The following is a 71,140-nucleotide window of genomic DNA, read 5'->3' as shown; positions in this document are numbered from 1 at the left end:
AATAAAAAATACAAATATTGCTAAGAATAATATTAATAAATATAGATACTAAAAAAAATAAAAAAAAAATAATGAAAAAAAATGTCTCATAAAATTATATAACTAAATAAATAAAATGAAAAAAATTAAAAATTGTATTAAAAATATTAACAAGTAATAAAAAAAAATTTAAAAATTTAAAATGTATACCAAGTTAATAAAATTTAACAAAATATTAATTAAAAAAAATTGTAAAAATTTTTTTAAAAAAGGTTTACAAATTTTAATTATTTTTTTAATAAATTTTTAATTTTTTATAATTACACAAAGTGTTTTAAAATAAATAGCATATTCCAAAAAAAAAAAAAAAATAATAATATATAAAAAATTTCAAATATTGCTAAAAATATTAATGAAAGTGCAAGAAAATTTATACAATTTGTCGCTAAAGAAATAAAATAAAACAATATTAATAAAAAATATAATACTTTTCCAAGAAATTTAAATATTTATTTACTTTTTTAAAAATATACATTAAATGTTTTAAAATAAAAGAAGTGCTGAGATGTGTATAACATTTTTGAAAAACTACAATATGAACCGAGAAAATTAATAAAAATCTAATCTAAAAACAAAAGAAAAATTCTAAAAAAAATTTCTAAAAAAAAATCTAAAAAAAATTTCTAAAAAAAAAAATTTAGAAAAAATAAGAAAAAAATTTCTAAAAAAAAAATTTTTTTAAGTTAAAAAAAAATTCTAAAAAAAATTAAAAAATTCTATGAAAAAATTAGAAATTTCTATACAAATTAAAAATTAAATAAATAAAAATACAAAATATTTAATAAAAATGTATAACTAATTAAAAAAAATTAAAGAAAATTAATAAAAAAGTTCCAAAATTGGTTTTAAAAAATTGTAAAATTTCTACAAATAAATAAAATAAAAAAATAAATAAAATTAGAAAAAAATATTACTAAAATTTCTACAAAACAAAATCATTATTATTATTTATTATTTATTATTTTAGTAAGCATAAATTTTAATCAAATAAAGTGACACCAATATACCTATACCACATATGAATTAAATGCGGAATATATAAACATCTACCAATATAAATAAATAAACAAAGTTAAAGTAATAGTCATAAATATTAAAAAAAAATAAATTAAAAAATAGTAATTGATGATCTCAAAATATTTTGTAAAAATATTAAAAATACCCTCTAATTAATAAATTAAACAGATCCGTTCAATTAAACAATTACCATAAAAATATACTAATAACAACCAAATGTGTGAATTTTTTCCAACAAAAAATTTTACTGAGTTCAATTTGTCACATGTCAGTATGTCTTCTGCCAACTCAAGCAGGCAACTCACCGCTTTCGTTGCTCAAGGTTATATGGAAAGCGAATCTAAATTTATGCGCAAATATAGAAAACTGGCCGCTGATGGCCGAAAGTTGCTGCGCGTGCCGCTTAAGAGCCTCTTTTTTAGCATAATTTTAAGCAAATAAAAAATATGAAGGATTAGAGCAGCCACGATGCTGCAATTATTTTTAGCTTACGATTTCTAATTGGTGATTATAGCAGCGAAAGTTGATAGCTGTAAAAAAAAAATATATATTATAAGTTAAAAATAAACGCAGACCTAATTATTTTATATATACTAAAAACAAGTGTCTGGGTTGAAAGCTTAACAGCATAAGCTAGAAATAGATTAAATAGGATTTCAGTTTGTTTGAAAACTGTTGAGCGTAAATAGATTTATTCGTTGAATTATGGGTTTGTAGGATCCTTATATATTTACTTTTATAAAAAGGGGCTAGCGAAGAAAGAGTAAAATAATTATTTATATTTATCTATGGTTTACGATATGATTTATGATATGATATATGATGACTTATTTAAAATATATGATTTTTTATATAAAAAATTAATTTATTCAAAAAATATTTGCTATTTTGCACGAATTACGAAAAGAAATAAATGAAACTTTTCTCCCTCAAAAGCCTGAGAATGTCCACTCATCAATATAAAAAGTTAGTATTAGTAGCTTTCTAAGCGAAACAGGCTTATTTGTTATGATCGAGTCGCCAATGTGTTCTACTGTATACATACATTGTGACAAGAAAGGTACCCAGAAATTGTATATAAAAGGCAAAATATTTATTCATCACCATTTATTTTGTCGACTTCAAATTAATCCCCACCGGACATAATACACTTAGGCCAATGAGCTTTCCAGTCATCGAAACATTTTTCATAGCACATTTTGGGATGGCTTTTAGCTCCTTCAGTGAATTTTCTTTTATGTCTTCGATCGCGTTCCACGGAGCGACAATTTCAGTTCAGGACATGTGTTTGATTTTTCAGCGGCTTTGGCCCGTTTTCTTCCCTTCATTCCGGTGATTGTTTACCTGTTTGAATGTCAAACTCATAAACCCATCTGTCAAATGCAGTTGTGATGCTCTCCATGAATGTGGGAACGGAATTCGTACGATCAAGCATGTTCAAAGAGACCAGTTCACGGTCTTTGAAAAAAATTCAGCTTTAACGGAACGAGTGGAGCAAGAACACGTTTCGTACCCAAAATATCCATCAAGATCATTTGAACGAACTCGCGAGAGACGTCAACCTCTCTTGCCATCTCTCTAACTCTTGCCTGACGAATTTCAAGCACATTTTTCTTTTTTAATACCTTCATTAATCGTAAAGGCCGAAAGTTGTTCAGAGCGACGAATGTCTTCAACGATCCCACAACTTTGAAGGCTATATACCACTCGTAGGCTTGTGATTTTGATAAAACTGAATCTTCGTAACCTTTTTCCAACATTAGCAATGATTCCGCACACGAAATTTCGTTAGAAATACAAAATTTGAGACAAATTATTTTTTAAATATTTTTATCTATTAAAAAAATCGCAACGCAATATTAACTCCATAGTTTTTGTACTTCCGCCGGCAATATGGAATTGAGTATTCTGATTTCTATATATAATTAGCTCTTACGTATCTACTTGATATCTGACCGAGCTTCTACGCTCTTCTATAGATTTAAGTGGTCAATCGACCATCAAAATCATCCGAAAATTTCGAGCTAGTTGCAGATCATTAACCCTTATGCGGCAGAAAATCACATCCACTTGTTTACAAAAGGCACTAAAATACACCATAATAAACTCATCAACTAATAATTCTCCCATTCTTCTCTTTCTATATTCTGCATATTTTTTCTTCTTTTCAAATTTCATTTGCCGTAATTTATTTACAACAATTAATGCAATGCAAAAATACTTTAATTTCCCAAGCGCGCTAATGAATTATTTACGAATTTACTTAGGAAGAGTGAAGCCCAGCGCTGACCACTGCACTGTTCCCTTGAATTGAATGAAGTATGTGCTCGTGCTGCCCCATCTACTCCAGCACTAAATACACACAAATGTGCAAGTGAGTTACATAAAACGGGATTTGAGTTTTATTTTTATTTTTGTCCATTAGGTTATCTCTCGAGTGCCGCTCTTTGTTGAGTGCTAATGCTTCTGAGTTTCCATTGAAATTTGTGAATGCAAAAATTTTGGGGGAAATATATTTATACAAATATATGTGTTGAAATGTCTTTAGTTTTAATCAAATACTTATATATATATTTTACATGTTTAAATAAAACCAAATAAATAAGAGAAACTGTTGGATATTAGGAAGTGAGGAAAATTCGAAAGAATTTAAGCTTGAATGAATTCAAGGCAGTTTTTACCAGGTTAAACTTTATTTTGCTGGTAGAGGTTAGTTCAGTTTATTTTTTTATTCGTTTTTGCTTTCAAGATCTATTATATTTTTGAGTTAAACAATGTGTAAAGTCGTAATCTACGGTAATATAGATTAGGTTAGGTTATAGTGGCAAGCTAGCACTCCATACATACCTGTAGACCTGCTGGTCCTTAGTAATGCCAAATGGAGGTTCAGTTTAGTTTAAAGTTAAGTATACGTTACACAAGACGTCAACGGGTTTTTCGAACTTTAAAAGTGGCTTCATGTCAACATTTGATACTTCGTCCAGTCCTTTGAAGTCCGAAGCAGCTAGATACTTAGGACGAGTTCTGTATAGTGCTGGACACAGGCATTCCTGTGGCACTCTAATGTCAACTTTTCAGCATTTTCTACATGTATCGTCAACACTTATGCCCGTTCGGCTCGCATGTGTTGTCAGTGGGGTGTGACCTGTCAAGTGACCAACAGCCGTCCGGTACTTCCTTCGAGATCGTGTGAGTAAGAAGCAAGCGAGTTTTCCTAAGGGTCTCTTGTGCATGATTTTTGGTGACCATGCATGCACTTAAGGTATTATTTCTCTCCCTTTTTCGCCTGTCAGCCCTTTCAGAAACTTCGTTATATATCCTTTTAAGTGACGTTTGCGCCTGTAACCAGGAGTCTTTCTTCTTTATCCGCTACGTCCACCAACCTCCGGAGTTCTACAATGGGCACTTCAACATAATGAGGCTTGCAATAGGTTGCAAGGAGTAGGTTCTTATCCATGCCATCCTTTACGTACATGTACAGTCAGGCCGTCTGAAGAGAAGTTCAGATCAATATATTATATGACTACATACTTTTGTTTTTACCTACATATATGGCTGTTCTTTGTTTTTTTGTTGCATTCGGGAAGTGCGTATAGTATGTCGGCGACTTTAAGCCGGAGACCATTATTATCGAGGCTTTATATGATTCCTGTACCAAAACCGCATTGCAGCTGATTCTTTCTAAGTTGACAAGGAATTCGGCGAAAACCACTTTGCTTTTATGCAAATTTATTTGAAGAACCTTCACTATTCTGTTCCGGCTTCTTCAGGGGTCGGGTTGAGACTGCGGCTATACCTTATCTGCTTCGTGGAACTTTAATGTGGCTTCCAGAACCTCTCCCTTTCCACCTCTCTTTCCTGTAGCGTATCTTGGTTTTTGTCGGCTGGGTTGAGCTTCTTGAGACGAAGGTATACGCTACCTACATCCCAAGGCATTTTCCCAAACCGCTCGGTTAGCATGTTCTCGGCTGACTTGTTTACTTGGAGGAGGTAGTTTTTGCTGCCATCTTCCTTGCCGAAGTTGGTAACTTTTAGCACTCTCCAATCTTCGGTCAACACATCAGGATTTTGTCTCCTAATCAATCAGACGTGCAATCCTTTACCTTGCGAGGTATGAGAACCTTCGCCGTCGGTATGGGAGAAATGCAACTGTGGTCCACTATTTCCAGAACGGCTCTCTCCCATAGGCTTGAAGGTTCGCAATCGCTTTCTTTACTCATAGCAGTGAGAGGCCGTCAGGGTACTTACGTTTTAATATCTTGACTTTATAGAGCCAGCCCGCACCATCGGACCTTATAGAGCGTGCCCGGGTCACCATTTCGTCGTTCAAAGAGAGAGTCAAGTTCATCTATACTGCTTTCGATTTCTCCTCTATGATCTGTCCAAGGAGGTTGCTTCGGTCGATTGGTGCCACTATTAGATGCTCACTGACCGCCCTGGACGTTAAGGATTTCTCTTGATCAAGTCTGACATTTGCCTTTAGACTTTTGTCCTTTTTCTTCGGTCGTTTCATTGGCACCGTTGCTTGACTTACAACGGACCTCTCTCTTTTGTCTGCAATTTCTTCCTCGTTCAGATTTACGAATCACGGATCATAGAATGTAAATTGCGGCCTCGATGCATAATATTCGCGGTCTTCTTCCATTTTTGCCTTAGCCCAAGCCAACCTTTCCTCTTCTTCCTTCCTCCGGTTGTTCTTGCAGCTAGCCTTTGAGCGGATTGCTGAGACGTCATTTATTTTAACGTCATTATTTTCAACTAATTAATATCGGGTTAACTAGTAAGTAAAATTTTGTTTGAAAATGCTACAGTTTCAGGTAATTATTTTGAAATTTTTAGCTTTTGGATTTTCACACAAAACACTAGATATTAACTCTTTTGTTGCTCTCACTTTCCCATTTTTAGTTATTGAATAATATGCAATTTAACGTATTAAACAAAATCATTTAAAATAATAACTTTTTCATTAAAAATTATAATTTTTAATAATTTATATAAACAACTTTTCAATTATTTCTTTATCGTAATTAAAAGCTTTAAAAGTTCTCAGTCCAATAACTTGAGCAATCAGACTTTCTAACGATTAAATGTATTTGTAGAAGCTTTTCAATTTTCACTGCCAAACTCACTCATCACTTCGAATTTCACTCATTTGCCAATTATTGATCTAATTACAAAGATTTTTCTCCGAACGAAAAGCAAAAAGACATACACATACATAGACATGCTTGAAATCGCTCGAAATTCCCAGTTTAATGCATTGCATGACGTCGATGGAATGACAGGTTTCGGAAGTTGCCTTTCACATTTCGTTCACATGCAACTTTCACACTCGCCTTGATGCCAACTATAGTCACAAACGATAGATAGATATATACTATGTATACTAACTATATGGTTTCAATGTATATGTGTATATGACATACATATGTATATTATATGATAATCTAACGTAATGTTATTTTTTTTTTTTACTTTTCAATTCAATCGAGCATGAAAGCAAATTTACATTGTTTATTGCCAGCAAAGTAATCTTAGATGTACGAAAGCCCAACTGCAATTAAACAACCATATGTTTCTACTTACTATAGTATACTGTTAACTGTGCCTACACACCTGTAATACCCACAGACGAAGTTTTATTATTTTACATTATTGTTTGAGAATAGTTTTGCATAACTGTTCATTCTGTTCTACAAATCACTCACATTCCATTAAAAAGTTCTTTGGCAGAAAATTAAATTTCATTCGGAGCTAACTTTTAGATAGCACTGATTCATAGTTTACAGTTTAGTCGTGTGAACAGTTCGTTATGAGTACCTTGAAATTTGTGGCATTAGAAAAATTGAGAACAATAATTGTTTTTCTTTTTTGGTTGTTTTAGTTTATAGGGTGCTATTTTCCAGCTTTTCTCTTAATTTCAGTTTCATTGCGGCATAGTTGTTAAATCTACCGTCAAATTTTTAATTAATTTTGATGAAGTATGAAAATAAGTAGTATCTGTGGATCGAATGACTCATGTAACCGTTTTTTGAAAACTGCTGACGTCATTCAGGCGGATTTTGAGTTATTGAACTCAATGGGAAACTGAAAATTTTTAAAATAGCGTGGTTTCTTTGTCATTTCGATTACCGGTGAGTATGAGCATGAGTTCCAATGGCATTTCAGCAACATAAAAACGTGTTGCTTCACTGACTTTACACCTGGAAGTACTCTTTTCTAAACTGAAGACTTACTGATCAAATCCAATTTGGTCATTTTAGCTCTAATTTTTTCTCTAAAAGCATTAACTAGCTGAGGCTGTGAATATAACTTTTCGCCCGATATTTGAAAATGTCGAATGCCGCATAAGTTTTGAAGCCATCCATCGCTAAAAATCAGCTTCGTTTTTCTTTTATTTTGAATGCAGGTGTTTGGCTCTTTATTTTAACATTAAAGCACTAATTGGCTAGTTCGCATTAACGATAACGAGATTTCTCCGTTTTTTTACGTTTTAGAATACTCAATACAGAAAAAAGCGTGTTCACGTTTCCGAGTGTTCATGTTTTCAAGCGGGCGCTGTATATATGTATGTATATCATACGAGGCCTGCTATATATATTTCTGGCCTAATAATGCAAAGAGTAATATTTATCAACGAAAATTTTTTTTTCTTTTTGTATGTTTTTTTTCGTTGGATTTGGCTCGTCTTGGAATACCCACACGGTCTATTGCTTCGGGCTCATACGCATAGATCCATGATTCGTCATGGATTTTTTCAGCATTTCTTTACACCAATCCACACGAGCCTTTTTTCGAGCGATTGTCAAATTGTGCGGGATCCAACGAGAAAAAAACCTTTTTTTTACGGCCAGGTGTTCATGCAATATCGAATGTATGCTGTTGGGAGAAATGTATAGGCATGCCTCTATCTGAATGTATGTTACATGACGGTCTTGCATTATCAGTTCACGTACGACATCGATGTTTTCGGGAACAACGGCTGTTTTTGGACGACCTTCACGGAATTCGTCTTTGAGCGTCGGCCACGATTGAATTCGTTGTACCAGTTTTTCACAGTGCTATAGGATGGTGCTTCATAGCCATACAAAGATTTTAGTTCATCGATGCACTCCTTTCGTGATAATCCACGTCGAAAGTTGTGAAAAATGATCGCACGAAAATGTTCACGAGTTAATTCCATTTTTTGGTCGAGGTGAATTTTTTAATCCCTGTAAATAAAACAATTCACGATTAAATGACAAAACGTTCTGAGTGATGTTATGCTAAAAAATGTCGAACTTTCCAATGGAAATGTCAGATTGCACCTGGCAACACTTAGTGTTGCCTAGTCCAGAAATATATACTCGTATAGTAGCCTATGTATCATCATATTCCTTCAAGTTAACCGAAGGCTCCCTTCAATTCGCTAAGCGTTGGAGAGTAGTCAAACGAACAAACTATGTGAGCTGTTCAAACAAATAGGCAGCACTTGTGATGCAACCCTTAGAAACTTTCTTGGTGGAGAAATAATTTTTCGGTGTTCCAAACACTATTAGTAACTCCTTGGTTTAGGTTTGTCTAAACTATTATAAGAGATTTTAAGTCTTAAGTTTTTAAAATCACAGAAATGAAAGGAGCTTTTTTTATTTGCCATTTGAGCCTTTAACAATAGTAAAGAAGATCTAAGATATACAAAACAAAACTTCATAATATTGAAGATAGCACTTTATCAATTTACTAAGTCATTCAAAAATTCTCTTGAACGAATTCAACTCGATAACTTTGTTGTTACTAACTTTTTTTTTGAAGAGAGCAGCGCGTACAGTGTGAGAGAGAGCAGAAAAATGGTAAATCGAAGACGACTATATATGTTTATGCTAGTTTATACAATTTATACTAGCTGTATGTTCGATTGCTCACGCCGTGACACTCGCAAACTTACTTATTGCCCAAAAGTATGTTATACACTGCATTGCTTTGTATAAATTTAGCTTTTTCCTGTAGAATAAACTGAGTTAGCTTTTAGCAAGAACTAATTTTTAATCTTAAGTCTCTAGTGAAAATGTCTCCTTTTTAAAGAAAGCTCTACTATATTTTTGTTCGGAAAGTTATCAAGTTAAAAACGCCAAAGGAAATTTGCTCTTTTTTTACGTGTTTGTATAATATTTAGTAATACTTCATTGTATCCAAGACAAATTTTGAGTCGCTTGTTGAAGACATAGCAGCGACATTTCCTCAATGTGAAAGCAGAATATCAAAATTCATGAAGAAAGTTAGCGAAACTTGTATTTTACTCTATACATACCTATATATGTACAAAAATAAATGATAGAGTTTTCGAAAAAAAAATCTCAGCAATTTAAAAGAAAAGTATACCAAAGCCAAGCAATTTCTTAATGTACTTGAGTTCATTCAAAATATGTCTTCAGCCACTGCATAAATTAAATAACAAATCAAGTATTTTCATGATTTTTATAATCTTGTTCCATTTAGCAAACAAAAATTGCAATGACAGCAAAGCCCTTGAGTAATGAAAGTAAAGTGCTCCTAAAAGTATGCAAATTCTGACCTAAAAAGCAATGAGAAAGTCCATTTGCATGAAAAGGGATACAACCTGACCTATTTAGGATTTGACAAATGAAGCTTTTGTGTGCTCTATCGATTATTCACTCATACATATGTATTTTGGGAAAGTTTTGTGATAATCAATCTGCTTTATAAGTACATAAATCAAATATTTGTATATATACAGGTTTGCTGCGCTCTCCAGTTATAATTTTCCATTCTGAAATTCAGATTTTTTACCTAAAGTAATTTGTTTTTCTTAAATTGGAATATTTTAATTGTTAAAAGGTATTCTGATATAATTATAACCTTGTGAAGACGATTAAATTATTAGGAAGTTTAACGATCTGAATTATATTCTGTATTATTTTTGCATAAGGAGTGCAACTTTGCTATATTCGGGGTGTGTGGCTCGGCTAAACAAATGTTTTGTCGGCTTTTCAGACTGGCTCTTAATTTAGCCAATTAGAGAGTTACTTACACCAAAGCAATAATATGGGAAAAATTACTCCATTAACTGACTGTGTCAGCTTTTTTACAAGTTTTTTGGATATCTTTTTATATTGAAAGAACATTTTTATTAAAAAAAATATTTCAAGAAAAAATATTAAAAAAAAGTTCAGACACTTTCAGCCTAGACAGTCAAATCCATGCATGCCTTTGGAATCTGAAATCCGCCTACGAAAGAATATAACATTTTCTACTTCTTTTAACCAAAAAAGTTATATAGTAAATTATACAATTCTTTCATATGTATATTTTCCACATTCCCTGTCATCGATTCTGTTTCGCAATTCTCTGCAATTTTACTCTGAATTTCCATTACAAAAACAATATTTTAAATATTTTTATCTTGCCCGCTTCTTCGCCGAACACCAGTGTCAACTCAGCCACAGTCAAGAATGTTTAAGATCTTGACATGTCATTGTTTTCGTCATGAAATCTAAATTGTAAATCTCTGATGCCCTTTCCCCTCGCTCACGAGCAGAAAGTCAGCAGCTTGCGTCACTCTAAGGTATTTGCTTCGTACAGTTATAAGCTCGCTGGCCACCACAGAGTTGAGTTTAGAGACAGATAGGGCTGAGTTGGAGTTGCACGTTTGTAAATGTGGTACGCATTTTGTTTTGTTTATTTATTTTTTATTTTATTTTATTTTATTTTTTTTTTGAGAAAAAATATTAGAATTTTCTGTTGATTTTCTTGCATTTTTATGACTTACCTTGTTGACATGTGGCATAATTGAAAAACAGAAAGTTCACTTGACAGTTTAAATGACAGTGAATTGAAAAGTAAAAAATATGCAAAAGTCTGCGCAAATTTTAGGGAAATCGTAGGCGGTATTAGGCCAAAAGTAAATGTAATTATTTGTCGAAAAATGCGAGTTGCTTAGAAAATGAAGAAAAAAATATTTTTTTATCCCGCTGATATCACGAGCTTCAACGACAGTTGTAGATCTTTTCAGTACCTTTAACGTTGCCTTACAATTTTTTGCTCGTAGTTTCGGCGGTAATCGAGATCAACTGTTTTTTTTTTGGCCTAAAAGTTCAACCACACAATTTCTTCTTCTTGGCCTCAGAGTGACTGTAAAGTATTTTCCTATAACTTTCGTTATCTTATCCTTCGTTTCCATTAGGTCTCATTCTACTATAATTTATTACCTACCCTGGCCTAGGGACCTAGGAGAGTGACAAACGAATGCTCAACTCACATAAAATTTTGCCTCAAGATATATGGAATATCTGGCAACACGTTAGCTGTCAAATAGTCTATTTTGCTTGCTGCTGTGGCTTCCTCCTATGGATATTATTGCAAAAAAATCTAGTTTTTATTCTTTTTACTTTGCCAAACTGGTTTTGGAAACGCTTTCTCTTTTAAGCAACTAAACTGTAGTAGTTAAAAAAAAATCTGGTCTTTTCTTTACTGGAATCAGCGTTCTTTTTCCACCCATTTATGAGATGCTCGATGCTATTATTCTGCAAGACAGGTATTTTATGCAAATGCCAAATTATATTTCCTTGGAACTTCCTTCCTGTAACTTAAATATAGCTTTTGTCGCCTGCTCTTCCCTCACACACATTTCTAAACCCTCATAATCATTTGTTTTGTACTCATAATACAATATATGTCATATTCCCATACATACTCGTTTATATGTATACTTGTAATATGAACCATATGTGCTTATCCTTAACACCCGCATATCCACCGCTCGCCAAAGCAAAGCACATTTTTGTGGTGACGACAAAGTAATCAGGCCGAACGCGGTTCGCTTGATTTTAGCCGCCACCCGGTGAGCTACTCATTATGCAAATAAAAATTCCACGTTGCGTAGTACTCATGTACTCGTATTATATAACCCCAAAACCGCTGGTGCGTTGCGGTGCGCTGCGGCAGAGTGTTTTGTGGCAGCAAAGCGGTCCATATGTGTGTGTGTGTGAGTCATATTAATAACGGGTGATTTTTTTGAGGTTAGGATTTTCATGCATTAGTATTTGACAGATCACGTGGGATTTCAGACATGGTGTCAAAGAGAAAGATGCTCAGTATGCTTTGACATTTCATCATGAATAGACTTACTAACGAGCAACGCTTGCAAATCATTGAATTTTATTACCAAAATCAGTGTTCGGTTCGAAATGTGTTTCGCGCTTTTTATCGACAAATTTTGTTCAGCGATGAGGCTCATTTCTGGTTGAATGGCTACGTAAATAAGCAAAATTGCCGCATTTGGGGTGAAGAGCAACCAGAAGCCGTTCAAGAACTGCCCATGCATCCCGAAAAATGCACTGTTTGGTGTGGTTTGTACGCTGGTGGAATCATTGGACCGTATTTTTTCAAAGATGCTGTTGGACGCAACGTTACGGTGAATGGCGATCGCTATCGTTCGATGCTAACAAACTTTTTGTTGCCAAAAATGGAAGAACTGAACTTGGTTGACATGTGGTTTCAACAAGATGGCGCTACATGCCACACAGCTCGCGATTCTACGGCCATTTTGAGGGAAAACTTCGGACAACAATTCATCTCAAGAAATGGACCCGTAAGTTGGCCACCAAGATCATGCGATTTAACGCCTTTAGACTATTTTTTGTGGGGCTACGTCAAGTCTAAAGTCTACAGAAATAAGCCAGCAACTATTCCAGCTTTGGAAGACAACATTTCCGAAGAAATTCGGGCTATTCCGGCCGAAATGCTCGAAAAAGTTGCCCAAAATTGGACTTTCCGAATGGACCACCTAAGACGCAGCCGCGGTCAACATTTAAATGAAATTATCTTCAAAAAGTAAATGTCATGAACCAATCTAACGTTTCAAATAAAGAACCGATGAGATTTTGCAAATTTTATGCGTTTTTTTTTTTAAAAAAGTTATCAAGCTCTTAAAAATATATTGTATTTCTAACTGTGTAGATATATATTTGGTGATATATATTTGTGCGTTTTCACGTATTTCAAATAATTTCTGCTTCTTCCTTTTTATCTTCTTCTTCTTGTCTTGTGGTGTGTTTATGTATTTCCTAATTGATTAATAATGTATGAGTTGGTTGACGTGCGGGTATGCATTTTCAATGGCAACTTGTCGGCGGTTACTCTTGACATATATCTAAATACGTATATGCTGCCATATAATTTAAATATGTGGTAGGTTTTCAGAAGGTGGAGTCCTTACGGACATTTGCTTATCGTTAGTCGTGTTGCTTTAAGTTTTATATACGAAATACTCGCTATTTACAGGCATATACGAATATAGCTACAATTTACCTATACACATGTACATATCGTCACTAAAAATGCAAAGCAACGTATCATAAAAAAAAAACTATATAACCAATATGTAACCAATATGAAACAACTATCTAACCAATATATAACCACTATTCAAAATTTGTTTTAATATGAGTGCTTTCTATTATAACGTTTTTCCTTCACCTGTAAACGATATAACCAATAAACATATAACCAATAAGTAACCAATATATAACCAATATTCAAAATTTGTTTCAATATGAGTGCTTTCTATTATATCGTTCTTCCTTCGTATGCAAACGATATAACCAATATGTAACCAATATATAACCACTATTTAAGCAATATATAACCAATTTTCAAAATTTGTTCCAATGTGAGTGCTTTCTATTATAACGTTTTTCCTGCGCCTGTAAACGATATAACCAATATATAACCAATATCTAACCAATATATAACCAATATTCAAAATTCGTTTCAATATGAGTGCTTTCTATTATATCGTTTTTCTTTCGCCTGTAAACGATGTAACCAATAAGTAACCAATATATACATACCCATATTTAAAACTTGATTCTATTATATCGTTTTTCCTTCGTCTGCAAACGATATAACCAATATGTAACCAATATATAACCAATACCTAACCAATATGTAACCAATATTCAAAATTTGTTTCAATATGAATGCTTTCTATTATATCGTTTTTTCTTCGCCTGTTAACTTATGAAAAGTGATGTTACGTTATTTTGCGTTTTAGGTGACGATATGTATCTACTTCCTGCTTACCTTTCACCTTACCATCTAACCGCTTGTCGCGTGTCTTGCTTCTAATTTACATATGTATCTGGCAACCGTTGTGTGCGCTGCTAAATTGTTAATTTGTTGGCTTGCATGGCCTTTTGAATAAAATATAAATAAAATAAAAAGTAATCAAGAGAAGAATACGAAATACTTTCCTTAAAAGTGAAATAAAATAAAATTACAAAATAAATATGCAGTAAAATGAGTGGCAGACCGCATGCGGCATAAATAAGTAGTTTCGCTTACATATGCTGAAGCAGTTTTTTTTTTTGAATAAGTAATCGAGTGTTTGCATTTAACGTAAGCCCAAAGGTTGGTAAACAGCTTACTGTTTGATACACTTATGTGATAAGTATTAGGGTGGCACTGCCGTACAAAACTTTTGGGAAATATGGTGTGAAAAAAAGGTTCCGGAAATTGTAAATAAAACGGAAAATGTTTAATTATTTCTGAATATTTATTTTGTCGCCTTCAAAGTAATACCCACCAGATGTAATACACTTATGCCAACAATTTGTCCAATCCTCGAAACCTTTTTCATAAGCACTCAGCCATCTCACCAGGCCTTCAGCTCTTTCAGCGAATTTTTATCTCTTCGATTGACTGAAAACGGGTTCCACGGAGCGGCAATTTTAGTTTGGAGAACAAGAAAAAAAATCACGTGGAGTCAATTTCTTTGATTACGGCGGTTAATCAATGATATTCATTGCATTTTTGGCTTTAAATTCGGTCACAATCGCGGCTCGATGCGATGTCGCACTATCATCGTGCAAAATCCATGAATTTTTCTACCACAATTCCGACCGTTTTCGAAGCATGTTTTCATGCAAATGCTTTTATATGGTCAAACAGAACTTCTTATCGACCGTCTGTCCCTCCCTCCACGAAATTCGTAAAAAACAGCGAGCTTCACCTTGATTTGTAAGCGGCACCGGCGTTATCTTTTTGATTTCAGCTCGTATTTTCCCTTTCATTCCGATAATTGTTGACTAATGGGTTTTCAGACTTATACATATACCGGTGTCTCATCGGCAGTTACAATTCTCTCCAAGAATGTGGGATCGGAATTCGCAATCGAGCATGTCTAAGGACATCTGTTTGTGGTATACTTTTTGAAAAAAAAAAAATTTATCGGGACGAGTCGAGCAAATGGGTATTTCATACCCAGAATGTGCGCCTAAATCATTTAAACCAAGAATGCATCAAATATTTAATACGTGCTAATTTAAAGGTACGATTAGTCACTAAAAATAATAACTTAATCGTGCAAATAGCGTTATATGCCTTAAAATAGATCTCCAATAATGACTTAATAGTTCGATATAAACAACCTTTCATGTAATGACCTCATTTTTCAAGAACAAACGAACTGTGCAGTATCTTCGATTTTAACTGACACGTGCCCGTAACTAAACAGCTATAATTTGAGTTTTACACCAACAATTAATTACCGTTATTAACAATGTTCTAACCACAATTATGTGGAAATTAACGCTGAAATGGTCGAACACAAGAGAATTACTCTTGGTATATACAATATGTACGAATGGCAAATATGTAGACTCGCATAATTTGTGGCAAGAATTTATATGGAACATTGAAACTAAGGCGCCCAAAGAAACCACATAAACACGCTAACAATAGGAATTTAATTTGAATTCTTCCACAATTAACATGTGTGAGCGAAAAATAACTCATAACATATGCCGAGGAAGTGACGACGAACACTCGCCGCGTTGTGCACAAGTAAGAGAATTGAGCAGCGGTGAGAAGAGGGTATGTTAATAATGAAACAAAAGTTTGGAAAAGTGGAGGTGGAAGATAGATTAAGTCAACTTAAGCAAAGGTAGATATTTTGAGTCCTATTAGAAGGTGGTTATATATTTCTCTCCCGATATAGATGAAACGGAAGACATTTGGTTTGATTACTTTAAAATCTTTAAGCTTTATCGTAAAGTGGCTGTTTTCGACGTATACATCCTCAGATGTTTTTAAAATACCAGCATTGTGATACAGTCATTTAAAGTCCCCTCACACTATGATGAAATTCATCAGTAAGAGAAGTTTTATCTGAGCAACCGCCGATACTTCGTCAAGAAACACTCAACTGATAGTTGTGATTTTTTCCTAGAAGTTGTTTTTTAGTCTTCTTCTCATCAACCTCATGACAGCTTCTACAATAGTCGTTATAACTCCCAGTTTATTCTCATGTCCGGCTATAAGAGCTGTTAATACTCTTAGTAGAGTTCTTATATCAATACTTTTAGGTTTTTAAAATCGCTATGTGTGGCGCATATTCTATTTAAGCCAAATTTGTCTGCTTCTCCAGCAAGTTAGCGATTGATTCACCGAGACTCAGCTGCATTTATGACATGATCGTTGACAAAATATCTAGAATTGGACAGAGGCATGTAAGTTCGCTCTATTTCGCTCAAGTCGCTGAATTGGTCGAAATAGACCGGTATAGTAGTCACCAAACCGTTATAAACCATTTGAAGAAGCTTGGAGTCACTAAGAAGCTCGATGTATGGGTGCTACACGAATTGATTCAATAAAAATACCGCAAGACTTTTTTGACAACCAATATCTACAAGTGGTCAGAGACACGTAAGTTCGCTCTATTTCGGTGTCTAATTGTAGGGTGAGGCATGTTCTGGCGAGTTCATCTGCTGCACAGTTCCCTGGTTTAACACTATCTCCTCGAGCCCATTGCAGATTTATCGTGAAATAGCACCTTAGATCCACCATGATATTTAAATTCTTTCTAAAAATCCATCCACTTTTATCTGTTACTTTATATATTAATCATAACTAAGTGTCTCATAAACTACCTTTATTGTTCTACAAGTAGAACCATTATATCTTTGTTTCGTAGACTTACAAATTGTGTCCTACTTTGACCCTCCTCTGCCCCAAGAAATCATTATATGTAAGCACTGATGATTTTTTTTCGGTCAACAATGAAAATGTTTTCTTTCCAAAATGATCTTTTAATGCTTTGTTACTCAATTTAAATGATGCTTTGCCTCACAAAGGGTGCTCGGAGACTTAAATATTGGATTAGAGTGGAACTTCGGTAGAATTCCGATCATTCCGGCACGACTTGAGCAATAATTTAATTTTAATATTTTACTTAATTCCCCTATAACCTTGCTTTTGAACTCGATGATATAAGACTGGGCCTCTTTTGTTTTTTGTTTTTATTCGACGAGCATTTTCAAAACTTCTAACTGTGTGTGATAGATTTTAGTACGCGCGCTCTTCACTTTTGAGTGGTTACTCAACACTGGTGACTTCATATTCATAACGAATAAATTCGCATATACTCAACACATCAATTTATAAATATATGTATATGTATATAGAATTACAGAAATGCAGATTTGTTTACTCAGCTCTACTATCAGCAATCAGGGCGACCTCCGCGATCTCAGCGACAGCTTGATAAGCGCCCAAGCAAAACTCTACTCAGCGCTGCAACTGAGTATGTAACGAGTTGAGTGTTATCACTATCGTTGGCCGACATTTCGGTTGTGTGACTGCTCTGACAGACAACATTTCCTATTTGAGGGCATTGTCAGTTTAAATTTGAATGTAAACACACATTTCGCTTTACGACATCCAAGAAGAACGGCTGCAGGTGCACGAAAACAAAATGGCCAAGCCCTGTCAACGCTTTAAGCTGCTGCTTGCCTTAACGCTGCTGCTGGGACTGGTATGTAAATGTCGGCATAGTTTGCATCCATTGCCTTGAAATATAAAAGAAAATTAGATCAGAAAACTAGCTAAAAGAGATTCTTCTACACTTTCAGCTCGTCAATTGGGCATTCGCCTCAACCGCCGAGGAGGGTTTAGCCAATCGCCGTGAACAATTGCTCGCCACAATGATTGAGGAGTACCTAAAGCTGACCGACTATGAGTTGGTACAAAGCAAAGCGCTGGTGCAGAGTGTGTTGGCCGATGAGGAAGTGCAGCGCACACGCAGCGATCTCATGGAGGCCGAACGTCACATTATGGAGAATTTTGTGCGGCAAGTCGTCGACAAAGAGCAAGAGGAGCCACCAGCGCGTAGCAATATAGCGAACCGTTTGTTTTATCTCATTGCGAAGTCGTTGATTTATCAGGAATTCGAAGCTATACTTAGACGACATGACACCACAAATCCGCGACGTAAGTTTAGTCCCGAAAATTACCTAATTGAACGTGCGCTGAAGAGAAATGGACTGGACGATTTGCAACGTAGGGTTACGCGTAAGCAAATTAAGTTTATGAGTGACTTTGTCAAGGACGTCGACGCTTATTTGGCGCATTTGACGCCACAAGAGCGCCGTACGGACGAAGTGGAAGCGCAAAAAATGATGGAGTGGTCGGCTAAAATGAAGGCCGAAAGCGATGTGGAGCTGAGAATGGAGACTTTTAAAGATTTTATGCGATTCTTTGTTAAATTTTGAAGTATATATTGACCTATATATTATATTAGCTAAATTAAAGGCAAATTGACTGAATAATTTTACATTTTAGAGGCAAAAAAAGGGGAAATATGTGGATACTAAGAGCTTTGGTCGAAGTTTGCGCAAGCTTTTACTCCCGACTGTGGTTATTTTCTGCATTAAAATTCGTTAGCAAGTTCCAAGGAGTCTTTCTAATTCAATGAAGTGGATGAGTTCTTACAAGTTTGCCACGAAGTTTGAATCGCTCAGAAAGAAGCGTTAGAGACCCCATAACGGACGGGACAGGACGGACAAAAGACATGGCTTAATCGCCATTCTTATATATAGTATATACTTGTTCTAAAGATCAGCTGAGCCGATTAAACCACGACCGTTGGCCTGTCCGCCCGTTCGTTTGTCCGTTCGTCCGCCTGTCGGCCTATATATACGCAGAATAGTGCTTCACTTTTTAGATCTCAATCTGAAATTATGCTCACATCCTTTTCTCCTTAAGAAACTGCTTACTTGTCGGAGCCGTCGATATCTGACAACTATAGCATATAGCTGCCATACAAACTGCCAAATCAGAATCAAGCTATTGTATGGAAAACTTTTTCACTAGACGAGATATCTTCACGAAATTTGGCACGGATCATTGCCTCAACGAATATTGCAATATCAAAAGAATGTGTTCAGATCGGTTAACTATAGCCTATAGCTGCCATACAAACCGAACGCTCCGAATCAATGGCTTGTATGGAAAACTTTTTCAGTTTTGGAGATATCTTCACGAGTTTTGTTACACGTCATTATCTGAGGCAATGATACAATATCCGCAGAAATTTTTCAGATCGAAACACTATACACTATAGCGTATAGCTGTCGCACAAACTGGCCCATCGAAATCAAGTTTTTTTAAGAAATCTTTGTTATTTGTGTAGGGTATTACAGTCAACCTTTATTTGGGTTGTATCTACCGTTTCATTAATTGACTCAAAATTTAAATTGGCTGGCAACACTTTCGGTATCTATTTATTATTTATGATTTGTTTACTAAAATAAAATTTCAATTGTGTTTCAATTCTGAAATCATTGACAAAAAATAAACATCTCAAACTCCCACAGACACCACCATAGGAGTATACATATATGGACATGGGTCCATACTTATTTAAAACAACCTGATAACCCTAGTTCTTGACTGCGATCTTGTAACATAAAGACACTGATAACTACCTGGCTGTCACATGCCTTAAGTTTATTATCTTCATAGCCACTGTTTACGCCAAAGTAATAGCTCATTGAGTACGCGTCTTCAACTCGATGAATTTTGGATTCAAAATTCAAACCAGGCAACTTGAGCAAAATGTGTAGTTCGAAGAATTTGTGTTTTACTCTTAATCTAATGTAGCATTCCACAGCCTTTCTGCGGCTAAAACTGATAAACTTCTCCACATACTTTTTTTAGTAAGTTAGCAGATAAGTAATCGACACGTAAGAAATCGGGCCCAGCTCTTCCTCAAACCACTAAAGTAAAACTCATATTGTATATATGTATATATATATTCAAAAAAATTTTATATATATATATATATATATACATATATTTTAGCTGTTGTTGTTGTTCAAAAATGTGTATAAAAGCGCATTCGAAATTGCATTTAAAGCAAAAGCTGCCGTGAGTACTCATCGCTAGAAGAGATACATAACTACAGTTCAGTTATTCCGAATTAAATGGCTCGAGTGCCTATCCACAATTACTTTGCTGTGTTTCTGCTGGTGATCGCTGTAAGAAAAATATATATAAATTAGTAATAATAAAAATAAATAATTAAAAGTATATAAAAATGTTTCCAACACATCTCAGCTCGCCTGCATCAACGCCGAAGGCACTGGCGACCCCGAAATTGACATGGAAACGTTTGGTTCCCGCAATCAGTTGTTGGACTCCATATTTAATGACTCCCTTGTAGTAACTGAATATCTTTTTGCGCGGAGTGAGGAATTATGTGAAAAGTTAATCGACGATGAGATGTACAGGAATGAAACGAGTGAGGAATTGGAGAGTCGCGACGCTGTTGTAAAAAATTGTCGTAAACGCGTTGTGGAGCGCCTTTATCCTACAGGCGGTCGTTATGGTAGCAAAACCGAAGAAACCCTATGGCATAAATATGGATTAGCAAATATTCAAAAGATGGTGAATCAGAAATATGAAGAATTCTTCGCAGAAATTGTGCAACGGATGGATGATTATGTGAAGGGTTTGACGCCGGAGCAACAAACCAGAACGACAGCACGAAATCTGAGAATGTGGTCAAGTAAAATTAAGGACGCACCAACTCTCTCAATGAAAAACATGTTTTATAACAGTTGCATGCGATTTTATTATTTTGAAAGAGGGGTTTAGTGGGCATGCTGTTAAGTGCTTTAAAGCAAAGGTAAACGGAAATATTTTTTGTTTTGAAAATGCAAGTAAAATTACAAAACTCTGTCAAGATTAAGTTCTAGTAAAAATAAATATATAATTTTTGCATTATATTAAAGATGTTACTTGACATAGTTGGAATAATCCAATTCAGTTTGAGTATTTATCGTTTTGTTTGATAACTTGTTGGTAATTTTAAGGTAATTTCGTATTGTCATTCTTAAAGATACCCCCAATTCGCAAACAAAAATATACTACACCAGCTAATAAATTCGCTGCTGATATGTACAGATAATAATTACTTGATGTTAGGTCCGAACCGTGAAGTGTATGCTTGGGACTTGCCTAACCAAGCTCCCGCAGCATCTGCTGTGCTCCTTTTAATGTGTGGCCTGGCGTACAATTCCTCACTTATTTTCCAAAGCTGGCCGCCCGACTTTACACGGTCTCATTGCTGACTATACAGGTACAAGATAAGAAGTTGGCAGTAATATAAGCTCCTAGTAGATGATTTGCTGCCAATCACACCAAACGCTTAGCAAAAATGCCTTAACTATCAATCCCGTCTTGGTCAGCTTACCAATTTTGCAACAATTTTTAAAATATATGGCGTAGTCACGCTTTGTTAGTGTCCATTTCTGATATTCATTTTTGACGCGTGTTCAAACAAAACTAAGTCAAACAGTCACAGAACTTTCTAAGGATATGTTTGAGTATCAAACCTTATCTTTCAAATGCCATACTTCGTCAACCGATAACGGTTATACGAGAGACACATATGGCTAGAACCATCAATTGAGAAATTAACGAGGTTCTCTTTACTAGACCTTTTATTACAGTGTGTTTGGTAACATGTTTCTTCCTGCTCTGTAGGCAGTTCAGCAGATCTATTATATGTATATGTATATATATAAATGATTAAATGTGATAACCTTGACTTGTGATTCCTATCTTGTAATCGAACTGATAAAGACCTTGACGTCACGCTCAACATATACACTAAGTGATGACTGTGCTACTGAATTTTCTAAAGCTACGTATAGCTCATGAAGTAAGTGCCTTCAATTCGGCGAATAAGGAGTTCGAAGTTCATATCAAAGGACTTCAGGAAATATTCACAGTTTTTTAACCTCTGAGTATATTTCTCATATTTGCTTGTTCCACATAATGTCGTCGATCAGCAGCGCTGAGAAGAAAACTTTTAAGACTTCATAAGTGAGCACAGACACACACCAGATTTCAGAACCGCGGCCTAACTATTGCTTATGTTAATAAGCATAAACTAGTACTGCTACATCTGTCACAATTGTTATTGTTTTTCAGAAATATGCATACAAGCGCATTCGAAACTGCATTCGAAATAAAATCAGCGGAGAGTGCACATCGTTAGATTAGTACGGTGCAAATACAAGTATCTCGACTAAAATGCCTGGAGTGTTTATCCACAAGTACTTCGCTGCATTGCTGCTGGTAATTAGTGTAAGAAATTTATAATAAATTTTTAACAACCGAAATCAGTAAATTTTCTCAACTCACCGCAGCTCGTCTGCACATACGCCGATGACACTAAAGACCTCGAAATAGATATGGAAACTTTGGCTTCCCGCAATCAGTTGCTGGACGCCATGTTTGAAGATTCACTCGCTATAAACAGTTATGTTTTTGCAAGGAGTGAGGAAATGTGTCAGAAGCTAATCCAAGCGAAGATACACAAATATGAAACAAGCGTAGAACCGGAGACTCGCGCATGGATGCTGAGTGATTGTACTATTCGCGTCGTGGAGCGCTTAGATCCCAGCGCCAGTCGGCGTGGAAATCATCCAGATGATATCCTGTTACGCGAGTATGGATTTGATGAAATTCGGAAGATTGTGGATCAAAAACATGAAGACTTCTACAAAGAAATTGTGCAGCGCATTGATAATTATGTGAACGGTTTGACGCCGGAGCAGCAGAGAAAAAAGACGGCACGAAATCTGAAAAAGTGGTCAAGAAAAATTAAGAATGCCCGAAATTTGTCTAAGAAAGTAATTGCTTTCGGAAAATGTATGCGATTCTATTATTTTGAGAGGGGAGTTTAATGTGTCTATTTTAAATGTGTGAAATTCAGAATAAAGTTTTAAGAATGTGAGCAAAATGACAAACCTCTTTGATAATGTTGAGTTTTTCTTTAGAAATGTTCAAGCAGGTACGAAAATCTGTTTTTCGTTTCAAGATAAAACATAGTTCAATTGAAGTAGCTTTCAAGTCGATAAAAGGTTCCGGTGCGTTGTTTACCAGACTTTTTTAAATTCTAGGATCGCTAAGATCATGTTCAAGAGACCTTTAGCAAAACTCGCTTGCTTCTTACTCACACGTTCTCGAAAGGTCTGCTGGATGAATGTTGGGCCCTTGACAGGTCGCAACGCTCTGGCATTACCTGCAAACCGAATGGGCGTAAATGATGACGATGCATGCAGAAAGTACAGAGAAGTTAATATGTGAGAGACGCTCGAACACCTCCTATGCCTTTATCTAGCATTATCTAGAGCTCGACTCAAATATCTGAAAGCTTCGGAGTGCAATGGACTGGATGATGTATCAAACGTAGACACCAAGTCTCTCTTAAAATTCGCAAAAAACGTTGAAGTCCTGCGTCTAATCAAATTGAACTTTCATCTGGCATTACTAAAGACCAGTAGTTTTATATGGCGTGATAGCCGGGCAGTATAAACTAACCTAACCAATATTCAGATCATGGGATGGCTTAAATAATCATTTTTCATTTTGGCAAAACTTGAAAATTAATTTTATTATTAAATCTTTGCAAAAGTGTGGCCAAGCTTTTACTAATGTTCATGGTTTGTGTCCGTGCTGATATTTTGTAGGAAGTCCCTAGAAGTATTATGCTCTCCACAGTCAGCAAATGGACTTTTTCGAACATTTTAAGTAAATTTTAAGCAAACTTCTTGCAAACTTCACATAAATCCAAACCAACTGTTGAGCTTTGGTCGCGAAACGTCCAAATTCTAAGGATTGAGGGTGTGTTCCAGTTTGGTTTTTTTCGAAACCTGGTTTGTATCTTCCCAAGTAAAAATACCATAGCCCTTAAATACTTCCAACATAACGCTGAGACGGCAGTCCTTTAACTTTTAGTCCAACAGGGGCGACACAACATTCTTCTACGAGAATAGTGAGAGCTATGTCCTTTGAACAGAGAGGCTTTCAATTTTATAAATTAAGTTTTATTTGATCACATCTGATACCTTAAAATTGCCGAAGAGATACTGTTATATATTATTTTAAATTAATTGACGGCAAATTTTGGTAATCTGTATCAGTTCACTGCCACTAAAGTCTATATACATATAGGTTCAGGTCTACTTTACGAGTATAATGTAAGATTTTGTAAACTTCAGATAAGGAAAGATAAATAGATGAGGATTGCGTCGCAACATAAGGTCTAGTATGCTCTCTCCTAAAACACAATGACCCACCTAGGCTCAGTATCTTGATAAATTCAATCTACTGATAGGTGCTAGTAGCCTCACTATTTGGAAACATTGATCCAAAGACCTTTATCCTGAGTCTGCAGGCTGCTATGCAGTCAATTAGCAGATTTTGTGGAGATTTAGGCTCCATGTCGTAGAAACGGCAATTTGAAAAACTTAACTTTATTTCAAGTTAAATCAAAATTGAAAAATTCTGGCAGCACTATTCATTAATATGTATTGAATACCAAATTGTTGTCAGAATACAAATCTCGTCTAACATTCCATTATATTTGGGATGTATGTACAAGATTAAAACTGATACCTATTTTGCAGTAATTGTTTATTGAGTATCTCGAGTATTTAGCAAACGTTTGCAATCGGCAAATTGTGGGTTCAAAATTCAATCCGTACATCATGAGAAACTTCGATTCTTTACGAATTACTCAGTTTGGCAAAACGTTAATATTTCATAAAAAATATCTCATAACAACCAGCAGCTATTCTGCGGTACAAACTCATTGAAGTCTCAACACATTCTTCGTCAGTTAGCACAGACGCGCACCACTTGCAAGAAATGCGGCACAACTACTGCCATAGTCCATAGTCACTCATCTAACTACTGCATCGTTATTGTTGTTGTCGAAAAAATTGCATAAAAGGGTAAACAAAATCGCTTTCAGTAAAGAGTGTGGATCGTTAAGACAGATTAGTACGCTATCATCCTTCCTGACTAAAATGGTTGAATGGTTTAGCCACAAGTACTTTGTTGCATTGCTGCTGGTGATTGGTGTAAGGCAATTATAAATAATGGTTAACGACAAAAAATTCATAAAAATCCTAACACATCGCAGGTCGCCTGCATCAACGCCGATAGCACTGAAAATCCGGAAATAGACATGGAAATACTTGCTTCCCGCAATCAACTTCATGACTCCATGATTGATGAGTATCTTAAATTAGCTCAATATGTTTACGAACGAAGTGCGGATTTATGTAAGAAGATGCACGATGAAGATATATGCGAGAACGAAACGAGCAAAGAATCTGAAAACAAAGAATTTGAGGAAACTGAAGTAGCAGAGACGCACGAAACGGTTTTGAACCATTGCATTAATCATGTCTATGATCGTTTAAATCCCACAGATCGTGGTTCTAGTAATCGTGTTGAGAAAGTATTATTACATAAATTTGGATTTGAGGATATTCAAAAGGTTGTGGATCGAAAATATGAGGAATTCTTCATAGAGATTGTGCGACAAATTGATGAATATCTGAAGAGGATGACACCGGAACAGCAAAGCGGAACGACAGCGCGAAATCTGAAAGGATGGTCAAGTAAAATTACGGAGGCCTCAACTTGGCATATAAGAAAATGGCTTTTATATTTTTTATGCGATATTTGAAATAGGCGTCTAGTGTGTGTGTAGTCTTACAGCACTGGTAATTATATTCAAAAATAAAATTTTTGAAAATGTAAGCAATTATTCAAACCTGTGAGAGTATATTTTATTAATAAACAGGTTGTTCATTTAATTAATCCTTTATTTCCGCTGTATTCACACTCAAGCCCAATTCAATTGATCCAAAATTTGTCTGCTTGATCTTGGTTATACTCAAGACACTCTCAGTTGAACTAAATTATTTATTTTTTGCGTGTTTTCGATTGAAGATCAAAGGCACACAGATTTGCTTATCTGTGTCATTGGCTCTCAGAGGTATCGGACATTCCTTGGGCCTCAAAAACCATGCTTTTTTTCATATCTTTGAAGAACCCTTATCGTTCTTAAAGCTGCCATTTTTCATAATTTTTTAAGTTCTCAGCATGTTTATTCTACTTCCTTTAATTGATAATATTGAGCTTCTGATTTTATTAATGGATTTTCAGATAAGCGTGGTACGACCTTCACACAGGCTAAGAAAATTAGTCAGCATTTAAAGCGCAATAATTTGATAGCTCGTACCAGCCGAGTATCGCTGGGGACCCTTAACCCTAAATAACTCTAACTCTGCTACAAAAATAGAGAGATGTCTCTGACTAAGACCATCTTGTAAATAACAGATAATGTTGTGTGCGTCACACTTATAATCAACAAACTTAGTTCTGCTGGTTACTGGTTCTCTCCGGTACATGCCATTCACTCGTTTTAAAGGTTAGCGTCACACTTATAATCAACAAACTTAGTTCTGCTGGTTACTGGTTCTCTCCGGTACATGCCATTCTCTCGTTTTAAAGGTTAGAGTGGTAGATGGCTCGTAGTTGTACGGAACTAGTCCCAAAAGCGAAAAAGTTATCTCCGTCGATTTTTGTTTTAGTTCTTGACTTAACTCTGTGGCAAAAATTTGTAAATATCTCTTTCTTCTTTACTGGCGTAGACACCGCTTACGCGATTATAGCCGAGTCAACAACAGCGCGCCAATCGTTTCTTCTCTTCGCTACGTGGCGCCAATTGGATATTCCAAGCGAGGCCAGGTCCTTCTTCACTTGGTCCTTCCACCGGAGTGGAGGTCTTCCTCTTCCTCTGCTTCCCGCGGCGGGTACTGCGTCGAATACTTTCAGAGCTGGAGTGTTTTCATCCATCCGGACAACATGACCTAGCCAGCGTAGCCGCTGTCTTTTAATTCGCTGAACTATGTCGATGTCGTCGTATATCTCGTACAGCTCATCGTTCCATCGGATGCGGTATTCGCCGTGGCCAACGCGCAAAGGACCATAAATCTTCCGCAGAACTTTTCTCTCGAAAACTCGCAACGTCGACTCATCGGTTGTTGTCATCGTCCAAGCCTCTGCACCATATAGCAGGACGGGAATTATGAGCGACTTATAGAGTTTGGTTTTTGTTCGTCGAGAGAGGACTTTACTTTTCAATTGCCTACTCAGTCCGAAGTAGCACCTGTTGGCAAGAGTAATCCTGCGTTGGATTTCTAGGCTGACATTGTTGGTGGTGTTAATGCTGGTTCCTAAATAGACGAAATTATCTACAACTTCAAAGTTATGACTGTCAACAGTGACGTGAGTGCCAAGTCGCGAGTGCGACGACTGTTTGTTTGATGACAGGAGATATTTCGTCTTGCCCTCGTTCACTGCCAGACCCATTTGCGTTGCTTCCTTGTTCAGTCTGGAGAAAGCAGAACTAACGGCGCGGGTGTTGAGACCGATGATATCAATATCATCGGCATACGCCAGCAGCTGTACACTCTTATAAAAGATTGTACCTGCTCGGTTCAGTTCTGCAGCTCTAATAATTTTCTCCAGCAGCAGATTGAAAAAGTCGCACGATAGGGAGTCGCCTTGTCTGAAACCTCGTTTGGTATCGAACGGCTCGGAGAGGTCCTTCCCGATCCTGACGGAGCTTTTGGTCCCGCTCAACGTTAGTTTACACAGCCGTATTAGTTTTGCGGGGATACCAAATTCAGACATTGCGGCATAAAGGCAGCTCCTTTTCGTGCTATCGAAAGCAGCTTTGAAATCGACGAATAGGTGGTGAGTGTCGATTCTCCTTTCACGGGTCTTTTCCAAGATTTGGCGCATGGTGAATATCTGGTCGGTTGTTGATTTACCAGGTCTGAAGCCACACTGATAAGGTCCAATCAGTTTGTTGACGGTGGGCTTTAATCTTTCACACAATACGCTCGATAGAACCTTGTACGCGATGTTGAGGAGGCTAATCCCACGGTAGTTGGCGCAGATTGTGGGGTCTCCTTTTTTATGGATTGGGCATAGCACACTTAAATTCCAATCGTTGGGCATGCTCTCATCCGACCATATTTTGCAAAGAAGCTAATGCATGCTTTTTAACAATTCTTCGCCGCCATGTTTGAGTAGCTCGGCCGGCAATCAACCGTCCTCAGCCGCTTTGTTGTTCTTCAATCTCTAAAATTCTTCATATTCTAGCAAAGACACACACCACAAATTAAAATCTCGACCTGCGATCTGTTCAGATGACTGACGCCGAAATAATATTGCTTAATCATTGTTGTTTTTATTAAAAAGATTTGTATTTAAGTTTATTCGAAATTGCATTAGAATCTGCAGTAAGAACTTGACATTAGAAGAGGAAAGTACGGTCCAAGGCCTCAATAAAATGGCTTTACATGGATGATTTTGTGTTTGGTTTAACGCCGGCGCAGCAAAGCGACACGGTAGTGCAAAACTTGAAAGAATGGTTAAGTAATATTAAGAGTGCCCCGACTTTGGCGGAGAAAGAAATGACTTTTAGAAAATGTATGGAATTTTATAAATTTCAGAGGATTTTTTAATGTATCTACATAAAAGTAAAGATACTCGATAATAAATTTTCTAAAATGCAAAACTGGTCGTGGCTTGTTTAAAGCCTGAAAGCGATATTCAGCTGAGCACAAGTACTTTCCGAAGCTTTATAAGACAACTTGCAACATTTTTAAATAGAACAATAATTTTCAGGCAGGTTTTGAGCTAGTTTGGTTTTTTTGCCTTGGTTTTGGGAGAGATAATTTGGTAGGTGAACTTTTGCCAGATGCTTGAACATATTTCTACTAATCCTTGTAGTTTGTGGTTGTGCCGTAACAGGTTTCATCAACTTTCCACTGTCAACAGATGGGCTTCCACGAAAGTACTTTTTACTACCCAATGAGATTGAACTTAACATTTCGAAGCTAAAGGTCATACAAATAATTTTTTTATATAAACTTGAAGCTTACTGTGCTGGCTGCATGAAATTCGTTCCTCTCTCCAAGCGCTCGATAATTATGAACTCATCTACGACAGACATTCGAATTTTACCTTGGTAAAGAAACATTCCAATCTGAAGGTTGATAATTTTTTCATAGCGTGGGTATGCTATGGACAAAGTAAAACTACGCAGCCGCAAGCAATTGGATCCAGGTCAGAAGTAATCCTCAATAGAAATTCCGAAACTGTAGTTCAGATATGGAGCAGGAATCAGCTTCCTTGTAGAATATGGTCGGACGAAAGCATGCCCGTCATTTGGAATTTAGTATGCTCTGCCCAATCCACAAAAAGTAGACCCCACAATCTGCCTCAACTACCGTGCGATAAGCCTCCTCAACCTCGCGTATAAGGTTCTATCGAGCGTATTGTGTGAAAGATCAAAGCCCACCATCAACAAATTGATGGGACCTTATCTGTGGGGGCTTTAGAACTGACAAATCAACAAAAGACCAGATATTCACCATGCGCCAAATTTTGGAAAGGACCCGTGTAAAAAGAATCGACACTCACGACCTCTTCGTTGATTTCAAAGCAGCTTTCAACAGCACGAAAAGGAGCTGCCTTTATGCCGTGATGTCTGAATTTGGTATCTCCACAACTCTAATATGGCTGTTTAGACTGACGTTGAGCAATACCAAAAGTCCGTCAGGTTCGGGAAGGACCTCTCCGAACCGTTCGATACCACAGAAAGTTTCAGACTAGGTGACTTCCTATTAATCGACTTCTTTAATCTACTCTTGGAGAAAATAATTTGAGCTGTAGAGATAAATATAGAAGTACAATCTTCTACATGAGTATACACATGATCACGTACAACCGAGCCGTTAGTTCTGCTTGCTCTCTTATCATTAAACAAACAGTCGTCGCACTGGCGACGTGGCTCCCACGTCGTTGTTGGCAGTCATAACTCCGAAGTCGTAGATAATTTTGTCTATCTTATACCAGTATTAACACCAACAACAATATCAGTCTCGAAACTCAACGCAAAATAACTTTTGCCAACAGATGCTACTTCGTGCTAAGTAGGCAATGGTGAAGTAAAGTCCTTACTCGACGTCCTCGAATGAGCGAAAACACTCCAGTTCTGAAAGTATTCGACGTAGTATCCGACGCGAGAAGCAGATGAAGAGGAAAGCCTCCGCTCCGTTGGAAACACCAGGCGGAAAAGGACCTGGATTTGCTTGGAATCTCTAATTGGCGCCATGTTGCGAAAAGTAGAAACGACTGGCGGTGTGATGTTAACTCGGCTATAATCGCGTAAGCGGTGTCTACGCGAATTAAGAAGAAGAAGTTCAAATATATCTAAATCAGTACAAAAATGCCAGATTGTTAGATTTTGTAAGCTTCGTTGTGTTTATAGTTGTTATTACGAAATTAACATATTTGGTAACCCTACCCTTGCCTGTTGTTACATATAATGGTACCAAAATACTATCCTCTAATAGTTCTATGCCCCTGCTCATCATTATAAATGAATACACATAAGTATATACTAATAACCTAGGACCTATGGCAGATTTGGAAAAAGATCTTGCTATAACCTACCTTATTCACACCACGGGTCTCCAGGGTATATCTGCTATTTAGCCAACGTTTTCAATTCTGTGAATTTTGGGTTCAAAAGGAAATATGAAAACCATAAGAAGCTTAAACAATTTTAACTAACAAACGTTCCTTTGTCAACACTCGTCGACCTCCCCACATATTTTACGTCAGTTAGCACAGACGCACACCACTTACAAGAATCGCGGCCTAACTACCGCCACAGCTATTAAGACCACACTGACATAACGCCATATTGAATTGCTATTGACGTTGTTGCAAAATAGCATAAGTGGCATTCGGAAATGTGCTTGGAATAAAATCAGTCGTGAGTGTGGATCGCTGGAAGCAATTAGCACAGTCCGAGACGAAAATGACTGGAGTTTGTTTCAAGTACTTAGCCGCATTGCTGCTAGTAGTCGGCGTAAGAAAAATATAAATAATTTTAAAGATAATAAGTAATTACTAAGAAAAAAAAATCTATAAATTTTCCAAACACACTTCAGATCGTCTGCATCAACGCCGATGACACGGAAAACCCCGAGACAGACGCGGATATATTTGTTTCCCGCGATCGATTGTTAAACTTCATATACAACGAGGACTTTACATTAAACGTATATGTTCTAAAACGTAGTGAGGAATTATGCAATAAGATAAGTGACGACGATCTAAATACACTTGCATACAAGAACAAAACAAGTGAAGCATCTGACGAATCTGAGGCATTGGATACTCGCGAAACATTGCTGAGAAAATGTGTTCGTCGTCTCATGGCACGTTTTGATCTCACAGGGAATCACAATGATCGAGAGGACCTCCTGTTGCTTAAGTATGGATTTGAGGATATTGGAAAGGACGTGTATCGAAAATATGAGGAATTCTTTGAAGTGATTTTGCGGCGCATTGATAAATATCTGAAGCGCTTGGCACCGGAGCAGCAAAGCAAACAGATGGCACAAAATCTGAAAGGGTGGTCAAGTAAAATTAGAGATGCCTCAACTTTGGCGGGCAAAGAAATGGAGTTTCTAAGTTTCATGCGATTTTATTTATTTAAGGAAGGTGTTTAGTATGCGAGATGTTGAATGCTTTAAGTTAGTTATATTGGAAAATAAAATGTTTGGAAATGCAAGTATATTTGCAAACTGCTTTTAGTATATTTTATTAATTAGACACAAGTTAGGCGATTTGATTGCCGTTATGGGTCTTTTCCTTTCAGAAAAATCGTGAGATTGTCTTTGGTCTATAAAAAAATGTGATTTCTTTCTAATAAATAAATATTCTTTGAAGCAACCTACATGTTCTTAATGCTTCCCAGTATACCACAATACTTGAACCCCTATCATTATCAATTCCCCTTCCATTAGTAGATAATACAACACTTTCGATCGTACCAGTGGATTTCCAGATAAGACCTTCATATAGGCTAAATGCCAGTCGAGAAGATGGATTTTCAGATAACTGCAGTACCATCCTTGAATAGGTATAGCCCAAAGACCGAAGCTCAATACCGCAATAATTTGATAGTTCGTACCGGTCGACTATCGCTGTTAACCTTTAACCCTAAATAACTGTTACTCTGTTACATAAATAAAGAGGGGTCTAAGTGGCTTAGGCGATCTTGTAAATAACAGATAATGTTGTGTGCGTCATGCTTATAATCAACAAACTTAGCTCTGCCGGTTACTGGCTGTCTCCGGTACATTCGGTACATGTCCTGCACTCGCTGTTCCATGAGTTCAAAGCGAAGCTGCGCCAAAATTTCAGATATTTTACTTTTACCGAATAACTTCGGAGCCTCGTTAATCAGTCTCATACTTTCGTGACTATTGCTGACGCTAGAAATTGTCATATAAAAATTCAGCAGCTGTTAGTGTAGACTTCAGCCACAATGAGCGCGAGAAGCGCGGTCAAACTACTGTCGGATTCGCAGACGTATATAAGTTGCAACAATATTATTGTTCTTGAAAAGCTTAGATCCAAAATCATTTTCTATTTGCATTCGACAAAGTTTCAATGATGTGTTCTCATCATTCGAGCTGTTACCCTCAGACCGACAGCAGGCTGATGCAGCAATGAATCCACAATATATTGCCATATATTTGACAGTGCTGCTGGTAACCAGCAGCCAGGCTGGTGACACCACCGCAAAAGCCGAGAGACGGCAAATCCTTGATGCACGCAATCGTTTGATTGATATTGTGACAGCAGGATTTTATGAGGTTGTCGGGTTTGAGTTTGAAGAGAGTGAGAAATTATGTCGCAAGATAATCGACGAAAATAAATACGAAAATGCGCCCAGTGAAATATCGAAAAACAAGAAACTGTTATTGAAGGATTGTACACAGCATGCAATGGAGCTATTAAGTCTGGCAACAGCTGAGCAGGCCGGCTACTCGCATCATGCACTGTTTGTAAAATATGGACTGAAAGAGGTTGTACATGCTGTGAATCGACAACGAAGGCAGCTCGTTGATGACAGTGTGCGGCGAATTGACGAATTTGTCAATAGTTTGACGCCGAAGCAGCAGCGCAAGGCAATTGCAAGAAACCTAGCCCACTGGTCAGCACAAATGAAGAGGGCAACAAAAGTGACGCGAAAGATGTTTGTTTTCAGAAGTTTTCTGCGTTTTTATTATTTCGAGGGAGGCATTTAGTAAACGTGTTATTATTATTTTATTCAAAAGGCATAATAAAGACTGTTTACTTTTGTTTACTTTATTATTTTTTGTTTCTCATTTTTGCAGTTTTCTGTGTCCTAGGTAGTTGGCGGTTTATTACTTTTGCCACTAATTCCATGCGACAAGTGAAGTCGTGTCTTTTTCTATTTCTCTGTTCTGGAGAAGTGATCCAAAGTGATCCGAAATAAATCAGAGTCGAATATTTTTGCTTCTTATATGGTATACATATGTTTAATCTGTTCTCCGTTTAATCTCTTTATTCGATTCCAAGTTCCCTCAGTAAGCGGCTGGATAGTACTTTGCAAAATGTGCTCTTACCCAGCACAAAGCCAATCCCATCAGAGACATATTCGCTTTAGAGTAACTGTACTCTGAAATCATTGATCCCTTTTAAAATAAGGTGGTTCATATTTTAAGTTCGTAAACATTTCTAAATAATTCCATACTATATAACGGGCTTTTCAATATGAACGCTACAAAAGTAGACCGATAGGGACAGCACACGAAGCCATATTTTTTCCCGCTCTTATGAAATTTCTCTTGGCTTGCCATTTTAACATGGAAAGATATATGATCCAAAAACGAGTCGAAATTATTAAAATTTATTACCGAAATTCGGAGTGAGGGGCCTCAGCGTTAAGAGCGCTATGTCCAATTGAAGATCGTCATATTCGTCCTGTCAAATCAGCAATTGAGCGTGTAGTGGGAAAATTTGAATCCATAGGCACAGTACGAAATGTTCCCGTGCCAGTGAGACAAAGAAGTGCCCATAGTGTCGAGAATATTGCTGCCACTGGCGCATCAATTGAGGAAGATCCAAATCAGTCTCCCACAAGTCGTTGTCAAGCGTTGGTCATCTCAGTGACGTCATTGTGGAGAATTTTGTGATAGGATCTTAGCCTACATCCTTACAAGATCAAATTGACGCAAAAATTGAAGCCACTTGACGCCGGCAACGTCTTTGGGAAGTACTTCTTCCGTAAAGATCAAGACCGGCATTTTACTGCGAATGGAAATCGCTACCGCTCAATGATAACCGAATATTTTGGTCCGAATCGAACGATATGGACCTTGACAATATGTGGTTCCAACAAGACGGCGCCAAAAGCGAGAATGTCACAATCTATTTATTGAAACCCAAGTTTGGTGAAATGGCGGCGATTGATGAACTTCGTACCAATATCGAAAGTGGAATTGCAACAGTATCCGATGTATGATTCGAGACCGTCGAAAATTGGGTTCAGCGTTTGGACTTCTGCAAAACTTCTGTAAGAAGGAAATCGAGTTCCATACATGATGTCATCGAAAGTACTTTTACAGGAATAAAGAATTGCATTGATATTCTAAACTTTTGTGGCTCTCTCATTGAAACACCCTTTATTTTTGTATTTGTATAATTTTAAAAAGGTTATTAAAAATTTAAAAAAAATTTAGATGTGTAATTTAGAGTTATGACCTAACTCGCTTTCCCAGATTTATTTCCTAGAATAAGTTCTAATTGCGTTTTGTATATTGAATGTGTTTTTGAAATACAAATATTCCATTCATATCTACATACATATATACAATATACATACATATATAGAGATATTGTAAACACTATTTATATGATAACCTTGGTTTCTGATTTCGCTCCTTGTAACGAAACTGATAAGTCCATTGACGTCACGTTTTCAATTTACAGTAATCGGCCAGTGAGTATTCTCAAGTGATGACTCATTGAGTATGCGTGCGCAACTCGGTGAATCATGGGTTTAAGATTCAATCTTAAAGACTAACATTTTTGAGTTCTTTCGACACGGAGTTTATACTCATATTTCCATTCGTAATGTGCTGCAGCCATTTTTGGTAGTGAAAATTCGTAAAACTCTACTCAAACTATGCATATTTTAGCACAGACACACACCACAAATAAGCACCTTGGCCCAACACCTGTCTTAGTTAAGACCAAACTTATTTTACGCTACATAATATTGTTGTTTTTGTTGTTCGTCAATAAATTGCATAAAAGTGCTTTCGAAATTGTATTCGAACTAAAATCGACGGAGAGTACACATCATTAGAAGATATTAGTGCGGTCCAATACCTTCTAAATCAAATGGCTGGGCTGTCTATCCACAAGTTTTGCGCAGCGTTTTTGCTGGTGATCGGTGTAAGCAAAATATAAATATTTATTAAGAAAAATATCAACAAATTATATCTCAGGTTGTCTGCACCAATGCCGGTTACACTGGGAAACCGGAAATAGACATGGAAATATGGACTTCACGCAATAAATTGTTGGACTCCATGTTTGAAGCTGCGCTGAATTTAAGCGAATATGCTTTTGCATGGAGTAAGGAAGTTTGTCAGAAGCTACTCGATGAGGATATATTGCATAATGAAACAAGCGTAGAACCAGAGTCTCGCGAATGGTATCTGCATAATTGTGTTAGACGCACCGTGGATCGTTTAGAGCCCACGGTAAGTCGTCATGGCGATCACCCAGATGAAGTCCGATTGCGCAAATATGGATTTGAGGAATGTCGAAAAGTTATGGATCAAAAATATGAACACTTCTTCGAAGAGATGGTCCAGCGTATGGATGACTATGTAAAGAGTTTGACGCCAGAGCAGCAAGGCAAAGAGACGGCGCGAAATTTGAAGGGGTGGTCGGGCAAAATTAAGAATGCTCCGACTTTGGCAGGGAAAGAAATGGCTTTTAGGAAATGTATGCGATTTTATTATTTTGAAAACGGTGTTTAATGTATCTGTTTTCAGTTAAGATTATTCAAAAATTAAACATTTTAATGTGAAAGCAGAGCTACAAAACCTTAGCAATACTTTGTGTTTTTGTTTAGTGACTAACTGAGCTCGTCTTAAAGTTCTTAAACGCATCTAAAACATTTGACAATATGATTAATTTAAGATTACGGAGCTAGAAGGCTTGTTATCCAGTTTAGAAGTAATCATCTATGCAATTTTTTAAATTGAAGTTCAAATTAGTTTTTTTTGGCTCTGACAGTAGCATATTAAATTTTCTAATATTAATTTAAAGTAGTTTGTGCGAAATTTAATATAGTTGGCAACCTTATCTGATGTAATGTAATATTTTGAAGTATTATCTTCTAATATTTCAACACACACTCAATATTATATATGAATAAACACAAGTATATGCGATTAAATTGATAACCTAGGTTCATTTCACAGATTTTGAAAATCACTCTCACTTGTCTTATTCACATTAGCGGTTTCCTGGGTATCTCGGCATTTAGCAAGCGTGTTCGATCCATTGAATTTGGGGTTGAACATTCAATAAGGGAACCATAAAAAAACGTAAACAATTTTAAAAAGTTTAAAACATTGCTGGACGTTTTTGAAAGCTTTTATATTTGTTCTCATAGTATCTCAAACTAAATGCCAGATGTGGTGTAGTGAAAACTCATAGAACTCTCCACATATTTTTTGTCAGTTAGCACAGACGCACACCACTTACAAGAACCGCGGCCTAACTCCTGCCTATGTTATTAAGACCAAATTAAAATAATATACATATATTCAATGGCACATTGATTCGCTATTAGTTTTGTGGAAATATTAAACTAAAAAGGCATTGGAAATAAAATCAACAGAGAGTGTGGATCGTTAGAAGCGATTAGTACAATTCAAGACGAAAATGGCTGGACTGTCTATCAAGTATTTCGGAGCATTGCTGCTGGTAGTCGGCGTAAGAGATATAGAATTAATTATAATTACTAAAGAAAAAATCAACTAATTTTCCAACACACTTCAGGTCGTCTGCATCAACGCCCATGGCACTGAAAGTTCCGAAACAGATGTGGAGATGCTTGCCTCCCACAATCAGTTGTTAAAATCCATATATAATGAGGCTGTTAAATTAAGTATATACATTTTGAGACGGAGTGAGGAATTCTGCACGAAAGTGGACAACGAAGATATACTTATATACAAGAACATAGCAAGTGAAAAGTCGAAGAAATCGGTAGAATCAGTTACTCGCGAAACAATTCAGAGAAACTGTATTAATCGTGTCGAGGATCGTTTTGATCCCACAGCGAATCGTAATAATGTATATGGTCTAGATGAACCCCTGTTGCTTAAGTTGGATTGGCGGGTATTCAAAAGGTTGTGGAGCAAAAATATGAAAAATTTTTTGAAGAGATTTTGCGGCAAATCAAAGAATATCTGAAGTGATTAGCAAAGAAACACAATGGCGCTATTAAATGTGGAAACTGCTGATCAGGCCGGCTACTCGCATTATGCACTCTTTGTAAAATATGGACTGAAAGAGGTTGTACATGCTGTGAATCGAAAACGAAGGCACCTCGTTGATGACAGTGAGCGGCGAATTGACGAATTTGTCAATAGTTTGACGCCGAAGCAGCAGCGCAAGGCAATTGCAAGAAACCTAGCCCGCTGGTCAGCACAAATGAAGAGGGCAACAAAAGTGACGCGAAAGATGTTTGTTTTCAGAAGTTTTCTGCGATTTTATTATTTCGAGGGAGGCATTTAGTAAACGTGTTATTATTATTTTATTCAAAAGGCATAATAAAGACATGTAAAAATTATAAAAAAAAACTGTTTACTTTATTATTTTTTGTTTCTCATTTTTGCAGTTTTCTGTGTCCTAGGTAGTTGGCGGTTTATTACTTTTGCCACTAATTCCATGCGACAAGTGAAATCGTGTCTTTTTCTATTTCTCGGTTCTGGAGAAGTGATCCAAAGTGATCCGAAATAAATCAGAGTCGAATATTTTTGCTTCTTATATGGTATACATATGATTGTTCTGTTCTTCGTTTGATCTCTTTATTCGATTCCAAGTTTCTTCAACAGGAAGCGGCTGGATAGTACTCTGCAAAATGTGCTCCTACCCAGCACAAGGACAAGCCCATCAGAGACATATTAGCTTTTGAGTGACTATACTCTGAAATCATTGATCCCTTTTAAAATGAGGTGGTTCATATTTTAAGTCCGTAAACATTTCTAAATAATTCCATACTATATACGGGGCTTTTTAATATGAACGCTACAAAAGTATGCCGATCTTTTGACATTTCTCTTGGCTTGCCATTTTAACATGGAAAGATATATGATCCAAAAACGAGTCGAAATTATTAAAATTTATTACCGAAATTCGGAGTAAGAGGCTTCAGCGTTAAGAGCGCTATGTCCAATTGAAGGTCGTCATATTCGTCCTGTCAAATCAGCAATTGAGCGGCTAGTGGGAAATTTGAATCCACAGGCACAGTACGAAATGTCCCCGTGCAAGTGAGACAAAGAAGTGCCCATAGTGTCGAGAATATTGCTGCCACTGGCGCATCAATTGAGGAAGATCCAAATCAGTCTCCCACAAGTCGTTGTCAAGCGTTGGGCATCTCAGTGACGTCATTGTGGAGATTTTTGTGATAGGATCTTAGCCTACATCCTTACAAGATCAAATTGACACAAGAAATAAAGCCGCTTAACGCCTGCGGTGTTTTAGTGCTGTACTTCTTCCGTGATGATCAAGATCAGCATGTTATTGTGAATGGAAATCGCTACCGCTCAATAATAACCGAATATTTTGGTCCGAATCGAACGATATGGACCTTGACAATATGTGGTTCCAACAAGACGGCGCCAAAAGCGAGAATGTCACAATCTATTTATTGAAACCCAAGTTTGGTGAAATGGCGGCGATTGATGAACTTTGTACCAATATCGAAAGTCAAATTGCAACAGTATCCGATGTACGCTTCGAGACCGTCGAAAATTGGGTTCAGCGTTTGGACTTCTGCAAAACTTCTATAAGCAAGAGGGAAATCGAGTTCCATACATGATGTCATCGAATGTACTTTTACAGGAATAAAGAATTGCATTGATATTCTAAACTTTTGTAGTGCTCTTATTGAAACACCCTTTATTTTTGTATTTGTATAATTTTAAAGAGGTTATTACAAATTAAAAAAAAATGTAGATGTGTAATTTAGAGTTATGACCTAACTCGCTTTCCCAGATTTATTTCCGAGAATAAGTTCTAATTGCGTTTTGTATATTGAATGTGTTTTTGAAATACAAATATTCCATTCATATCTACATACATATATACAATATACATAAATATATAGAGATACTAGCTGACCCCGCAGCCATTTTCCTGCGTGAAATTATATGTTTTGAAATGAAAAGAAAGTTGAATTTATATTGTGTTGAAAATCATTTATTTGCGATTTTTCTAATTTTTTTTTTAACGTAGCGCAGCTTGATGAACAAAAAATTTTTTTGGTTTCTTTTCTGGTGCGTAAATGTTCAGAGAAGATGGGTTTCGAACTCGTGAACATGCCACGTATATCTGGCCGTGTGAAAAATGCATTTCCAGATTTATCCCACACTCTTCTAGCTACTGTCCTTGTGTCCTGTTGATTGTCATTTCAAATGCAATTTACCTGGAAACTGAATAGGTTTGAACTGAAATGGCAAATCGTTGGAACTCAAAAGAATTCGTAGAATCAAGCATTCTGCCACCCTCTATTCGATAGCTGCGTCACAATCAGACGGGTTCCATTGCGCAGTTTCGGCGCATGAAGATTGCGAAACATAATAATGACAGATCCAACTTTGAGACGCAAATGATGCTGCGGCATACCAAGCCTCTCCAAAGAATTTAGAAATTCCACTGGATAATTCACGACTTCGTGTCATTGTCAAGACAATCGGAATTTGCGCATTTCCAATTCTTACCGAATACAATGTAAAGTCTCATCGGTAATGTAATTTTTTCGTATCCCGTAATTGACGCGAATTTGAAGGCTGATATGTCGCAATGACCATCGCGAAAAGTGTGTGAACTTCAGTGGCATGCGAAGTAGCTATCGAATCGTCCATCGTTTGATTACAGCAATTGTAATTGCTTGCATGCTTCTCAAAAAGTTACACACACTCTACCATTCACAGTGCGCAATGACTCAAATGAAATTGAACCACGTACATTTATCAGTAGCAACCGAAGGTATTAGCAATCGTCGTTTTTCGGGTGGATTATTTAAATTCGTCCTAAGGAATTAGTTGATAAGACACCAGGATGTCAATCTATTGGTTGACTCTGCTTTCTGCGTACCTATATCTTCGACGATGCATTCCATGCATAATATCAAGGCATTTCCAAATAGAACAATGTTCTCACAAACGAATCATTAACGGAAGTTGAGAAAAAACTCGTCAATGTAAATTTTGTTGTTGGAAGTGTTTCCGCTGGCTGTACTGTATTTACTGGGTTGAAAAACACTCTTTAGCCATTCTCCAAATGAACTGCGAAACGCACAACAGTCGGAAAAGTCGATTTCACCAAACTACAATATCAAACATTGGCATGAGTTTTGAATGTGAATTAGACAATAGTGGGGAATATGGTACGATCCATATGTTGTCGACTTCGATATTCACTACTCTAAGTTGAATGGATTGAGTGGATCTCCATCATTTCCAGTTTGCGTTTCTGAAAGAAAAGCACGTGGATAGTGTTTCGTGACTTTATTGCAAGTGTGATGGTGGTGTCCGCAAGGTCCATGCACCATATTGGTTTTCATCGCTTCGTAGAATAATTGATCTTTCTATGCATAAGGAATTTCCGCAGAAATGATTTCATCCATTTGATCTGGTGTAACCACCATCCACCATTCAAAGAAGAATGTGTGCGTGCGGCAAACCTTTTTTTTGCAACTTAACAGAGCATATCCAGCATCTGACTGCACCATACTTGTATATACATACGTTGCTTCAAGATAAAGTCCATCTAACATCGTAGCCGTTGTTTGAAAAGTCTTGCTGTATTATTGAATTATAGTATTATTGAAACACACATAAAGTTTTCACTGAATAATTTTCAATAATTTTTCCGGAATAAAAAAGTAAGCGACCGAAATTGAACGATTCAAATAATTTACAAATCAAAATATTGAAAAACAAAACAAAAAAGAAGTGTATGAAAAGTCACTTTTTGGAAATTTTTCGACTTTTCCTTATGAAAAGTATATGGTTTTTTTTATATCTAACCCTTTCCAGATCCACAGCGAACAACTTCTGATTTCATGAAGATTGGTTCCGCCGTTCTCGAGCGTTAGCGTTACTAAAAAACGAACAATCAGTTTTACTTACATATCGTCACCTGAAATGCAAAATAACGTATCATCAAAAAATTCGAAATTGAGTGTCTTATTGATTACGCTTCACTACTTCAAATTATATACATAATTTTAAATATGTTCAACATTTTCTGGTTCTGCGGTCATATATAAACCAGTTTTAACCAATATTAATATTTTGTTTCACTCATGTTCCATTTTATTCCGTGTTTCATTCATGCCACTGTAAATTTCTGAAAATGTTGTTACGTTAATTTGCATTTCAGGTGACGATATGGGCATACATTTGTATGTATGTAGTATGTAGTATGTACATACATACATACATATATACAAAATAAAATGTTTGTATGGGAAAAATAAAAGGGTTGTTTTTAGGGGTTATCCAGCAACTTTCGTAATTTTTTCTTACATAAGAACCTTCTCCTAATAATAACAAATACAACAAAATAAAAATCAGCCAAATCGGTTCAGCCGTTTATGAGTGATGAAATTACAAAGAAAGTGGCATTGATTTTTATACATATACATACATACATATGTACATACATATGTATATAGATTATAAACATTATTAATATGATAACCTTGGTTCCTGACTTCGCTCCTTGTAACGAAACTGATAAGCCCATTGACGTCACTTTTCAATTTACAGTAATCGGCCAGTGAGTATTCTCAAGTGATGACTCATTGAGTATGCGTGCGCAATTCGGTGAATCATGGGTTTAAGATTCCATCTGAAAGACTTAAATTAAATTTTTGAGTTCTTTGGACACGGAGTTTATACTCATATTTCCATTCGTAATGTGCTGCAGCCATTTTTGGTAGTGAAAATTCGTAAAACTCTACTCAAACTATGCATATTTTAGCACAGACACACACCAAAAATAAGCATCTTGGCCCAACACCTGTCTTAGTTAAAACCAAACTTATTTTACGCTACATAATATTGTTGTTTTGGCATATAAAATACAATTTTTTTGTCAATAAATTGCATAAAAGTGCTTTCGAAATTGTATTCGAACTTAAATCGACGGAGAGTACACATCATTAGAAGATATTAGTGCGGTCCAGTACCTTCTAAATCAAATGGCTGGGCTGTCTATCCACAAGTTTTGCGCAGCGTTTTTGCTGGTGATCGGAGTAAGCAAAATATAAATATTTATTAAGAAAAATATCAACAAATTATTCCACAGGTTGTCTGCACCAATGCCGGTTACACTGGAAAACCGGAAATAGACATGGAAATATGGACTTCACGCAATAAATTGTTGGACTCCATGTTTGAAGATTCGGTGAATTTAACCGGATATGCTTTTGCATGGAGTGAGGAAGTTTGTCAGAAGCTACTCAACGAGGATATATTGCAGAATAAAACAAGCGTAGAACCAGACGATCGCGAAATGTATCTGAATATTTGTGTTAGGCGCACCGTGGATCGTTTAGAGCCCACGGTAAGTCGTCGTGGCGATCACCCAGATGAAGTCCGATTGCGCAAATATGGATTTGAGGATTTTCGAAAAGTTATGGATCAAAAAAATGAACACTTCTTCGAAGAGATGGTCCAGCGTATGGATGACTATGTAAAGAGTTTGACGCCAGAGCAGCAAGGCAAAGAGACGGCGCGAAATTTGAAGGGGTGGTCGGGCAAAATTAAGAATGCTCCGACTTTGGCCGGGAAAGTAATGGCGTTTAGAAAATGTATGCGATTTTATTATTTTGAGAGGGGTGTTTAATATATCTGTTTAAAATTAGTGTGATTAAAAAGTTAAACATTTTAAAATGCATGCAGAGCTGGAAGAACTTAGCAATATTTTTTGTTTTTGTTTAGTGATTAGCTGAGCTCGTCTTAAAGTTCTTAAACGCATCTAAAACATTTGACAATATGACTAATTTAAGATTACGGAGCAAGAAGGCTTGTTATCCAGTTTAGAAGTAATCCTCAATGCAATGTTTGAATTTGAAGTTCAAATTAGTTTTTTTTTGGCTCTGACAGTAGCATATTAATATTTTCTAATATTAATTTAAAGTAGTTTGTGCGAAATTTAATATAGGGTGATTTTTTTGAGGTAATGTAGTATTTTGACAGATCACGTGGGATTTCAGACATGGTGTCAAAGAGAAAGATGCTCAGTATGTTTGACATTTCATCATGAATAGACTTACTAACGAGCAACGCTTGCAAATCATTGAATTTTATTACCAAAATCAGTGTTCGGTTCGAAATGTGTTTCGCGCTTTACGTCCGACAAATTTTGTTCAGCGATGAGGCTCATTTCTGGTTGAATGGCTACGTAAATAAGCAAAATTGCCGCATTTGGGGTGAAGAGCAACCAGAAGCCGTTCAAGAACGAAAAATGCACTGTTTGGTGTGGTTTGTACGCTGGTGGAATCATTGGACCGTATTTTTTCAAAGATGCTGTTGGACGCAACGTTACGGTGAATGGCGATCGCTATCGTTCGATGCTAACAAACTTTTTGTTGCCAAAAATGGAAGAACTGAACTTGGTTGACATGTGGTTTCAACAAGATGGCGCTACATGCCACACAGCTCGCGATTCTATGGCCATTTTGAGGGAAAACTTCGGACAACAATTCATCTCAAGAAATGGACCCGTAAGTTGCCACCAAGATCATGCGATTTAACGCCTTTAGACTATTTTTTGTGGGGCTACGTCAAGTCTAAAGTCTACAGAAATAAGCCAGCAACTATTCCAGCTTTGGAAGACAACATTTCCGAAGAAATTCGGGCTATTCCGGCCGAAATGCTCGAAAAAGTTGCCCAAAATTGGACTTTCCGAATGGACCACCTAAGACGCAGCCGCGGTCAACATTTAAATGAAATTATCTTCAAAAAGTAAATGTCATGAACCAATCTAACGTTTCAAATAAAGAAATGAGATTTTGCTGACAGTTATGCGTTTTTTTTTTAATATTAATTTAAAGCTCTTAAGAAAATCACCCTTTAGTTGGCAACCTTCTCTGATGTAATGTAATATTTTGAAGTATTATCTTCTAATATTTCAACACACACTCAATATTATATACATATGAACAAACTCAGGTATATGCGATTAAATTGATAACCTAAGTTCGTTTCACAGATTTTGAAAATAAACTGATAAAGACCTTCCTCTCACTTGTCTTATTCACATTAGCGGTTTCCTGGGTATCTCGGCATTTAGCAAGCGTCTTCGATCTATTGAATTTGGGGTCGAATATTCATTAAGGAAACCATAAAAAAACGTAAATAATTTTAAAAAATGTAAAACATCGCTCGACGTTTTTGAAAGTTTTTATATTTTTTATCATAGTATCTCAAACTAATCGCCAGATGTGTTGTAGTGAAAACTCATAGAACTCTCCACATATTTTTTGTCAGTTAGCACAGACGCACACCACTTACAAGAACCGCGGCCTAACTCCTGCCTATGTTATTAAGACCAAATTAAAATAATATACATATATTCAATGGCACATTGATTCGCTATTAGTTTTGTGGAAATATTAAACTAAAAAGGCATTGGAAATAAAATCAACAGAGAGTGTGGATCGTTAGAAGCGATTAGTACAATTCAGGACGAAAATGGCTGGAGTGTCTATCAAGTATTTCGGAGCATTGCTGCTGGTAGTCGGCGTAAGAGATATAGTTATAATTACTAAAGAAAAAATCAACTAATTTTCCAACACACTTCAGGTCGTTTGCATCAACGCCCATGGCACTGAAAGTTCCGAAACAGACGTGGAGATGCTTGCCACCCACAATCAGTTGTTAAAATCCATATATAATGAGGCTGTTAAATTAAGTATATACATTTTGAGACGGAGTGAGGAATTATGCACGAAAATGGACAACAAAGATATACTGATATACAAGAACATAGCAAGTGAAAAGTCCAAGAAATCAGTTACGCGCGAAACAATTCTAAGAAATTGTATTAATCGCGTCGAGGATCGTTTTGATCCCACAGCGAATCGTGATAATGAATGTGGTCCAGATGAACCCCTGTTGCTTAAGTATGGATTGGCGGGTATTCAAAAGGTTGTGGCGCAAAAATATGAAACATTTTTTGAAGAGATTTTGCGGCAAATCAAAGAATATCTGAAGGGTTTGACAACGGAGCAGCAAAGAAACACGACGGCACGAAAATTGAAGGGGTGGTCTAGTAAAATTAGGGCGGCTTCAACTTTGGCACGGAAGGAGTTGACTTTTAGAAGTTTTATGCGTTATTATTTTATGCAAGAAAGTGTGTAGAGTGCGAGCTACTCTTTTACTAATATTAGAGGATTATTTAGCTGCACAGAAATTGAAATCGCCAAGAGTTGGCAACACTAATGGATACTACAAAATTTATGTATATATAACTAAATCAGCTCCTTGAATTATTTCCAGCGATTAGGAAATATTGAATGTTGCAATTTATTTATAGCGATTGTATTAAATATTAAAATTGAATTACTAAAAAGATGGCAACATTGTTTTTTATTTTTTCTAAAAATATCAGAGTTATGATTTCATGTTTTGCTTTACTTAATTGAGTAAATAAAATAAAAAAATTTTAGACAAGTGGCAACTCTGTTGTAAATATTGTTTTATTTAAACTTGTTTAAAGCCTATTTTAAAACAACTAATAAAATTACAACACTATATAGTTTACAAAAATATAATTATATATTTGCCACCATTTCTTGTGGTGGCAACTCTGCTTTGGTGAAAAAATCGAATTAATATATGTATTTTACACACTTTATGCTCCAACAGGAATAAAATAATTAATCTGATGTTTGAAATTTTAATTGAACTTTTAATTGGTAGCAGATGGCAACCCTGACCGACTTTCTTCAGCTCAATTTTAGATTTTTAAACTCGTATTCATTTTATTTTGGAGCTCATTGTTATACTATATAACAAATTTTATTGTATCTCACTTTTCATGTTTTGTTTAAAATTTTAAAAAGCTGGCAAGTCTATATTCAACTTTTTTTAACTATTATTGATTTCCATACATGTTTTGATTCAAAAATTGATGTTAAAATACCGACATTGCAGGGAGGCCAGAACATTTGTATATATGAACATATCGTGTAGTCGAAAAAGTCTTTTCGTATTCCTAATCAAACTTTAACTTATTTTTTTTCTTTTATATTTATAATGTACTATATGAGTAAATCTGATTAAATTGGTTCGTGACTCCAATCTTGTAACTAAACTGATAAAGAACTTGAGATAGTTTGACTCATTTGCGTTAACTCGCTTCAAAGCAGTGACTCACTAAGTTAATGTTTTCGATTCGGGGAGTTATGGGTTCAAAAACTAACCTAGACAACACCAACATTTTCGAGAAACTGCTCAATTCACTGAGTGTCAATGAAGTTTCATAGTATCTATCAACAATTCTATGGTGACAACTTGTAAAAAGTCCAACAAATTCTTCATGATTTAGCAAAGACACACACCACAAATAAAAATCTCGACCTGAATTCTGTCCAAGTTCAATTGTTGTGATTTACTGACGCTTTAATTTAGTCTGAAGTATTTGTTTGAACGAAGTCCAGTCCGTATATTTGTTGTACAGCTGCAAATTAAGATCTCTTTTAATAACTGTTTCATTTTCTTGAAGATATCTCTTGAAGTATTAATAAAATAACCGATCAAAATCAAGACAAAAAAAAAACTTTTATACATTTTTAAGCTATAAAAAATTAACTGTGAAGGATATTAGAGCTACGGTACATTTGAATTTAATGTTTTTATTTAAAAATGGTGGCAACTCTATTAAATATATTTTTAATCGTAATTCATAATATTATGCCAAGCATCAGCATCGCCAGCACAAGATTTCTCAAATTTATATACTAAAAACATTCACAAATAGCCATTCATATATAATATAATAGGTTCTTATATATGTACTTAAAATAACATATGTACATACTTACATGTGCACGATTAGTTCGCTCAGCTCAGACTGATCTTGTAAGAGAGCTGATAAGAAAATCGAGACGCTCCGCGCTCACAGCTCCTTATCAGCTAATTGACGAATGCTGCTGCTTGCTGTGAGAGTGTAATCGTTGTTGTCTCGTACAAAGTTCATACGTCTGTATGTATGTATGTACAAAAATGTGTGTGTAGCAAATATTTTCGAAACTACGCTTGAAACAAGATCACTAGTGTGCGCACATCGTTTGTAGAGATAAGCAGCAGTTCCGGGCTGACGCTTTGCGGATTCTAAAAATGTCACAACAAATTATGAATAAATATTTCATAGCCTTGCTACTAGTGATTGGTGTAAGAGTAAAAGCAAATTCATATTTTTGTTATAAATAAAATGCATTAAACTGCAATTTTTTCGACAACACAGCTCACCAGCACCCAAGCAACCGAAACTACCACCAGCACTACCACCGAAGCTCAAGCTGAAGCTCCGCAAACAGCACGCGATCTATTGTTTGAAGCTGTGGCGGCCGATTACCTGAAACTACTCGACTATGAATTGAAAGAGAGTAAGGAGCTGGTTGAAAGAGTGCTCGACGATGATCGATTCCAAAATATACGCAGTGAAATTTTGGTGAACAAGAAAATCACGTTACGAAACTATGTTGAGCTCGTGAAGGAGAAGAATAAGAAGAAGCAGCCATCGAGGGAGTACAAAGCAGCACGTTTCTTCTACATTTTCGGCAAGTCGTTGCTATATACCGACTTCTTAGATATTGTGGCGCGTTTGGAGCCCACAATGAGTCGTTATGATTGCTGGATTGAGGAGGACTTTATGTCCTTTGGACTCGAAACTTTCATTGATACGCTGAATCAAAAGCGCGCTAAGCTAGTTCGTGATAGTGTGCGGCGTATTGATGATTATGTGAATGGCTTGCCGTCAGAACAACAACGAAAGGCCGTGGCACAAAAGCTAACCGATTTCTCTCTGAAGTTGAAGGAAGCCACAGAGGTGCAAGATAAAATGGCTGTGCTCAAGGATTTTTTGCGTGATTATTACTTGGAAACACCTGTTGAAATGTCTTAAAGCTGAAGTGTTCTTAATTAGTGAGATTTTTCGTAGAAAATTTAGTGAAAAGTAGCTGAGTTAGAAAATTTATTGACATTTGTTAAAAGAAAATTAAATTATATTTAAATAAAAAACATTATTGGAGCCGAAAACACGTAGCCTTGATTTATAGTCACTATTATATATAGTTTTGCTTCGTATCAGATATATTCTTTCAATTTCGAATCCACTAAACAACGACTAACTTAATTGGGTTGTTGACCTCGCTAGCTTAGTGAATCTGCCTAATTGTAGGCAACATTTTATTTTCGATAATTGATTTACCTTTATCTAAGCAAATATAGGGATAAACAGACCTTTAGCGTTATAAAGATGTTGCAGTTTTAGTTTATAAAACTATTACTGAAATATTGTCTAAAATTAGGCATAAGACTAAGTGCTATTTCGAGGAAATATTTGTAGCGAAGTCACGCACCAAAACGTGTAACAGTTGGACCACTTTTATCATGTCCAATGGGGTAATAGTCTAGTTCGAGATACAAATTTAGGATATTAAAAATCGGTAGCATTATGAATTAACTTATTTATTAAAGCTGTTGTGTGAAAATAGTGAAGAAAGCCGTTTCGTTTCTCAGCTTGAAATTTCATTAAACCAAAAAAATTAGGTGATGAGTTAAAGGAGAAATATCAACAACCATACATGAATTGTGAAGCTATGAAATTCAATAAAACTAAAGTGTAAATTGGCAGAAGTTCAAGGTGAGCAAAGAAAAGCCGCCAATAAGACAGAATCTGCTTGAAAGAGATGTGTCTGCGAACACGATGTGAGTTGGCGATTAATTCGATGAATCTAAATCAAATTTCAAATGACAAATGAAAATGAATGTGGAGTGTTCTTACGTTACAAATTCGATTGAGAGTGATATTTTATACCATTTTATTAAATTTTTTTTATTTTATTTTTATTTTATTTTATTTTCTTTTTGTTTTTTAAAGTTTATTTACTTTTTAATTGTATGTGTGGATAATAATTTCTATTAATACCTAACAATCATCTGATTATTTGATGCTGGAAAAAAATCTCGTTGTGACAATCAGCTGACTCGATGCGGGTTTAGGGTTGCCAGGAAATAGTAATAATGTTCAAATTATTTGTTGATTTCGACAAAGTGATACATTTCTGAAATCTAAGAACTATTCCAAGTAAACTTTGTTTTGTTTCTGGTATTAGTGTCACTGAGTCAATAATTGATGTTCTCATGAACTTCAAACAATATTTTGGACAATATATGATATTCAGAATTTAATACACTGAAATAAAGATCCTTCGCCACATAAATATTAAATTAGTCAGCTGTGAAAGTAGTTTAATAAAGCCTTGCAAAGAAATAGAAATAGTATGTATGTATATATATGTATATATATATATCCTTGAAAGGAGATTATAGCGACCCTTGCGACTCTTGCTTCAAAATAAACGAAAGTTTAGGCTACCACCACTTCATTCAAAAAAATTTTCTTTCCAGCGAGCATTCCTTTGAGGTCTGAGAACAGTAAATAGTCGCTGGGAGCCAGATCTGCAGAATCAGGGTGGCTGCGGAAGCAATTCTAAACCCAATTCATAGCATTTTTCCATTGTTTTCGCTGACTTGTGACACGGTGCTAGCCGAGGGTAGCGATTTTCCATGCTTTGTAGCAGGTTGATCGTGTTCAGTCCACTGAGATGACTATCGATCAGACTTCGGTGTAAAATGATGGCGTTATGTTTCATCTATTGCCACACTTCGGATCAAAAACTCTGGTTTATTGCGCTTGAACATCTCCAAACACTGCTTCAAATCATCAAGACGTATTCCCACAGGAAATAGTCTAACGCTGTGATATCACACGATCTTGGTGGCCAATCGACGGGCCTAAAACCTGAAATTATCTGCTCACCGAAGTATTCTCTCAATAAATCCATTGATTGATGCGATGTGTGGGAAATGGCGGCGTCTTGTCGAAAGCAAATATCCCCGAGATCACAAGCTTTAATTTCAGACATCAAATAGTCAGTCAGTTCAGAAATATGGACACATGATTTCACCGGCTCACAAACCACACCAAAATGTTGTTTTTCTGGATGAAATTACTGCTCTTCAATATCTTCAGGTAGCTCTTCGTCCCAAATGCGGCAATTTCGCTTGTTTACATAAAGCAGAAATAGGCCTCATCGTTGTCTTGAAAACGTCGGATCTTTTTGGATGAACGGTTAGGAACGTTCGTGCGACTTCAATTCTTGCAAAAGCTGTATTTTGTACGCTTTAAATGTAAGAGTTCGGCGAAAAATACGCAAAGTCGTTCCATAATTGTTAAACAATTGAATGTAGTGAAATAATAATAATATCAATACATGAAATAACGATTAAGCCTCATTACCGTACTGAAAACTCAACACAGTTGAGAAAAATAATATTATGCGCAGCACTGTTGTTGTTTAACCTTGACCCTGTTGACACACGAAAATTATGAGACCAACAAATAACTGTGCCGCAACCCAATATATTTGTATGTGTATGTAGGTTTGTTGGTAAGTCTATAAGTCACTCAGCGTATTCCAAATCCCCTAGTCGGTTCTATGGTTGTCTGTGTACTTAAGTGCTTTTTGATTTTCTGTTTATTTATTGATTTTCAAAGTTTTCGTTTTTCGTTTTTTGTTTATGAAGCATGTTGGGCTGCTTTATTATTCGTAATTAGTGCGACGTACATGTATACATATCTATCTATGTACTGCCTTGCACACGTGCTTAAGTTTGGGATTAAGTGCTACCCTTATTGTCGTGTCGAACTTCGAAATATCATTAAAAATTTAACTTATGGATTTTTCGATTCAACAGAAACTTATTTTTTGTGTATTTTCCACATATGTTGCTTAGAAATTACGTTGCACCTATCAATTGGGTCCACATAATTTATAACAAAATCAATATTCAAGGATTAATTTTTCTGTAAGATTTTTTGACTTCTAAGTCCAATACTTTTTCCACGTATGGAAGTCTTGTGAAACTCTCTCTCATTGTCTAACAATTTTCACCCTCTGCCTCTGCCTTCATAAAATTGAGGATGATTGAAATTGATCTACGACTCAATATTAAACAAAAAAATTAAAAAAAAAATTAAACAAAAAAATTTAAAAAAAAAATTAAATAAAAAAATTAAACAAAAAAATTTAAAAAAAAAATTAAAAAAAAAATTAAAAAAAAATTTAAAAAAAATTAAAAAAAAAAATGAAACACAAAAATTAAACAGAAAAATTAAAAAAAAAAAATTTTAAAAAATCGTTTTATAGCTTGCCTGTATTCCACCATGCTTCACTCTGTGCTTAGCCTAAATAAACAGTGTAATGTAATATATATATTTTCCACGTGTTAAATTCCTACCAACTTTCCATTGTATCCATGTCATACCGAGGAAATTTAATTATCCGTGAATCAACAACAAGCAGGGGTTCAAAATTTGACTACAAAAACAATATTCATACAAGTTGCATTGTGAATTTTTGGTTGTTACATAGAATATATAAAGGTTTCCTTACTCATTCATCATTTCATTAACTCGATTGACAGAGCTACACCTTAATAATGAAGCTAACAGTGTACATTAAAGCGTTTTGAAAAGAAATCGCATCAGAAATCATTAAAAAAAAATCGAAAAATAAATGAAAATATGATAAAATAAAGAAACGGTGTCACAGAAGTGTTTGGAGGCACCGCTTTCGTTTTGTTTTTTTTTTTTGAGAATTTCTCTCGACCAGTGGACACGTGTCTATTTTTGCGCTTTTTGATAAATTGTGTGGGATACAACGAGAATAATTTTTTTACAGTCAAATATTCATGCAATATTAATTTTATACTGGTTTCACGATTGCCCACAGTTGTCTCAATCTCACGATAGATCACATGATGAATTTGCGATCTCTCTTTGCGCACAGTACCAATAGTTTGCAGTACAACAACTGATTTTGGGCGACCTTGCTGAGCTTCGTATTGGATTGATTCACGACCTCAATTAAATTTACCATACTATCGATAAACACTGGTCCTTGATGCAGCTTCGTCTACAAAAATTGAATTTAGTTCATCGATACACTGTTGCGTTAAGCCGCGACGAAAGTTGTAAAGCCCGCAACGCTTGCCAACTAATACCATTTTTTGCCTGCGATGATTATTTTAAGTTACTGTGAACAGCACAACATGGAACACGAAAAATTTCCGACGGGTGTGAGCATAAATCGGCAGATACTGCTGCAATTTCAGTTTCGATATTCGAATGAAGTTCATCAATCGTTGCTGGCTTGTTGGCATAGACCATAGACTTGAGTAGGCTCACAGGAAAGAGTGAAATAGTCTAACGGCGTCAAATCGCACGACCGAGGCGCCAAATTGACTGGAAAATTTCATAAGATAACACGTTCACCAAAATTGGGTTTCAATAAATCGATTGTGACATTTGCTGTATGGCTTGTGACGCCGTTCTGTTGGAACCACATATTGTCCAAGTCCATATCATCCAATTCAGGTCAAAATATATTCGGTTATCATTGAGAGGTACCTATTGCCATTTACAGTAACGAACTAGTCGTGATCATCTCGGAAGAAGTACGGCACAATGACGTCGCCGGCCCATAAGCAGCACCAAACCTTAATTTTTTAGGGATGCAATGCGAGTCATGGAGTACATGAGGATTGCTGTCTCATTGATAACGCATATTTTGCTTATTGACGAAGCCATTCAGCCAGAAATGAGCCTCATCGCTGAATACGATTTTTCAATGAAAATCCTGTTTATTGTTTAATTAAATTAAATTTTATTTTATTTAAATACAATTTATTTTATTTTATTTTATTCTATTCTATTTTATTTAATTTTTTTTAATTTATTTTATATAATTTTGTTAAATTTTTTTTTTATTTTATATTATTTTCTCTCGTTTTATTTTAATTTTGTTTTTATTTTGTTTTGCATTTGTTATTGTTTTATTTAATTTAATTTAATATATTTTTTTATTTTATTTTTTTGATTTTAATTTATTTAAATACAATTTTTTATTTTATCTTTTTATTCTAGTTTATTTAAGTTTTTTAAATTTGTTTTATATAATTTTTTTTTCGATTCTATATTATTTTCTCTCGTTTTATTTTAATTTATTTTTTTTTAATTTTGTTTTGAATATGTTTTTTTTTTTTTAATTTAATTTACTTTTATTTTTATTTTAATTTTTTTTATTTTATTTTATTTTATTTTTTTTTTATTTTTTTTTATTTTATTCTATTTTAATTAATTTTAATTTTTGTCTTTTATAATTTTTCCACATTTTTTATAACTTCTCGTACAAGCCCTCTGTGCATCTGCATTTCCGACGCCTACCTTTGCGTATACGCAATATTTTCAATTTCGTTTGTATTGATTTTCCCGCTGCAACCGTTTGCTTAAAAACGTGCGCATGTGTGCTTTTAGCGCTGAGTAAACTTGTCTAAATCTGACAAAAACACACAACTGTATATATTTTTACTGCATGCATATGAACCCGACAACCAACACACACTCACATACAATGATTGTTGAGTAAATCCATATGAAAATGCGCGGTGGCAGTGTAACCCGCACATAACTTAATATAAGTGTAGGGATATGCAGTAGCAATAACAACAACACTAACAACAACAATATTTCATTACTAGCACCGCCAACGGCAGTGCCACCGCCTGTGATAATGCTGTCATAATCAAGGGATTTACACTTGATGAATTTGCGAATTTGTTTATGAGGTCATTCGGTTGACGCCAATTGATGCTGCCGTGCTGACAGCCAGCGCTGACAGTTCGTGCTGACAGTTGGTGCCGCGCTGAAGGCATTCATATTTGGATATATATTTGCACATGTGTGCGTGTTAGTGGCGACCAGTGCGAAGTATGAGCTCACAATCAAATTAGTGCTTGTGCAGGCGTGTGAGTGAGTGCGAGTGTGTTTATGCTCGTGCAGAGCTGCAACCGCTAATTTGCTTGTATACGCAACTACAAGCTATCTGTGATTTGCTCCTGCCGCCCCTGCTGCTGCCGCTGCTGCTGCATATTTGTTGTGGTCAGTGGTTAATGTGCAGTCAAATGCGTTATTATCAACACACACGCACAAACTAACAAACACAGAGACAGTGTCTAAATTGTCCATGCTATCGTTGGTGAATATGTGTGTGTGCGTGAGGGAATGTCGTAGGCGTCACATCTAAGTGCATTTGCTTGTGCGCCTGGGCCGGGCAATATGTTGCTTTGCATTAGGCTCAAATTAACATGCGGTTCATAGACACAGCATAACAGAGCACCACACAGCCCAGCTCAGCCTACCACCGCATGGCATAGCATAGCCAATCTAACTGACCATTAATTTGGCCGCAAAATGTGCACCGAATTGTTTAGTGATAAATGAAATATTTGCTTGTCCTCGGCCAGTCAGTGGAAATATTGACTATTTTTGCCATCAACACACAATATTCATACACATACATGCATACAAACACATATTTACATATTTGTTTTATTGTACATAATGTTTGCAAATATTTTGCGTCGACAAAGAGCCGCTTATTGCTGCTCAATTTGGCATGTAAATGCGTGGGGATTTGCCAAATTGCACCGATTGACGAATATCGCTTTTTTGCCGACCATAATTTCACTTGTCAAACACAATTCTTGATTTTCGATAGACAGTTGCTTTTACCAGTGCGGATTTACATATAAACATATCTTTATTTCGATTTTGATCGGTCAGTTTGAAGCTATACGCTATAGTGATTCGAACTAAACAATTTCTATAGAGATTTCCTTGTGGTCTAGGAAAATAACCCATACCATGCGTGAGCATATCTCTTCAAATGAAAAAAATTTTCCACACAAGAACGTGATCGTGACTAATTTTAGTATATACAGACGGAGAGACATGGCCAAATTGACTCAACTCGTCGTGCTGATCATCAAAGTTGCTGTCTTGTTAATTGAAACAATCTAACTGGGTCATTTCGTTCGTTCACCAAACTTTGTTTTCAATAAATCGATTGCGTCCTTCACTGTGTGCTTGTAGAGACATCTGTTAAGCACATACGAGGATTGTCTAAGTCCATATCATTCAATTCGGGCCAAAAATATTCGCTTATCATTGAGCGGTAGCGATTCCCATCCACGGTAACGTGCCGGTCTTGATCATCACAGAGGAAGTAGGTCCCAATGACCGCGCCGGCCCATAAACCTCCAAACCGTCATTTTTTCTGAATGAAATGGTGACTCATGGAGTATGTGTGAATTGCTGCCTGACTAATAATGCATATTTTGCTTATTCAATAAGCCATTCAGCCATAAATGAGCCTCATCGCTAAAGATGGGTTTTCGATAAAAATACGGATCAATTTCAAGTTGTTGCTCAGCCCAATTCACGTTCATACGACGATTCTGGTGGTCAAGCGGCTTCAGCTCTTGATCTTGTTAGAATGTTGGCAAAGATCTTTTCGCAAAATTCGCCACAACAACAATTCTTGAGTGCGACGTGTGAGAGACTGATTTAGGTGTTCCTCAATTGACGCCCCAGCGACAGTAATATTCTCGGCGCTTCTTTATCTCACTGGCACGCGCACATTTTGTACTGTACCTGGGATTCAAACTGTTATACTCTCGCATGATAAAGTGATAATCGAGATTTCATTATTCGTCATTTACATATGTTTTTATTTTGCAGTAAAATTAATTAGAATTAAATTCTGAGAGAGTTACCGATATTTTCGGTGAAAAATTAGGTTAGGTTAGGTTAGGTACTGATTTCTTCGTGTTCGATATCAGGGACCTTGAAAAGTTATAGTCCGATCACGACAATTTTTCCACACGGGATAACTCAGCTCAAATACCGTATTTGTGTAAAAGTTTTATTCCGCTATCGTCATTGGTTTCCTAATGTATATAACGGGTGATTTTTTTGAGGTTAGGATTTCATGCATTAGTATTTGACAGATCACGTGGGATTTCAGACATGGTGTCAAAGAGAAAGATGCTCAGTATGCTTTGACATTTCATCATGAATAGACTTACTAACGAGGCAACGCTTGCAAATCATTGAATTTTATTACCAAAATCAGTGTTCGGTTCGAAATGTGTTTCGCGCTTTTACGTCCGACAAATTTTGTTTCAGCGATCAGGCTCATTCTGGTTGAATGCGCTACGTAAATAAGCAAAATTGCCGCATTTGGGGTGAAGAGCAACCAGAAGCCGTTCAAGAACTGCCCATGCATCCCGAAAAAAAATGCACTGTTTGGTGTGGTTTGTACGCTGGTGGAATCATTGGACCGTATTTTTTCAAAGATGCTGTTGGACGCAACGTTACGGTGAATGGCGATCGCTATCGTTCGATGCTAACAAACTTTTTGTTGCCAAAAATGGAAGAACTGAACTTGGTTTGACATGTGGTTTCAACAAGATGGCGCTACATGCCACACAGCTCGCGATTCTATGGCCATTTTTGAGGGAAAACTTCGGACAACAATTCATCTCAAGAAATGGACCCGTAAGTTGCCACCAAGATCATGCGATTTTAACGCCTTTAGACTATTTTTTGTGTGGGGCTACGTCAAGTCTAAAGTCTACAGAAAATAAGCCAGCAAACTATTCCAGCTTTGGAAGACAACATTTCCGAAGAAATTCGGGCTATTCCGGCCGAAATGCTCGAAAAGTTGCCCAAAATTGGGACTTTCCGAATGGACCACCTAAGACGCAGCCGCGCGGTCAACATTTAAATGAAATTATCTTCAAAAAGTAAATGTCATGAACCAAATCTAACGTTTCAAAATAAAGAACCGATGAGATTTGCAAATTTTATGCGTTTTTTAAAAAAAAAAGTTATCAAGCTCTTAAAAAATCACCCTTTATTATACACAGATGGAATACAAAATAGCGTTTATATTGGAAGAAGGCGCGGTTGTGAACCGATTTCACTTATATTTCGTACATGTCATCAGTGCTAAGAAAATATTATATACCGAATTTCATTGAAATCGGTCCAGTATGTCCTGAGATATGGTTTTTGGTCCATAAGTGGGCGACGCCACGCCATTTTCAATTTTTAAAAAAATCCTGTGTGCAGCTTCCTTCTGCCATTTCTTCCGTAAAATTTTGTGTTTCTGACGTTTTTTTTGTTAGTCGGTTAACGCACTTTTAGTGATTTTTAACATAACCTTTGTATGGGAGGTGGGTTATTATCCGATTTCTTCCATTTTTGAACTGTATGTGGAAATGTCTGAAGAAAACGACTCTATAGAGTTTGGTTGACATAGTATAGTAGTTTCCGAGATATGTACAAAAAAAACTTAGTAATGGGCGGGGCCACGCCCACTTTTCCAAAAAAATTTCGTCCAAATATGCCCCTTCCTAATGCGATCCCTTTTTGCCAAATTTCACTTTAATATCTTTATTTATGGCTTAGTTATGACACTTTATAGGTTTCGTTTCCGCCATTTTGTGGGTGTCAGTTGGCCGATTTTGCCCATCTTCGAACTTAACCCTTCTTTATGGAGACAAGAAATGCGTGTACCTAGTTTCATTATGATATCTCAATTTTTACTCAAGTTACAGCTTGCACGGACGGACGGACAGACGGACAGACAGACATCCGGATTTCACCTCTACTCGTCACCCTGATCACTTTGGTATATATAACCCTATATCTGACTCTTTTAGTTTTAGGACTTACAAACAACCGTTATGTGAACAAAACTATAATACTTTCCTTAGCAACTTTGTTGCGAGAGTATAAAAATGAAGTGTCACGTGTTTGTCCGCGATGGACTCCTAAACTACTGTACCGATTTGAGCAAAATTTACAAGACTGTGTCCAGTTCGAACCAACTTAGAAGATGGGATAGTAAAAACAATTCAGAAATAAAAATACAGTGAAAGCTATATTAAATGGAAACTCTATTAAGCGTGTTTAATGGAGATCAGCCATACCCATTGGCCGGTTCTAGAGTTCGTTGATGTTTATTAAGTACAATCAAAGTGTGTAAGGATATCCTATTAAGTGGACAGAAAGGCTGGTAACCAGACATTTAAAAAGCAGCCTTCGTTATTTCGTTTCTCAAACGTTTTCCCTTTATTCGTAAATAGAAATTAGTTTATTATATGAAAAATAGTGTAAAATGTATACCAAAGTTACCAGAGCTAAAGTGAAAGAAAATTTAGAATTTTTTTGAAGGTGGAAATATAAACATCCGAGAACTTTCTTCGAATATCTTCAGACCTGCTCTCAAAAATTTTATTTTCAAATATCAAAATTTTATGTTTCACTGTACCCCAATTCTTAATCCTCCCAACTATAAAGCAATATAAGCTTTTATATTTTCCTACAATTTTAATATTTTATTAATCAGTACAAAACTTCGTCTTGAATATACCTAATCTACTATTACTACCTATCTAATCTACTAACGATGTCTCTAACTTCACTTTGGCTAAGCTCTTCCTGCGGATAGCTTTTGCGGTATCGGCGCATTTCAAGGTTATTGCGCTGCGAATTTCACGTTCCGAACAGTTAGTCTTTTGTTTCACATAATGTTTTATGTCAGCTACTATCAGTGGATCTAGTTGCGCCTTCAGCTCTCGGTCTCGGAAAGCTGGTGATGGTTTGCCACTGAGTGTGTGCGTCGCAAGCGTTTGACGGTCAAACAAGAAAGTCATAAGTTTTCGCGTGGAAAGTGATGCTTCCGTCCAGTTTATTGAAGCTAAATTCACTTTGGATACGCGTGTGCCGTGTGGACCTATTTGGACATAAGGGGACTCTTCGAAATTGTTCTCTATATTAGTAACACTAGAAGTTATATTTGCCTCATCCGCCGGTTCCTGCTTAATGTTTAACGAAGAGGCTGATATCGGCACGTGAGAGATTCCAGCAGTATTCGATGTGTTTACATTGTTGATTGGTTCTGCATTAATAACTGCTACTGTGGTGTGTGGGTTCGGAGTAATGCCGCTACCCAATGGATTTGGTAATTCATTAACAAAATTAGTGGAAATTTTAGCTTGTAGTAGTCGCGCAAGGCTACAAATATTACGCAGTGTCTGTACCGTTGGTCGTTCGAGATCATTTCGCGGTGTTTCTTCTCGCGCTGGTGTTATGGGTTGGTCCAATTTTGGTTTTTTCACTGCACCATTGAATGCTATTTCAAAATATTGTCGGCGTTTTAATTGAAGATCAGCTGCTGAAGAACACTCGTTCGTTTGTTCGTGAATTTTTAGTTTATGTAAAGCAAATAGTGGTCTTTGACCGCCAGTTACTGCTGAGATTGGCGCAAGCTTTCGTAAATCAATTGCGCTTTCGGTCAATTCGTTCGTATTTCCAAAATGCATACTGTTGTTCATCGACAAGTCCATAATTGTGAAGTTTTTTCAAAGCGACGATGTTTAAGGATTGGTAACTGATAATGTTATGATGCTGGGAAGAAAATTTTGTCATAATTATAAGCGTTGGGGCAGGTAGAATATGCGAGTCGAGCAGGTAGAATTTTATTGGATCATGAGACTCTTTAAAACCTTTTCTAAATGTCTGTCCGTCGACTTATTGTTTAGTGTGATTGATTTGTTAGTTAAATACCTGCATTTGTACCTGATCCTGAGCAATATTTATAGTATTAAATTAGGGGTGTAAACTTCATCCATTATCGCTCTCATTGTCAACCTTTTGTTTAAATAAAGAGGTGTGCTCAACTTAGCTAATAATTCTATTGTTATAAAGGGATTACCTGTTACAGAAAAATAATTCATGGAAATTTAACAGACGGATCGGCAAGCAACTCAAGTGTATTCCCATCAAGTATTGAGAAAGGAGTTTCTTCTAAAAAAAGGACAAAAAAAGGACTTGCTTTATATGAAGTCGGATGGCACCATTTTGTCTGGTGTTATTCGACTAATACGTAAGGAGTTATATACTGTTGGAAGCCCAAAAAAAGTGAATTTTCCAGATTTTTTTCTAGAAAAGAAAGCATTTCGAAAATGTGGTTTTCACGCAAAATTTAAATTGAAAAGTCTTACTATTTTTTGCCCACAGTTGCAGTTCTCGTTTTACTCAGTTGATTTTGAGCTTTTAAAATTATGTAAAAACTCTAATATGACTTTTTCTAAAGTAACTAAGTACCTTTAAAACATATTAATGTGTATAAAAAATATATTTTCTGCTTTACTGTTTATAATCATGTGTTGACAGCCGTTGACGGCTCGCAATGTTTTGATGTGTTCAAATTTTATTAATATTTTTGTGGTTGAAGTTTTTTACGCGCTTCTGACTTTGAAATTCTTCATCGCTCACTTTCAGAAATATTCTTGATGACGGAATTGTAATGCCTGTCATATTTACAATAAATTTTTATTGCTTTAGAGTTATTGATAAACATTTTTTGTTCGAAATATCTATGAAAATACAGTAGAGCATTCATTCAGATATCGATTTAATTCCCCTTTCAACCAACCAACATTTTTAAAACTCAGCTGAATGTTTTTTATTTGCAAAGTTGTTATATTGAGTTATATTAATAACAACTTTTTCTGGATATCATAATTTTATTTTTTAATGAATTATCAATATTTTCATTCCATTTGTGATTGTGGTTTATGAATGAAAAAAAAAGATAATAATAAATATTTGTGGAAGTAATAAACACGTATGAATATGTGATGAGCATAAAGAAAATGTATAATGGTAATGATGGCTGATTTCCTTTGGTAGCATTTTTTAGGTTAGGTTAGGTTGCGCTGGTAGGCTCGTGAGCAACGCAAAGACCAATTTTGGTTCTTAACGATGCCAGATTTAGTGCTTTGATGTGTTTTTACCGCCTCGGCTCACCTTTGCCACGATAGTCGGCCGATTGATCGTAGTTCATGAGAAGTAGTCATCCTCCAGAATGCATGCACTTGACGCGAATTTCAGTAGGTTTTGCGGCTTCGCTATAGATGCCTCTTTCAGTGCCTTTATATTGTGTGGCCGCAAGTGTCTTAAGCGTTGCCTTGCTTATGTGGGACAAGGGCACAAGAGATTATCCATTATTTCTCTGGCACCATGCTCTTGAGATTTCCAGCAGTCATCTTGATATGCCAGCCCCATTCTACAGCCGTATGCCGTTACCAGACTATGGACAGTGAGTATTTCAGTTGTGTTCCTTCTGTTTTTTCCAGAGTGAGTAGGAACTTGTATTTTTTGCCACAGCCACATAGCTTTTGCAGTTTTGCCTTCTGGTAGACCATCCATCGAATGTAGACCTTTATTGGCCATGGTATTGTCTAAGTCGTCATAGAGACAATGCATGTGTTTACCAATTTCGGTAACGTTATCGAATGACAGCCATACACCCTCTTAGCAATATCGTCTACTGTCTCATTACCATCGATGTCGTTGTGACCTAGCACCCAGTTGAAGAGTAGCCGCTTGTTTCCACTGCTGCCCTGCTTTCCAAAACACTTCTGACCAATATGCGAACCGAGGTTACTGCCTTCATCACTGCTTGGATGTCTACGTAGATGTTGACTGTGGAGTATGCCAATAGCAAAGACCACTGCTGGAAATATATAGAAATATACTGTAGTCTTCTAGTAGCTTTAAAGGCTGCCTTGTGTCTAACTCTAGACAAAATAGCGTCGCACCAACTCCATTCTCCATTTTGGAGAATTCAGCTAAATTACCTTTACGTCAACTTTTTATAAGCTTACTCTGAACTTTCTTTTCAAATTGAAAAAAGGGAGCATACAGGCGGTGCTTTTAAACGGCCGTTGCCCACCGAGCTATGCTCGAACTCTCTCTATATAAATTATCTTGCTGTCAATAGTCACTCCGCCGATTTTGTGGCACAGATTTCAGCGAAGAGATCTATTTTAGATCAAGATTAGTACAAGAGCTCCAGTTAGAATAGTCCTTAGAGCTCGCGTTATGCATAGTGCAGCAAGCCTCTACACTCTTTCCTTAGTAGGTATATTTCTGTGCGCTTGTGCAGCATACTACTGCGAAGTAGAGCAGAAATAGTCTGAAAATAGGTGTGCAGTACCAGTGCATGAGAGAGAGAGAAAGTCCCTAGGTTAAATCAAGTATCTGCCTTTCTTCCACATTGTTTTTCCACAGTAGTTTGCTGTCCAATACTACCCCAAGATACTTGATGTGAGAGGTCACAGAAGCTCAAAGTAAGAGAAAAACTTCAAAAAGAAGAAAAAATGTTATTTTAAGCTGCAACAAGGCTAATTTCTTCAAAAAATCTAGCGATGTCTTCGCCGAAAATCTATTTCATATCTAGTGAAGAAGAAGTAAAATGAAAATGTTTTCTTTCCAACGACTTGAATGATGATATTATTGTAGAGTGATTAAGTAGTCCCCGCTTTGGTGGTACAGTTCAGGTTGGTTGCCATCGAAGTGCCCAGGAAATGTGCTGTTTCGACGAGATTGAACCAAAGGACGAGGATTGTTAAGGTTAGGGTTGTGTAAAGTAGTGGGTTGACTCATTGCACACTGAATACATATTTGGTATGTCGGCGTCGATTCGGGATAAGTAGGAGTTTAACAATATCCAGAACGAAGTTGTGCAAGTGTCACAATAGATTCTCATGGTCTGCAGTGGGTGCTTTGGTTTGATTCTGAGTACGCCATTCACTAAGTGGGAGTCAGTGAAGATGTTGATGACTTCGCTCTCAATGGCGCTCAGTACGTATGTAAAGTTTTTTCTGGAGAGGACTGTACTATGATATCTGACCAGAAGCATGCGGGCCTTGCTAGGTACGTGTTCAACAGGAGATATCAAAAAAAATTCTGTAATTATTGTGAATGCTATATTTTGATTGCAGTTTCCTCAGACGTTTCACTACATCCAAACGATCATATTGACCAAGCCAAGTTTTTGCTTCGACTGTAGTTTTTGCCCTTCAAAAAGTAATATATTATCAACACGCGAAATTCCTTTCTATCCATTTTTTCACAATAACATAACTTGCTTCAATCAAAATCATATAATTCATAAAGTAATGCGCCGATAGGTATGACAGCTTTGATTCATGAAGGATATTAGTATAATATATAATGTGAGCTTTTCTAAGAGTGTGGTGAGTGTTTCGAAAGCGAGAACTTCGAAGTTCTCAAGCTAGTTGATGTTTTTTTCTTCTTCTATAGTTGCGAAGCATGCGCGTCTGTTGTGATAACAGAATCCATTATAAAACAGTTTAGCTTTACAGATATGATTTGTCAAAAAAACAGACGGTTTTTAATTCAACGGTGCTGTTTACTCTAACTATCGACTCGTTCAAGCGTATCTGAGAGTAAGATCTCTTCATCACAAGCTTTGCAACAATTTCAAAGTACTTCGTCATGCATCAAAACGCTCCATAGATATTTTGTATTTGTAAAAATGATATAAATTACCAAAATATTGCATACCAAAACCACTCAAGTGTCTTTTTTCTTCAAAGCAGTAGAAATTCGAGTAAATAACGGTGAGAGAATCCTAACAACACGTTGAAAAGCCGCACATTTGTATGTTTTTGCCTTTGTCTGCTTATAACTTGTCTACGCTTTGTTAAAGAAAGCCCGCATAAACATGTACAAAAGCCATTGTGTGCCGTTATATTTGTCTAAGTATTAGTATGTCTATCGATTTCTGGAGAGTAAGGCATATTTTATCACTTGATATGCATTGCCACAACACTTAAGCGCCCAACTTGAATAATGTTATAGATTTTTACAATTTCACATTTGTATAAATCACCAAACAGGCACACGTACATATACACAGACACAAATACACTCAAAATTGCATAAACTTCGGCACACGTTGAATGTAAAGACTTATTGTTTGTTGGTTTAAGCAAGCGGCATGGAGAATAATATCTGCTATGCAGTTGCAAAAGTGTGTGTGTGTGTCTTTTGTAAGTGTGTATGTCTTTTTCGCATATGTTTGTGTGTAATGCATGAGTGTGTCGCTTCATATGCATATGTATTTGTTGTCCAACTGACACTCGTGGCTGGTAAATGTGTCTGAAAAGTTTATTTATGCCGTTTCTTTTTGTACTTGCTTACTTTGCAACTCAAATTCATATTTATATGTACTTAAATATGCACATATGTTGATATGTTGGTATGTGTGTATGTATATCTCTCATACATGTCGGTTTACACTCACAAGCGCGCTTGTTTGCTCGGCTATACTTAGCTAGTTTGTTTGTTTGGTCAACGTTGCGCTACTTTGATATGCCACAACACACATACAGACGTACACATATACCCACAAACATGCACACATATACCCACACATATAGCGAGAATATATATGACCAATATTTGCTTAAAAACTAACCACTAGTTGGCAGTAAGTAGGTGCGAACATGTGTTGCAAGTATCTGTGGCACATATGCGTTTCTTTGCACTTGCTTATAAATACTTAAATATACATGTGTGTGTGCATGTATAGGTGGCTGAAGTGTCACTTGTACATTCATGCCACCACTTAACGCACCAATTGTCAGCCATTTGCATTTGCTGCTTTGCACATATGAGTACTTGTAAGCGAAAAACTTTGCACCAGCTCGACTAAACTTTTTCAACAACTATTTTGCGTTTTTGTTGTTGTTATAACTGAGTGTTTTTAAATAGACAAGAATGTTTGCTTACCGTTATGTGTGCGTAGTAGGTTGTTGCAGGCATCTGCTTGTGAATTTATACACGAATTTGGGCTGAAAGCCTTTTCAGAGAGAGAGCCTAGAAGCCTAGAAGCTATAAATGCAACGCTGCTGCATGTAGAGTACCGCTTTTCTTAGCTGATACGATTTATAGTAAGCTGCATTTCGTTTAACGTTCGTTAGCAACTGATTTTTTCGAAATTTTATAGACACAATCGAAGGTAATTTCTTGATTTTCCTCAAACTCAGGAGATCAGTACCGCCTTTTAAATGCTTTAATGCTCCCAAAAAATACATAGTTGCAACAGCATAGTGTACTTATAATGTAATCATAAAGCAATTCTGCCTGAGTATCAACATCAAAGCTCACAAATTGAACAAGTTTTCGGCAAAAAGACAGCCATAGGCAGTGGGGCACACATTTTCGGTATCTGGTGGATCGTAAACTTATGGTTCGATTTCGACAATTGTTAGACGTTAGATGGAACTATTTGTGCTTAGATTTTTATACGATTAAGTCATTGGCTCCCAAGTTGAGCTCTGTTGGGCAAAATAACCTTTTAAAATATAGAACCCATCTCTCTTTAGATTCCTACCAAATTGCTTTCAGTATGAGTCTGTTTGACTTACTTCGTTGCTCTACTTTGATAAGCTGCCAGTAGTCTATATCTGAAACAGACTTGTACCGCCACTTAATGCACCGCAGGAGTTTTTCTAGAGCGAGTACGAGATCTCTTTGGGATATTCTTACCAGTTCGTATGAGCTTCAGTTTGTGGCCGTCTTTGTCGTCGCTACTTTAAGCAACCCTAAAAGTTTTAGTGAAGTCAATCTGTGGACTCTGCTTTAGTCTTTTGGGTAGAGTTTCCAACGTTTCATTGTGGGAGCGATTACTTGTGTGCGCATTTGTTTTGGCAGCCTCCGCGGGAGATTCTGAATACTTTCTTTCCAGGAAAATCTCATACTCCTCCAACACCTGCAACTGGTGCTTTATCTTCTCTTCATCAACTGAGGCGCCATCAGCCTGATCTATGACTATCTTTCCGAGCACAAAGACTTTTCTCTGGTACTGGCTCTTCTTTAGTTTATTTTGACATTTCTTTCTCTTTTTGGGCTGTAACTGTCCTTTTGGTTGGCAGTGGTAGTCTTTGTTGCCTTGGAAGTTGAATGTTTCTAGGTTTAGGGTACTTTGGCTGGTACGACCGCTAGTGCTCTTTATTGTCTCCTGACTAGAGGCAAGAAGGTTATCTACATCGGAATTTTTTCAAGGATTCCAATAAGTATTACTATTTGCCATTGTCCCTCAATTCGTAACAGTATTAGTCAAGGAGTTTATAGATCATTTTCTAGATCCGTGGATAGAAGTTCAATATAACACTGTTTCCTAAGGTAGGTATGCGTATAAATTATCAGCCTAATGAGCCGAGTAGATCTTGCCAAGTCCATCTGTCTGTCCAAGTGTCTGTATAGAAGATCTTAAAAGTTGCAGACACATTTGCTGTGCTTAGTGCTCCGAAAGAGGCTGGCGGAAACGCCGATCTTAGAGCTCTATAGCATATAGCTGTCATACAAACTGAACGATCGGATTCAAGTGTTTCTATTGAGAACTTTTTTATTTGACAGGATATCTTTACAAAATTTCGCACGGATTATTATTTAAGGCACATTAATATTAATTGTATGAACTGTAGGAATAATGGACGTAGCTCCTGAAAGCCTTTAGGCTCACTTCACTTTAGATAATACTTCGTTGTTCCTATTAGCTATTATATTTATTGTAGTTGCTCGTTCATTTCGCCCAAAACCCGAACGTCTTTCATTCTAGTGTCTAATGCCATGATTCGTTAATCTCTTGTCATCATGTTTCGCATTTCTTTTTCACTTCACACGCATTGCGCACTTTTGCGAATACTTTCGACAAAACTAAATGAATATTAACCGAACTCAAAGACACTAAATGAATATGCCCAGACACGCCTCGAACAATTTCAACAACAGTTTGGCAAGTTTAAGTAAACGATTTGACGACAATATTGCAGCAATCTCCAAGGAATAGAGCTTTGCAACTTTCAGTGGAAGTTTAACAACATTGCTACGAGTATTAAGAGCAGCGCAGTGTTGCAATCATTAGTAACAACTGAACATAGTTATAATAATACTTGTATGTACTATCTATGTATGTATGTACGAGTATATATGAGTACATGCATATATAATTTTACTATACTCATGAATTGTAACTATATATATTAATATATAATATGTGCATATCCGCAGTTTCATATTAAAAACGGTTATGACAGCCACGAGCTGCGGAGTTTGGCGGCGAAACTTTCTTCCTTAATGAACTGAACTTTTTGGTATATGTACTTAGGTATGCATGTTTGTAAACAAAGCCGTTTATTGTCAGTGCATAGACGCGCTGCGGTTAGCGCTGATTGAGAGTTGAACAAAATTTCTGTGGAATGCTCCGAAGCTTGTAATATTGGTCAAAGTGGGTGCCATCTGGTTTCTGACAATTATTGTAGTCTACTTGTGAACGCAAAAACTATGTCTTGCTGCGACAACTTATGAATATTCTGAAATTCGTTGGTCACAAAGATGTAGAAGTTTTGGCGGTTAGTTTGACTAAGAGAGATATTAATTTGCTTTCGAATTTATGGATGCTGAAGAATAACATCCTACTAAAATGTTCTGATAGCAGCGGTTCCAACAAATGAGTAGATTCTCGGAAAGAAAAAGAGGTCAGTAAAATATGAGTTATAATATCCTTCACAAGTGTATTTTTCAAAGCGTAAAAGGGTAAAAAAAAATATCTAGCTTTTTTTTGTTCTACCAGTGTGTATGATAGCTATATGATATAGTTGTTTGATTCGAACAATTTTCTTTGGAGATGGTAGCGATGTTATGGGTAATAAGTTATGCCAAATTTCAAAAAGACATTTCATCAACTAAAAAAGTTGTACATGGTAGGACTTGAGCATGCTCGAATAGTTTGTATGACAGCTATATCCTAGAGGTATAGTAGTTCAACGTCAGCATTTTCGACAAATAATCAGCATATTTTAATGAGAAGGACGTAAACAAAATTTGAGATCAATATCTCAAAAACTAAGGAGTTCAAATATACTCGTATATAGACAAACGTTTATCCGTCTATGAAAAGGATATTGCCAAATCGACTACGCTCGAAATGCTGATCATTGATAAAGATATTTTACAGGGTTTCCGACGTTTCATCCTTTACTTCGTCAAAGACCGGACGTCGTGAGCTGCTTGAGCCAAATTTAAAAGAGTCCTTTCTGGCCACTACCAAGTGAATGGCGCTCAAAGAACTTTTCTCACTTGCGTGAACTTCTGCACATGACTCCATCTTGTAAGAATGCATTATAGGTAGGAGTGCATTAAGAGTTAAAGTACAATTATGAATATACGTTTAATTATAACTGTAAATATGAGTGCAAGTAATCATTTGTTTATAACAAAAAACTCTTCATCTTCACAAAAATCAATTTTGGAAAGCTTCACATAAGAAGCAGCTCAAAAAAGTTTGTTCACACATTACATTTCGTAGTTTGTATCTAAAAGTCATTAGCGTATATACAATTTCTTCATTACTCGCTTTTCGTGTCATAACTTGTCTACGGCGAACTTAAGTATTTATAGAAAGTTGCTTAATGCACTTTCACCAACATTGCCAACCGATAACACACATGCTACTTAACTTTCAAGCAGTCATTATCCTTACGGGGTATGAGTATTTGTAAGTATGCATGTGAGCATGTATGTATGTATATTGATGTGTATATGTTAGATGCGTGTGTGTTTACACAAGCTCATACTTAAGTTTTGCGCATGAATTCGCAGTTTTGGTGCATCGGCTACAATGCCAAAAAGCTACACCCAAAAGCATATAATCATCTACAGGAAAGCGTACTATATATGTAGGTATATGTACTCATACAAATGCATGTGTGTCAGTGCGTATGTGCACCACTACACTTTATGACTCATAGTTTCCGTTAATATTTAATTCATTTACTGTTATTGCGCAGCATTTTTCACTTTTATTCCTACAGTTTACTTCACTGATTGTTCCTTACTTGCAACGAGTGTGGGTATTTTCAAGTAAAAAATCATCCCGCTCCAATCGCCATTAAGCTGTAGCAATAAAGTGGAATTTTCATTGCTTATACCGCATATTCGTAGTGCTTGGCGATTTTTTTTATTTTATTTTATTTTATTTTTTTTTTTTTGTTTTATGCTGCTGCCTCTCAAACATAAAAATGAAAGTCTCCAGCGCAGCTTTCACTTGCTTAAGCGCTCCTTTATATATGCTACATACACACATATATGTTTATTTATTTGTGTTTGTGTTTGTGCATCCGCACTCACTTTCATTCGTTTCGGCTGCTGCCTTCCGCTTGATTGCAATGTCCATAAGTTGATTTGAAGGCAACGCAAACGCAAACGCGAATGATTGCAACTCCGCGGTGGGTTGCCGCTTTGTAACTGTTGTTCATTACTTACATTTCCGGTTCTTTCATTTTTATTTATTTATTGCGTTTAGTTTGCTGTTGCCACACACTAAACTTTGCTTTCCGCCAACAACAAATATACACTTCAATATGTTTCCCGTGGCAACTTCAGCTTTCCACTTGTGCATTTCGGCTAGTTGGGAAAGTTATTAGATTTTCATCTGTCGATTTGATTCCGCTTTTGCTACTTTCTTGTAATATGATATTTTCCAATAACTTAGCTTCTTATGAAATTGAAAATATTGCAGATTTGATAAATTGCGGAAATGTGCAATATTTACTTGTAAAAGCATTTCAAAAATATTTGAAATGTTTTCTCTCAGATTTTTGGCGAAATTTTATTTGAGTTGAAATATTATATACTCAAAATATACAAAATTGTTCAAGAGAGTAAATAAAGAGAATCAAGGAAATACTAAATAATTCTCTACTGCAATATTGACTTGCAACGCATACAAAAGTGATTACTTTTCGAAAAATTATAGACTAGTTATGAGTTCATTATCACTTCTGGCTTGTTGGCACAGACCACATAGAGTTGTTGTAGCCCCATAGAAAATAGTCTAACGGCGTCAAATGGCACGACCTAGGTGGTCAATTGACTAAGCCATTTTGTGAGATAACACCTTCATCAAACTTGCTTTTCAATAAATCGATTATGACATTTGCTGTGTGGCTTGTGACGCCCTTCTGTTGGAACCACATATTTCCCAAGTCCATGGCATTCAATTAGGGCCAAAAATATTCGGTTATCATTGAGCAGTAGCGATACCCATTTATGTACAGTAACGTGCCGGTCTTTATCGTCACGGAAGAAGTACGGCCAAATGACGCCGCCGGCCGATGAACCGCACCAAACCTCATGGATTACGTGTGGATTGCTGCCTGACCAATAACGCATATTTTGCTAACTGACGAAGCCGTTGAGCCAGAAATGAGCCCCATCGCTAAAGATGATATTTCGATGAAAATCTGGAACCATTTCAAATTGTTGTGCAGCCCAATTCTCGAATATACAACGATTCTGGTGGTCAAGCGTCTTCAGTTCTTGCCTCAATTTTATTTTTTAAGGATGTAGGCCAAGATCCTTTACCAAAATTCGCCACAACTACGTCACAGAGATGCTCAACGATTGAGTACGACGTGTGAGAGACCGATTTGGATCTTCCTCAATTGATGCGCAAGCAGCAGTAATATTCTCGACACTACGGCCGCTTCTTTGTCTCACTGGCACGGGAACGTTTTGTACTATGACTCTGGATTCAAATTTTTCCACTAAGCGCTCAATTGTTGATCTCACGGGACGATTATGACGATCATAAATTAGACGTAGCGTTCTTAAAATTGAGGCCCCTGACTCC

General features: G+C 36.3%; 9 protein-coding genes across 10 annotated transcripts; all 9 read left to right on the top strand.

The window, feature by feature from the left end:
- Positions 1-17,659: 17,659 nt before the first annotated feature.
- On the top strand, positions 17,660-18,659 carry LOC105230501 (uncharacterized). Its single transcript, XM_011211291.4, has 2 exons — positions 17,660-17,866; positions 17,964-18,659. Exons 1-2 carry the CDS (start codon positions 17,807-17,809, stop codon positions 18,600-18,602), a joined length of 699 nt encoding a protein of 232 aa, XP_011209593.2. The 5' UTR covers positions 17,660-17,806; the 3' UTR covers positions 18,603-18,659.
- A 3,489-nt stretch (positions 18,660-22,148) lies between these two features.
- Positions 22,149-23,129, top strand: LOC105233558 (uncharacterized). 2 transcript variants are annotated; one of them, XM_049451990.1, is made up of 2 exons: positions 22,149-22,476; positions 22,548-23,129. In XM_049451990.1, exons 1-2 carry the CDS (start codon positions 22,432-22,434, stop codon positions 23,085-23,087), a joined length of 585 nt encoding a protein of 194 aa, XP_049307947.1. In that variant the 5' UTR covers positions 22,149-22,431; the 3' UTR covers positions 23,088-23,129. The 2 variants fall into 2 exon arrangements, with proteins under 2 accessions (XP_049307947.1, XP_011213977.2); XM_011215675.3 differs by having other exon boundaries at positions 22,325-22,485.
- A 2,007-nt stretch (positions 23,130-25,136) lies between these two features.
- On the top strand, positions 25,137-25,962 carry LOC105233570 (uncharacterized). The gene is made up of 2 exons (XM_011215687.4): positions 25,137-25,268; positions 25,331-25,962. Exons 1-2 carry the CDS (start codon positions 25,215-25,217, stop codon positions 25,880-25,882), a joined length of 606 nt encoding a protein of 201 aa, XP_011213989.2. The 5' UTR covers positions 25,137-25,214; the 3' UTR covers positions 25,883-25,962.
- Positions 25,963-30,994: 5,032 nt separating this feature from the next.
- On the top strand, positions 30,995-31,866 carry LOC105230529 (uncharacterized). Its single transcript, XM_011211327.4, has 2 exons — positions 30,995-31,153; positions 31,236-31,866. Exons 1-2 carry the CDS (start codon positions 31,103-31,105, stop codon positions 31,797-31,799), a joined length of 615 nt encoding a protein of 204 aa, XP_011209629.2. The 5' UTR covers positions 30,995-31,102; the 3' UTR covers positions 31,800-31,866.
- An 830-nt stretch (positions 31,867-32,696) lies between these two features.
- Positions 32,697-37,991, top strand: LOC105230537 (uncharacterized). Its single transcript, XM_049451991.1, has 2 exons — positions 32,697-33,164; positions 37,705-37,991. Exons 1-2 carry the CDS (start codon positions 32,805-32,807, stop codon positions 37,924-37,926), a joined length of 582 nt encoding a protein of 193 aa, XP_049307948.1. The 5' UTR covers positions 32,697-32,804; the 3' UTR covers positions 37,927-37,991.
- Positions 35,247-36,226, top strand: LOC105230543 (uncharacterized). Its single transcript, XM_011211354.4, has 2 exons — positions 35,247-35,562; positions 35,616-36,226. The coding sequence occupies exons 1-2, from the start codon at positions 35,509-35,511 to the stop codon at positions 36,153-36,155; spliced, it is 594 nt and encodes a 197-aa protein (XP_011209656.2). The 5' UTR covers positions 35,247-35,508; the 3' UTR covers positions 36,156-36,226.
- Positions 37,992-42,518: 4,527 nt separating the features above from the next.
- Positions 42,519-43,285, top strand: LOC125777341 (uncharacterized). The gene is made up of 2 exons (XM_049451989.1): positions 42,519-42,676; positions 42,730-43,285. Exons 1-2 carry the CDS (start codon positions 42,623-42,625, stop codon positions 43,267-43,269), a joined length of 594 nt encoding a protein of 197 aa, XP_049307946.1. The 5' UTR covers positions 42,519-42,622; the 3' UTR covers positions 43,270-43,285.
- A 1,220-nt stretch (positions 43,286-44,505) lies between these two features.
- On the top strand, positions 44,506-46,001 carry LOC125777340 (uncharacterized). The gene is made up of 2 exons (XM_049451988.1): positions 44,506-45,170; positions 45,231-46,001. Exons 1-2 carry the CDS (start codon positions 45,120-45,122, stop codon positions 45,786-45,788), a joined length of 609 nt encoding a protein of 202 aa, XP_049307945.1. The 5' UTR covers positions 44,506-45,119; the 3' UTR covers positions 45,789-46,001.
- A 1,661-nt stretch (positions 46,002-47,662) lies between these two features.
- Positions 47,663-48,689, top strand: LOC105230550 (uncharacterized). The gene is made up of 2 exons (XM_011211367.4): positions 47,663-47,822; positions 47,896-48,689. The coding sequence occupies exons 1-2, from the start codon at positions 47,769-47,771 to the stop codon at positions 48,553-48,555; spliced, it is 714 nt and encodes a 237-aa protein (XP_011209669.2). The 5' UTR covers positions 47,663-47,768; the 3' UTR covers positions 48,556-48,689.
- Positions 48,690-71,140: the final 22,451 nt, after the last annotated feature.

This window comes from Bactrocera dorsalis, chromosome 3, assembly GCF_023373825.1.
Source record: "Bactrocera dorsalis isolate Fly_Bdor chromosome 3, ASM2337382v1, whole genome shotgun sequence".
NCBI lineage: Eukaryota > Metazoa > Arthropoda > Insecta > Diptera > Tephritidae > Bactrocera > Bactrocera dorsalis.
This window is presented reverse-complemented; position numbering and strand designations above follow the sequence as displayed.

Coding starts and splice junctions, on each gene's coding strand:
- LOC105230543 (XM_011211354.4), top strand. CDS start 35,509: ATGGCTGGGCTGTCTATCCACAAGTTTTGCGCAGCGTTTTTGCTGGTG. Junction 35,563..35,615: donor CGTTTTTGCTGGTGATCGGT/GTAAGCAAAATA, acceptor ATTATATCTCAG/GTTGTCTGCACCAATGCCGG.
- LOC105230550 (XM_011211367.4), top strand. CDS start 47,769: ATGTCACAACAAATTATGAATAAATATTTCATAGCCTTGCTACTAGTG. Junction 47,823..47,895: donor CCTTGCTACTAGTGATTGGT/GTAAGAGTAAAA, acceptor TCGACAACACAG/CTCACCAGCACCCAAGCAAC.
- LOC125777340 (XM_049451988.1), top strand. CDS start 45,120: ATGGCTGGAGTGTCTATCAAGTATTTCGGAGCATTGCTGCTGGTAGTC. Junction 45,171..45,230: donor CATTGCTGCTGGTAGTCGGC/GTAAGAGATATA, acceptor AACACACTTCAG/GTCGTTTGCATCAACGCCCA.
- LOC105233570 (XM_011215687.4), top strand. CDS start 25,215: ATGGTTGAATGGTTTAGCCACAAGTACTTTGTTGCATTGCTGCTGGTG. Junction 25,269..25,330: donor CATTGCTGCTGGTGATTGGT/GTAAGGCAATTA, acceptor AACACATCGCAG/GTCGCCTGCATCAACGCCGA.
- LOC105233558 (XM_011215675.3), top strand. CDS start 22,432: ATGCCTGGAGTGTTTATCCACAAGTACTTCGCTGCATTGCTGCTGGTA. Junction 22,486..22,547: donor CATTGCTGCTGGTAATTAGT/GTAAGAAATTTA, acceptor AACTCACCGCAG/CTCGTCTGCACATACGCCGA.
- LOC105230537 (XM_049451991.1), top strand. CDS start 32,805: ATGAATCCACAATATATTGCCATATATTTGACAGTGCTGCTGGTAACC. Junction 33,165..37,704: donor TAAAATATGGACTGAAAGAG/GTTGTACATGCT, acceptor GGACTGAAAGAG/GTTGTACATGCTGTGAATCG.
- LOC125777341 (XM_049451989.1), top strand. CDS start 42,623: ATGGCTGGGCTGTCTATCCACAAGTTTTGCGCAGCGTTTTTGCTGGTG. Junction 42,677..42,729: donor CGTTTTTGCTGGTGATCGGA/GTAAGCAAAATA, acceptor ATTATTCCACAG/GTTGTCTGCACCAATGCCGG.
- LOC105230529 (XM_011211327.4), top strand. CDS start 31,103: ATGACTGGAGTTTGTTTCAAGTACTTAGCCGCATTGCTGCTAGTAGTC. Junction 31,154..31,235: donor CATTGCTGCTAGTAGTCGGC/GTAAGAAAAATA, acceptor AACACACTTCAG/ATCGTCTGCATCAACGCCGA.
- LOC105230501 (XM_011211291.4), top strand. CDS start 17,807: ATGGCCAAGCCCTGTCAACGCTTTAAGCTGCTGCTTGCCTTAACGCTG. Junction 17,867..17,963: donor TAACGCTGCTGCTGGGACTG/GTATGTAAATGT, acceptor CTACACTTTCAG/CTCGTCAATTGGGCATTCGC.